The sequence below is a fragment of the Micromys minutus genome (assembly GCF_963924665.1).
Source record: "Micromys minutus genome assembly, chromosome: 15".
Classification (NCBI taxonomy): Eukaryota; Metazoa; Chordata; class Mammalia; order Rodentia; family Muridae; genus Micromys; species Micromys minutus.
In genome coordinates, this window is record NC_137984.1 from 14,601,778 (window position 1) to 14,659,484 (window position 57,707).

Here is a 57,707-nt window from a genome sequence, read left to right on the forward strand (position 1 = left end):
AACACGTGGTGAACTCGGGGTCACAGAGGGAAGAGAGAGCAACTCAGGGGACGTGAGGGACATGTCCACAACTCGGGGAGGGGGAGTGTGGGAGGCAGAGCACACAAGGGGTCAACAGCCATTGCAGTGGGTAAACAAGTCAATACTTAGTCAACAGGAAATTCACTAAAGGCAAACAATGCTTCTCTAGACACAGACACACACACAGACAGACAGACAGACACACACACACACACACCGTGGGGTTCAGGAGAATAAGCTGTTATTAAGTGAGGTAAGGTCACTCCTTACCTCTGCGCTGCACTAAAGGTCACCACAGGCCCCCTTTAAGAGGCAGACAGAAGGAGACTGTCACAGAATAGAGAAGGCCACGTGAACACAGAGGCTGGACTAATGAGCCCAAGTCAGGGTGTCCAGGCAGAGGCCACTGGCAGTGGGAGGAGGCCAGACACCAGCTTCCCATGGAGCCCCCACTGAGAGTGCAGCCACCCAGACTGGTATTGTCAGTTAGGGTTTAGTGACAATAATGGAGTTCAAATCTCTGGTCTTCACAATTACATGATAGGAACTTTCTGCTGTTTGATTCGACAGTTTAATAGACTTTGTTTCAGGAGTCATGAGTGACTGAAACAGATTATCTACTGTTTATTAAAACATGTAAACACACACACACACACACAGAGACATACAGAAACAGACACACAGATACACACCACACACACACACAGACACACACATAGACATATAGTACAGACAGGCAAACATGCAGACACAAATAGAGACAGACACACAGAAACACTCCACACACACAGACACACACACAGACACACAGGCACACAGAGACACACAGAGACACATACCACACACACAGACACAGAGACACACAGAGACAGATTCACAGACACACACACAGAGTCACACACCACACAGACAGACAGGCACACACAGACACAGACACACACACACAAAGGCAGACACACTGCAGCGGGATCTAAGAGGAGAGAGCATAGAAGGGCTGGGTGGAAAGAAGCGGTGGACGTTTCTCTTTAGTAAGTAGCTAAAAGAAGCCGAAAGGTGCTATACACATCCTTGTTCCGATCAATCTCACAGTGAGCTTGTCTTGAAAACAAGCAGAACTTGAAGCACACGTGTTGCTTGTGTTAACTAGGGGGTTACAAACCACTCTAATAGAGGGGCCAGGCAACCAGAGTGAAAAGCCCAGGGAGAGGTCAGAGGTCAGGGTTAAGGACCACTCTCAGAAAACTTGGTCCATATGTTCAAGGAAAAGGATGTCAGAACATATGTGCTAAGTATGCCAAATTTAGATTTCCGTCCATGTGACAAAACTCATGGTAATCTTAAACACAGTACACGTGATAACAATAAATTATGAAAAACAGACGCTTGTGTACAGACTGAAATGTTATACTAAAAAAAGCATCTATTTGTTTCAAAGTTATTATCTGGGTTTGGTGCGAGCATGACTTCGGTCGATTGCTGAGTTTCAAACAACCTGAAAAATTGGACTTCCTTTCTCCCCCCCAACCCCCGTCATTTCTTCCTCCCCCTGTCTTTAGTGTCCTCTCCTCTCTTTTCCTTTCATTTTCTTCTCTCTCTCTCTCTGTCTCTCTCTCTCTCTGTCTCTCTCTCTGTCTCTCTCTCTGTCTCTGTCTCTCTGTCTCTCTCTCTCTCTTTGAGATAGAATATCATTCGTTAGCCCAGGCTGTCCTACAGCTAGCTATGTGGCAGGGTCTGGCTTTGAACTCAAGATCCCATAGCTTCAGCCTCCGGAGGCTTCCGCTACCTCACTACTCTGCCATTTCTATATAACCAACTGAACAGACGTTTGGACAGTGTTCTAACGATGATAGAATAATCCGCATTTAGGCACAAGTGTCTCATACCTGAGAGTCCCAGGAAGGCACACAGTCTCTTGAGGAAGGTCCCTGGGTCCCAGTGTCTCGCGGTTCAGAGGCAGCCCGGGTGCCCCAGGATTAGAGGATTTCCACGCTCTGTGAGAAGATTAGGGGCCTGCTTCTGCCTGTCACCTCATCATCTTTGTCACCAAGCTTTACAAACTACCAACAAGAACATGCTCGCGACAGAGTAAGTCGGGGTGGACAGCAAACACTGTGCTCCCCACGCAGGGTCACGCGCTGTGCTCCCCACGCAGGGTCAGTCATGGTGCTCCCCACGCAGGGTCACGCACTGTGCTCCCCACGCAGGGTCACGCGCTGTGCTCCCCACGCAGGGTCAGTCATGGTGCTCCCCACTCAGGGTCACGCACTGTGCTCCCCACTCAGGGTCACTCACTGTGCTCCCCACGCGGGGACACGCACTGTGCTCCCCAAGCAGCATCACCAAGCAAAGTGTCCAAGACAGGGAAGTGTCAACACTTCCGTTGTGATTCCCAGGACCTTGTAATCCGAGGACAAAGGGATTAAAATCCACGGATGCTTGCCTGCGACATATGTGATCCCTTTTGCTTTCGATAGAATCCAAACATTCATTGCTTGGATCTTGATTCCTGGGTTACAACGTTTACGTTTTGGTTCATTCCTTTTGGATATTGCCTGGTGAACTGTGACGCGCTCCGTTGAGTTAAACCAAGTAAGACTGTGCAGGGTAAGGTGAGGTACTCTAGTTCTTTGATCATTCTGTTTGGTTTTCAAAGCGTCGCTCTACAGATTGGCCTGGAACTCGGGGCTTCTGCTTCAGTTTCCCCGCTTGCTGGCCTGTTGTTACATTTTCTGGTCAGTCACCACACCCAGCTCTCATTGGTTCGAAGGGGCTTAGAAATACTTGAGAAAAGCTGATGTGTGGATAACATGCGCCCTCTAGTGGACAAAGTAGGAGCCGCACGTGCTTGATTCTTCCTCTGGGGCTAGAATTGTAACTTTGGAGCATTGACTGTTTTGTGGTTTCTATTCCCTTAAAAAGTTACTTTGCTGTGTTTAATTTTCTAAGGTCCTATCAGCTTGTGAGTTTTCTGTGACCTAACTTAACCTGCATTATTGTCCTTCTTCTAAGATGGCTTTTTTTTTTTGTCATTAGAGTACTTACTTCTGTCTCCAATGAAGTTCTGTCCTGTTCCAGTCAGCCCCAGAGATGCCTGGGACATCAGAAGACCCTCCTCCTTCCTTAACACAAGCCACTGTGGTGTCACTGGTTACTCTTGGAGTGAGCCCATCAACACTAGGCAGAAAACACCCAGGAATGCGCTGACTGAAGATCACAGGGCAGGCCAGATAAAGACAAGAATGCCATCAGGAGCTTCCCACAGACTGCCCAGTGCTCTGAGCCCAGGGTCCTGCTCTGAGCATCACCGTGGTCTTTCCTTCAACTGTCTCCTCCAGTTTCAATGAAGGGGGGGTCGCTGGCTTGTCGTCCCCACAGCGCCAGCAGCCAAAACTCACTGTCTTCCCTCTAGAAGCTCACCAGCCCCTGTCCCCAAATGACCTTAAATAATAAAGTAAATGAACGCTGAACTAAATCTAAATGCAGGTGTATTTGACTCCAAGGTCCTCAGGTGCACAGGAAAGCAAAAAACAAACAAACAAACAAACAAACAAAACAAAACAAAAAACCAAAACAGGCTTTGAAGTGTCAGCTGCTGTAAGACATCATTTTAGAAAGAGTTAGTGTAAAGGAAACAATCTGGTTCCTCAGGAAAATCAAATCCTTTCAGCATATTTGCCATCAGTCCTGAATTCCTTGATACTGTGGGTGGCCATGGGGACCACAAGCTCAGCTGCCTGACCTTTGGCACCCAGGAACCTATTTGAGTGATTCCAGGCCTGGTGAAGGCGGTCTCTACAAGATTGTCCCTGTTGGATGGATGCTAGTTTCTTTCCTGTTATCGTGTTCCTATACCTTTAACTTGCTACCACCCAGGTGACCCAAGAGCGCGGCAGGTGTCCCTCACATCTTCTCTGTATTTGCCAGTGGTGGAAGAGTCCTTACTGAAGGAATAATCTTGCCATTTGAAGTGCTTTTGGCTAGAACAAACGTTTGCCCAGGTTGTAGCTCTGCCCTAGGATGTCCAGGAAGGTATGGAAGACTCATTAGCACAGGCAGAACCTCTGGAAAATGATGAGGCTCAGGAACGGGTTTTACAGCAGAGCTCTCTCAATCCACCCTAATATAATATATACCTAATGTGTCTAACTTATCTCTATCTCTAGATATCTCTCAGAGTAGGTGTGGTAGCAGAAGCCTGTATCCAACACTCTGGAGGCTAAAGTCATAAGATCTTGAGTTTGAAGCCAGCCTGTGCCACATAGCAAGCTCTAGGCCAACCTGGCCTACCAAATGATATTCTATCTCATTTAAAAAAAAAAAGAAAGGAAAGGAAAGGAAAAGAAAGAAAGAAAAAAGAAAGAATGGGAGGAAGGAAGAAAGGAAAAGAGAATGAAAGGAAAAAAAGAAAGGGAGAAAGAGAGAGAGAGAGAATAAAAATTCAGGATAACAGATTTTACATAAAAGTCTGACCCTGTCCCCTGTCCTAGGAAGTGACAGGAACGTGGTCAGGTCAGACTTTCTTTCAGACGGTTCTGTGTGTTCTGTACGGTGTTGAGACTTGGTGAAAGTGAAGAACCTTAACAATAGCCTCCGGGATCTTGCTTTTTATTAGTTTGGCTTGAGCTCTGACAGGAAGGACCCAGCAGCTATCCTATCAAACAGAAAGTGAGGAGGTTCTTGGTAAATAGGTCAGCAAAGCAGCCAGGCTTCAGAGCCCTGACACCCCCAGGATTAGCTGGGAACTCTCAGGACATTTTGGAGGGATGTAATCCAGTTTAATCTTATCTTCAAAGTGAGTTCTTCCTCACCTTGAGGCTTGGGGGGGGGGGGTCAGGGGCAGGGTAGGATGGGGCTTGTGCAAACTGCTCCCTGGGAGGATCAAAGACTTGGTTTAAGAGTCCCGGTCACCCAAAGTTCTCGATGTAGTGAAATTCAGTATCTACGAATGTTGCACAATCACATCATTTGATTCAGTTTTATAGCAGAAGAGAAAATATACTATAGTTTTTACATCTCCTGCCTCTCACTTTGCATCTGAAGTGATCTGCCAGGCTCTGGGGTTTTCCATAAAGTTTTGTTGGCTTTGGGCTTTGGGTTTTTTTGTTTTGTTTTGTTTTGTTTTTTTTCTTTTTTACATATCAAGTAGCCAAAGTTGTGGTCCTTAGTGTCCCTGGGAGAGGGGTGATTTGGAATTCTAGGCAAGCTCTGGTTTCCTGGCACGCTTAACGTGTCTGAGTCTCAGGACGGGGTGGCATTAAAGACTGAAGTCCTTCCTGAACACTGACAGGTTTGGCATTTTCCAGGAACTGTGCTTAGATGAGGAGAATGCAAATAAGCCACTGACCAGTACCAATCCGGGAACCTCGAGCCCTCCGTGTAGCAAATGCTATACTTGGGCTTCTTCACTTCTTTCTTTCTGAGACAGGGTTTTCTATAGTTCAGGGTGGCCCACACTTGACTTGTTACCGTGTGTGTGTGTGTGTGTGTGTGTGTGTGTGTGTGTGTGTGTGTGTGTTAAAGGATAACCTTGATTCCTTGCTCCCCCTGCCTCTACCTTCTAACAGCTGGAACTTTACACACACACACACACACACACACACACACACACACACACATCAGACTGTTCTTCCTGCTTCCTGGGGATCGAACCTAGGGCCTTGTGCGGGCTCAGCACATACTCTACAGCCGATCTAGCTACTAGCCAAGTCCTGCATTATGAATGCAGAAAGGCAGACCCCTCAGAGGAGAAGGGAAGACTTCTCGGAGGAAGTAGCAGGTAAGCTAAGATAAAATGTGTGGGTAAATGTAAGCGTTAGATATGGGAAAATTGGTTGAATATGAGTTCAGGTGGGGCTCACAGTGAAAATTGAGGGTTAGAATTAACAAAACAAAAATAAGCGCAAACACGGCTTACAAGAGAAAATAAGGCATAATGCTGACGCTTAAAAGCATCCAGTCCACCTCTTTCTGGAGTGGGTACCATCTTCAATGGCTTCGCAGTCCGGGTTAGTACGTTTCGATTTTATTTTAGGAGAATGTGGGACTTTACCCATTCTCATGAGAAAGTTTGATGTATGATGTGAGAACAGAGGACAGTAAAGAAACACGGAAGGAGGGGCGCTTCCCCTGCGTGTAGAATGGCCACAGCCACCGTCACTGCCATCTCTGCCCCCACCCTGCTGTTCCTCAGGGACAGCACATCTGGCCTGCCCTGACTACCGCAATGGTGACTCAGCGAGCTGCTGCCATCTGGAAGTGTGGGACCTGAGGGTGCCTGGGTGTTGTGAGACGATAGAACTGATGGTGGATGTTACTACAGTATCCTTTAGTGTCATGCAATCAGTGTAATTTTGTATTCGCCGCCTCAATCTTCCAGGAGGCTACGTTAAGTGGCAGAGATGGTGCATTAGCGCCCTCTGCTGTATACTTCTGGGACGGCCACAAGTGGCCCAAGAAAAGAAAGCAAGCCCTGTAAATGGGCCGATTACTTAAGAGGGAAATTAAAATATATTAACGGGCAAAGCATTCTCAAATATGACTTAGTGACAGGCATCGTATTTTGTATATGTTCATGATAAATTAACTACCTTAAAAAAGTGAATCACGTATATGGGTACCCAGCTCTGGGTAAGGGAATGCGAGCACAATTCAGAAAGATTTCCCCTGTGTGATTTACTTGTTTGTTTTATAGGGATGGAGGATCAAAGCCAGGGCCTCACAGGCACCCATAAAGCCAGCACTATAACTACCAGCACTCCTGACTTGAATACTGTATTGACGTCAAAGGTCGGCTTATTATTTGAAAGAGATATAGAACAGTTCGGAAATAATCATGCTGCAACAATACCGTGATTCCCTGTGAGTTGTTTGCCATCTAGTGTTCATTTTTGGAACTTAAAAAAAGCCCCAAGCAAATAGCTGACCCAGAAGCATTTCTACAGGAAGGTACCAAAGGATGCAATAAAACTCCTGGTTTGTGGGAAAGAGTCGGGAGGGAATACATAATCTAGCTGCTTGTGAGAAACCAGTTATGTCTGAGAAACAAAATGTTGATCTTAGTTACTTGACAGCGTTACTAGGGAAACAGAAAATACGGATGGTCCACAACCTTCTGGCCTAGGAAACCAGATTCGCAGGCGTGGGCCTCATCAATGGCGCATGCGCAAAGCGCTCAGCTGGTTCGCGGCTGAGCAGCCAGGGGTGTCTTCAGGCTCTCGTGGCTTAGCTGGGTTATGTGCACAGGGAAATTCTGCTGATGTGAAAGCGTATTTCCACGAAGATCACAACCTCCCTTGGCATTACCGTTTGTTGTTACTGCTGTCTTTTGTTGAGATGGCTCCTGCTCTGGTAGTCTTGGCCGTGTGGGCACTCACCGTATATCCTAGGCTGGCTTCAATTCTCCCACCGCGGCTACTCAAAGGCTGGGATTAATGTGTGCAGCAGCACCAGTCCTGCCATGGTATGAGCGATAGGTAGGCTATGCAGCGTTCTGCGTAATGCATGATACAACGTGCTCTAGAAATGCAAACCTTTAGAGATATTGTTTCTCTAGGAAGCCCAAACTAGCCTAGATTACTCTAGCCTAGAATATAAGCAAAGAGTAGGCTTGAACACAGAATCCTCCTGCTTCAATAAACATTATTAGTAACATTTATTATCAAAGGGAATACTTTGAAAGTTAAAGGCCTCTGGCCTTCAAACTCCCTGGGCCCCTGGCTGTTTTTCCTTCCACGCCCACCACCTGCAGTGAGGCCACAGCCGCAATGCGGGTTTAATTCAGAGAGAGAGCATCACACTCGATGTTGAATATCCAGACGCTAAAGAAAATGTAAAGCCAAGATCCAGGATAAGGAAGGGATTCCTCCTCGTCATAACGGCTGATAAGCTGCTGGGAGAAACTGTACTCTGTGTGACTACAGCATCCCAGAGTCGACTCTTAACAGGGGTTGAGACTTCATGATAGTCCTGAGGAGGAAGAATAAACCAGGCTGTCCTGAAATACTCTAAGGAGCATGAAAATGGCCAGATTAGCTCCCTTCCAATGAATGTGAGGCCAGAGTTTCCGTGACCAGCCACTTCAACAGACATTGCAGCAAAGACGTTATCTGACTTCAACAAACCGGAAGACAAGTACTTGTGTCTGAGTTAGTAAAATGTTTGGAGCTGAAGAGAAGGATTTGAAAGAACAAAGTACTTAAGATGACTGGACACACGTGTAACACTGGAAGTAGAGCAGTGTCTTAAAGTGATTGTTGTTCCCCCTAAACCAGTAGTTCTCAACCTGTGGGTTGCAAACCCTTTGAGGGGGATAAACAAACATTTCCCAGGGGTCACCTAAGACCACTAGAAAAGACAGATATTTATATTATGAATCATAACAGTAGCAAAGTAACAATTTTGTGAAGCAGCAACCAAATTTTTAAAATTGTTTTGAAGACAGGGTTTTCCCTGTGTAGCCCTGACTATCCTAGAACTCACTCTGTAGACCAGGCTGGCCTTGAACTCAAGAGAGACACCTGGCCCTCCCTCCGCAAAGCTGTGTTTAAAGCTCTGTGCCAACAAAAAAATAATCTTACGGCTGGGGTCACCAGAAAATGAGGGAGTGTGTTAAAGGCTGCAGCATTAGGAAGGCTGAGGGTCACTGGTAAACACTGGCTGGTGAGAAGGGTCCCACCCAACCCAAGATGAGGGCTGTCATTCCTGAGAAGCAGCCTCTTCCACTGTGTTTGTCTTGTGGACTCAGTGTTCTGGTGTTGCTCCTTCTGGCCCAGAAATTGAAATGCCCCAGTCTGGGCGTGTGTCCGTGAGGTACAAACCACGGAGTGAAGGCTGGGCCCTGGGACATACACTCCTGCCTGGGTACTTCCTGACAGACTTATCTGTGCTGCCTTTGAGTTGACTTTAGGTTATGTTTGCTTGCTTTGTTAAGAATGTATTTGCTTACATGTGTAACTGCACTGTCCTGCGTGTGAGCTTTTATATAGACAATTTCTAATGTACGGCAAACTTCATGAGCTTTTTCTCCCCCCCCCCCACCCCAGCCTGGTGAGCCTCCTGTCATCATCTCCTGGGTGCCAGGGTTATAAAACCACACAGGCCTCACCTTCTGAGGTCATGACGATGTTTTCGTGACAGTTACTCACGCAGTTCAGCTTATCCATCTTTCTTTACGTTGAATGTATTGTATGTGCACTGCTGACCAAGTTTTTTGACCAAAGCAAGAAAACCATGCTATCTTTCGGAAACTTTTACTTTGAAAACGAAAACACGGGGGTGGGGATTATTCCACAAACCATGGTACAAGTTTACATCAGTGGATAGCTTCCAGCAGCCAGGTTTCCCCTCCAGGGATCAAACCCCAGTTGTCAGTCTTGAAGGACCCACCGTTACCCACTGACTCATGTGGGTGGCCTCCTTCCTCCGTTCTGTATGATTTCAACTCTAGAACTTGAGTTTTGTACTTGATGGGGTGGGGTAAGTATGTCCCCTTTTGCCATGGACATCCAACTCCATGACACTTGCGGGAGAGAGCCCGTTCCTTACCTGGCTGCGACAGCATCTTACACAAACGAGACCACGATCTACCTGGGACTCTGCCTCACTGAGCTTCTTGCCAGGCCTTGGGCAAACCCCAGTGCTTTCCCTATGGCACTGTGTTCACACCTGGTGAACAGTCAGATTCTAACTTTGCCTCCTGTTTTCTGATGGTTTTAGCTTCTTAGGGCTCTCTGCAATCCTGTGTTGTTAATTTCTAGCTTTACTTCTCGTTATAGTTTGACAGTTGGCTAACTCCCAAAGGCCCATGTGGGTTAGCCCAGTGACTGCAGTAGTACATGCCGATCCTGTAAGCAGTACAGAGGCAGACAGAGGAAGACTGTGACTTCTAGGTCAGCCTAAACTACACGGCAAAAACATGACAAAAACAACCTAAATAATCAAAAAGGCTTTAGGGTGATAGTTTGGAGAGAAAAAGGGAGACCTTAGGCCATGCCCCAGGGGCAACTGTGCACCCTAGTCCCTTCCCCCTTTTCTTCCAGACCATGAGTGAGAGCTATCATTGCAAAATATTAGGCAGCCAAGATGCACAGTCACAGGAACAAAGCCACAAAGCCAACCAATCGGACTAAGACTCCAAGTTAAACCAAAGCAACCCTTTTCTTATTAATCACCTCAAACAGTCAATGGGACAGAAAGCCAACATCTCCCTCCTCCAAGTACCATCGGAATTTTGATCGGGAAGCACGTCCACCTGGAGGAATTCACGTCTGAACCCGTGGGGGTTCTGAAGCACGGGTAGACATGACGTTTATAAGATCTTCAAGCTGGTGAAGCTTGGTGGGGGAGCCTGGTCCAAACCTGGTCCAAACCTGATGACTCCCAGCTTCAACTGCCTAACAACCACAGCACACAGTGCACACACTGACACACTGTGCACACACTGACAGCCACAGCACAAAGATGTGTGCACGCACCTGACCCTGTACACAGACAGATATAATTTTTTTCTCATTAACACTTAGAGTTGCTCGGTACCTACTTCTTACACAGCTTCCTTAGCAGGGTCTGAGTACCTGCACTCCTGCGCTCAGTGTGTCCGGCACACTGCTGCTTACACACACAGGCCATCAACCTCCAGAGATGACATAGCTTTACCGGTTCCTCTGCTGGTTCTTTTGTATTTTCTAATCACAGGAACACGGATTAGACTCCGTCCTACAACCACTGTCTGTCTTGCACTTAAGGTTTGCACTTAAGGTGACAGATCCCCTTACAGACAGCCTCAAGCTGCAACACTCAAACTGAACACACTTCCAGAACAAAGGATCATCGCTGTGAGAGATGAAGGTTCTGGGGAGGCCAGGGAAAGAACCCTCCGAGGATGAAAACTCGACAACGTGAATGCTGGGATACAGAAGGTTAAGTGTAAAAGGTTCTGTGTCACACACACACACACACACACACAAAAGATTTTCTAATTATTTTGGGGTAATTTGCTTTCTGATCACTTGCTTTTTATATTTAAGTAATGTTTAGCCAGATAATACTCAGCTGCACTTAGAATAAAGATACAAACAGCTAGCCACAGAGAAAGCATTAAGTGTTTATCTGTGTTAAGAAAATCTATCTGCGAAAGGTGAAATCCATAACCAATATTAGTTCTATGGATCTGTTACTAAACTCAAAGTCCCCTACAAGATGCTGAGACTAGAAACTTTGATAAAATATCATTAATGTATCTTTAATTTAAAATGTACTCGTGGGCTGGGGCTAGTATGCGGCTCTGTGCCCGGTCCCCAGAGCCATGTAAACCGTGTGTGATAACCTGTGGCCGTCTTCTCCGAAGAGAGTAAGGCAGGCCCATCACAAGTTCAAGTCCATCCTCAGCTATGTGACAATTCTGAGGCCAGCCTGAGATGCACAAATAATACGATGAAACAAAATGCTATTCGTAAGTCTTAATTAAAATAAATTTAATTGCAAAAGCAACCTGTCTTGTAATAGAATTTACATGGTACGTGATGTTTTAAATGCATGTGATTAACAGCATAATTACAGTATAATTACAGTGCCCAAATCAGAGTATCATATGGATTTAATATATTAAATCACCCAACAAGATAACCACCTTGAGACTTACAAGAACACTTTATTTTATCCAATGCGAGGTTCAAACTGACCAAGAACAAACAGTCTGTTCATCGGCCAAGGGCCAAGGCTGGACGATGAAGTGATCCTTGTAAAAAGACATGGGAACCATTACATTTTCTTGCGTTTGAGACGCCCAAGACCTCACAGAATATCTAAAGACAGCAGTGATGAAATTCAGCAAGTTCAGAAAGAAATGTGCACCTTTAACGCCACAACACCCAGGTCAGCACAGCCAACACCAGAGTGTGGGTCAGAATGTGGACGCTGCATTTCGTAAAGCATCACACTGCCAGTAACTCCACCCGGTATGTGGAAGACGTCCAGGTAAAGTTCATCCCGGCACGGGGCTTTCGGCCGACCCTACACCGTACAGTGGTGTGCTAACCGCAGGCCAACCGCGTCCGGCAGTGTAGTCCTGGGAAACGGCGTAGCAATACGAAATATAAGACAGTGGGGTAGCTTTTCAAAACAGGGAGCAACGGTACAATGGTTATATCTTATTAGGACACGTTAGAAGCAGGAGTTGCAGCTTCAAGCACTCGTTGTAAGGCGTCGATTTTAGATGGCCTACTGTCTGCCAGCTGCTGTATTACAGTGACTAACAAAACACAGGGACCCTCTGCACAGGGAGAGCCTGCCTGTTACAGCCTCACAGACTTAATCAAATATGGCTTTTGGAACAGAGAAAAAAACCGCTTACAAAAAGAAAACTGTGCATATAAACCGTAAATTAATCGTGAGGACTGGGGACTATTTCCACGGTTAGCTCATTAAGTATACTTCCTGTATGTTTCCCCCAAGAATATCATTACATGCAGTTTTTTCACTAATCAAGTATTCCATCTAATTTTGAATTTGCCATCTCAGGACCGCAGAGTTAAATTGAAATGGTGGCATCATCCATCTTAAACACCCCAGGGACAGCGAGTGTGGCAGAGCCGGCCGCTGCTGGGTGACTAACTTTCGTCGTCTCTTTTTAAAGGTATGACCTCAATTTCTTGGGCTATCCTTTTGGCTAACGTTATATTACTCGCGGCAATTATCCTCCGAGACATCAGATCGAATGGTTCACCTGAAATTAAATCAAAGATGGAGAAGTTATTCCTGAAGGAAACAGGAGGAAAGGCAGAAAGCTATGTTCTCTGGGAACGCGGTGCTCTGGTACGCTCAAACTTTCCACGAGCGCATCACCCGGTCAGCTTTGGCAGGACGGAGGCTCTAGGCATCGTTTCTGAGTCAAAACCAACTCGAGGGATTTCCAACTGAACATGGGATCCTCTTTCTGCTTCTCATGGGCACGCCTCCATCTCGTCTCCTTCTGAGGTCTGACGGGCACACTCACACCCACTCACTGTCACACATGTGAGGACAGGCACACTCACACCCACACACTGTCACACATGTGGACAGGCACACTCACACCCACATAGTCACACATGTGAGGACAGGCACACTCACACCCACTCACTGTCACACATGTGAGGACAGGCACACTCACACCCACTCACTGTCACACTGCTTTCTTCCCACTTCCTGTTTCAGCATGCTGTATCTCGTGGTTACTGGGGAACTCTTTGAACCCAGGCTTCTCCTCGTCAATTTCACCTTCTGCTCAGAGTTAATATTTAACTGACCCAGGCCAGGGCAAACTAGGTGGAGGACAGAGCCCACTTCTCACCATCACTATGGTCCCGTCCTAAGTTCACGGCCAAGCTCAGAAGAGGCGCAGACCTCTCGGGCCTCTCGGGAACTCTTACGGCCACAGTGCAGAGTCCCAATCACTGCGCAGTGCGTTTCAGAACCTCCACATCAAGGAAAGCTTCGCAGGCTCTGGGGTGCCCCGATCTCACCTGTCACGTCTATCAGCACTCCGCCCGCTTCGGTGACGATGATGCCGGCGCCCGCCATGTCCCAGCAGTGGATTCCCATCTCATAGTAGGCATCTGCCCCTCCCGTTGCCACAAGGCACATGTTAACAGCAGCGGTTCCAACGCTCCGGATTCTGACACGAGAAGCGGGATTGGAGGAAGGAAGGAACTCTTAAAAGAAGTCACCTCGCCCTCCGTAAGATCACCACCTTCTCAATACCGACTGAGACCACTCCCCTGCATCTTGAGAGCATCTGAGAGGAAGAGCGTTCTCCGATTTTAAAATAGAGGATGCAACATTTCACGACCAGGGCTGGGTAAGAGCGCTCGCTGCTCTTGTGGGGTGTGAAGGCTTACATGATGGTGTCCCAGGGGGTCTGATGCCCTCTTCTAGCTTCCGCTGTCTCGTGCTTACGTGGCACGTACGCAAGCAAACATATGAGCAAGCACACATTCATACCCATAAAACCTCAGCCTCGTGCTGAAGCTACAGGTGGGTACCACTCTAAACTCGTTCAGTAACAAATATTTAAGCCTCTGGAAATAAGGCAGAGATTTGCTCCCTCAAAATATTTATTTTTCAAAAGTACAGGAAAATTAATGAATTCTATGTTTTCCCTGTATGTAAACAAACAAACAAAGACTGCATAACATCTTTCACAAAGCCAACTTTAAAAAAGGACAGGAATGACAAGACGTCTGTCAGCTCAAAGGATACTCCACTTCCCCCGTAAAGGGCAAACCCAGACTGACTCCAAAACTCAGCGCAGACCCAGCTCGACCTGGACTAGAGGAACTCTGGTGGTTTAGACAAAAGCCAGCCTTCCTTAGGAGCTCGAACAACAGTTCTGCCAAAAGGAGTCATGTCGCTTAACTCTGGCAGGAGAGACCTATGGCTCCACAGACGCCTGAGCCCACGCACCAAAGCCCCCGCCGGTTTCCAGGATCCCTCAGTCCCCACCAAAGCACTTGTTAGACACACACTTCAAAGCCTTCACACCAGACTGCTGGCCTTCCCTCCCCTGGCTACTCAATCTCGGAAGGTCGGACACCTCTGCATTAATTCTCCCAAGTCATGAAATGTCAGTGACAACTCAAACAGCCGGCCAAGTACAACAGCTCTTATCCTTGGGAACATTTTCCTCTTTCAACCACAGGGGGAAAAAAAAACCCCAAAAAATTATTTTTCCCTCTAGGTAACAGCAAAATAGAGTCTAAAGCACTTGATGCTGTTTTACAGCCATTTTACTGCCCATGGTTAAAGTCAAAACTTTTAATCAGCAGCTTTTAAGAAGCTTCTTGTTCTTGTCTCAAGGACATTATTTCTTGGGTCTCAAGAGCTCTGTGTCCTGGGAGGTTCGGCGGCTAGGTGACAGAATCTCTTGTTCACCTTGCTCATGACTAAACAGACCACAGACTCACGAACCAGTCTGTACCATGGTCACGTGTTCTTGGAACGTCTTAACTCCTAAAGGGGAAGTTAAGATATTAAAGGAAGAGAATGATCTGGAAGCCAGGGATGTAGTCCCTGCTCCCTCCAGCTCATCCCCTGCAGCCACTTAACGTGTCTGAACCCCTGAACTCATGCGTGAAACAAGCCTACAGTAGATAATCCTTGGAGCATTATCAAAGTCTCTCCTTGATGATTATGTTCAGGAGAAAAAAGGTAGCGACCATTGGCAATAAGAAAAAGTCACAAAATTCTGTTATCCATGGTCTCTCACAGTGGAACCCCGGCTAGCCAAGACCCCTGGTCTTCCTGCCTCAGCTTGCTCAGGCCCTGGGGTGAACAGATAAGCGCTACAGAGCCTGGTGTCCCCGTGGTTGTTTGTTCACTTGAGATCGCGCTTCCTGTGTGGCCAGGCTGTCCTTGAACTGTTCCCTACAGTCTCCTTGTCTGTGTCCCTCAGGCTGAGGTTACAGGTGTGCTCTACCACGCCTTGTTCCAGTGGCTTTTTAAGGATTATTTTTTACCAAAGTAACCATTATAAAGGCCAGAAAAGGGATACTTACGTAACCCCTACCTGTATTAAATCTAGGGACACCAAATCGCTACCTTTTCCCAAAACCTCTAGGATATGTACTTGCTCCAAAAACAAACAAAACTTTTTCAGCCAGGGTCTCACTATGTTTTCCAGGCTGAACCTGGAATCGAGCAATTCTCCTGCCTCAGCTCCTAAGGCGGCAGTAGTATTAACATAGGCCATCGCTTCCAGCAACATTCACTTCTGGCTTATCCACCCGTGTATTCCGTTATTAGCGGACTCTGAAGCTAGGGGGCAGTGTTATTGGTGTATAACCAATCAGTAGGCTACGGCAGGAGGATCGAAAGTTCCAGGCCAGCCTGTGCCACAGTGACACCCTATCTCCACAAAACAAAGCAATAAATATATAAATAAAATTATATATATATATATATATATATATATATATTCAGAACATTATAGAAAGATTCAACAAAAAGAAATCTGCTAAAAATACAAGCATTTATAAACACAAGAATTCAAAAACAAAGAACTCATGAAGTAAACACAGTAACTACAAATACAGAAATCACAGAATCATACAAAAGTGTTGTAATGCAGAACAGCAGCATCAATATGTTAATAACTTTGTCAGTTAAGAAACACTTGCACACACCTCTAAGCCCACCACTGAGGCAGGTGAGGTGGAGGGACACTGAGGGATGGGGGAGGCAAGGCATGTACTGTGAACCTGAGGCCTGCCTGAGATACACAGCAAAGCCCTGCTGTAAAAATCAAAAGCAAGACAACATTCATTTAAAACCAGGATTCCCAAGGTCAACCCTAGCCTCCACACAAGCACAGCATGGGCCCTCCCTCCCACCCCCACACACAGAGAAAAATAAAAAAAAGAATCCTTTTAAAGTTAAACCCTCTGGAAGTTTGGGTGGGAACGAGAAGGCCTTACCCATGGATAGGAATGGAGCAAAGTTTTTCCATGTTGGAGAGAATAATCCGCAATGTCTCTGGCTTTCTAGACGAGCCCAACTCGGTCACCAAGAGTGATTTGGTAATGTCTGAAAAAGGAAGCTATTTCAAATAAACCACTTGCTCCCAACAACCAAAACTCTAGAACAACACATCTGACACAATTCAGAATAAAAACGGAACATTTAAATCCTTTTTCCTAGTTTAGCTTTTTCCCCCCAAGCTTCAAGCGTTAACCTACTTATAACATAGGTATAATGCTTGACACGAGCCTGCAATTAAAACATAATAATAAATCATTTAAAAAATGAACAACAAAGGAAATGAACAAAAAATATGCCCTCAAACGAAGCCTTTAAGAGAAAGGTTAGGGCTGGGCATTGTGCAGACATCTTTAATCTAAGCACTCAGGAGACAGAGGCAGGGGGACCTCTTAGTTCAAGGCCAAGCTGGTCTAAGTCGATAGTTCCAGCTACAGTGAGACCTTGATTAAAAACAAATCAAAGCCAGGGAGAAGGAAGGACGGTAGATAGGTTGGCTGACTAGTTTATGAAAGTCTGCAAAGATCCCAGTGCACCGTATGTGGAGGGCGCCATAAAACCCACCTTCCTGGTGTGAGACCTGAAGCTTCTGACCGTTACAAAAGGCGCCTTTCCCTTTCCGGCCCGTATACATCTTATCTTCCACACAGCTGTACACAACCCCAAACTCCATCTGCAGAGGGAAGCACGGCTGCTTTAGCAAACCTGGGTATCTTTCCATTAACTGGTATCGTTTTATAAATAAAGCAGCGAGAAAATCTAGTCTATTAATAAAATACATTGCAGCAGTCAAACTGTGGGGAAGGGTTAACCAAACACAGGCGGTCATCAGCTCCTTCCTCAGTTCCACTCAAGTCTGAAGTCTCGATGCGGAGCAGGCTGTCCCTCTCCGAGCTCAGGCGGACAGGGCTGTCTGTGTTTTCCACAATGAACACTGTCCTATGTCCAGCCATCCGCCCGCTGATCCCTCTTCCCTTCCGGTACCTTCTTGCTGCCTGAGTGCAGCAAACTAAGGAATCAAGAGCAGAGAGCCCTTGGCTGCTCAGGATGACGACGTGAAAGGCTTATTTAGGACCATGTGGCGTGCCAAGGGACCAGTACATCTTGTGACCAAGAGTTTGTATGTAGTGACCTATGTTTCGTGTGTGTGTGTGTGTGTGTGTGTTGCTAGAGATTCGACTACAAGGTGTACATATACTAGAGAAACAGGCTCCCACTTAGCCTTGGGCTTTTCTTTCAGAAATGTCGTAAATGCTGTGTTCCTACTGTCCAAATGCAGTGTTCGAGCTCCCCAAATACAGCCAAACAGCAGGGAACAAACCGAAGGGCCCACAGTGACTTTAGACCTTACTCTACTGGGTTTCGTATGTAAGTACTCACTTACGTCTATGTTCCTAAATACACGCTGCGTTTCCAGCCATCCTTCGGCCCCTGGCACACGAAGCCATGCTTAGAAATGTCCTGCTTCATCTGAGGCCTTGTAAAGCCACACAGACTCGTGACTGGTGACATGCCTTATCTACCGGGAATATGCATGAATATTTCCTCAGCCTTGCAGCAAATGTTTACAGGTGATACCAGCCAAACATAAAAGATTTACTTCTTTTCAGAAAGGGAAAACAAAGTAGCTTATAAACCTTACCTTTAAGATACACCTCTTAAATAAAGAAAATATTCAATAAAAGAAAGAAAAAAAAAGACATACCTCTTTATTAACAACGAAGCCAATTGAAACAGCTACAAAGGGAAACCTTAAAAAGAAAAGAGAGAGACAAAGTCCACAAACTAACCAGGACAGAATTTATTTTCAACAAGTACATATACAATTGTCTTCAAATCAATTCTCATAACCTCTGAAGTAAGACAGAATATGGATGGAAGGTAGAGGCACAATCAATGCATGTATGCACACGTGCGTGCTCGTACGCGCGCGCACACACACACACACACACACACACACACACAAGCACTCACATGCACGCGCACGCACTTATGAGATGCCTCTATAGACATTAGCTATAGAGTTCCTTAACACTGGTCACAGTTTAAAGATTAATTTTCCTCATCACATCACAAGTCCATACTTGTTTACTTCCTCGAAGAGACCTACACAGTACACTTGACTCCATCACCCATCTCACAGGGCTTCTCCAAATAAAGAAGCATAAAGGACTTACAGGACTTCCTAAAGTCTGTGCATCCGGTGAGCACACACAGAAACCACACTAAGATTATAAATGCATACCGATGCACAAAGTTCGTCGTTCCGTCGATGGGGTCAATGATCCACGTGGGCTGGTCTGTGAAGACTGTCTTTTCCCCGGCTGCCACAGACTCTTCCCCAATGAAACTGAAAGCAAGAAACACAAACTCCTAACATCTACATTGGATTCAGGACTTTTAAGCTTCAGGAACCACCATGAAGCCCAAGCCAAGTCTAGACTACTGTTTTGTGAAGGAAGGAAGGAAGGAAGGGAGGGAGGGAGGGAGGGAGGGAGGGAGGGAGGGAGGGTGATAACAAACACAAAGCTCTATTTTCCCCAGAGCAAAAGCATGTGAAACAGTACAGTGTCTTAAATGCAGGGAAAAACACACACATCTGAAAAGGTCATCCTTAAAATGAGAAATAAGAAAACACGTCGATCTTAAAAGTAAGCTCGGGGAGGGCATGGCTGCATGTGCCATAAATCCCAGCCTGCAGAAGGAACAGGGGGTGAGAACCAAGGGTTTCTGGCTAGCCTAGGCAGGAACAAGACTGCCTTAAAACCAGACGAACTAAAGAATTACTGAAAGACCACACACTGTCTAGATCTAATACAGAGTTCATCCATCACCTCCTTGAGTGTGAACTGACTTCTAATCCAAAGAACACAGCAGGGCTGAGTTGTGCAGCGTCATTACCTGCCTGGTAGTTTCAAATGCTCACACTGTCTGCCCCTCCCCCCCAATCCTAGAAGAGACCAGCTTCCAAGTAGCTCTGAGAATGACACAGAAGTGAGGAACTGGGGAAGCTGCCAGCAGACAGCCCACAGGGAGCTGGAATTGCCACCGACTACAGAGATAAAGGGTCCTTCAGTCCTACTGCGGCCTTGGCACTGACGGAAACTCCCAGATTCCTCAGCCAGGGTCACGCCGCCAAGCTACTCCCTACCCTGGCCAAACCGTGGAGCACGGTGTCTGCCATTCGGAATGACTTTAGAGGAGCGCTACACACAGGGAGTAGTCAGGAAGTTACTGAGAATGTGAAGTCCTGCTGAAATGACCATGTACAACTGCCAAGTCGATTTTATGATTGGTGTCTGAGTTCACTGGTTTTCTTCTCGCCTGGTCTTTTTTCTATGTTTTTATCGTCTGACATTGAACTGTTTAAATACGTATTTGTCCTCTTTATCCTTTTCCTCTTATTTCTAAGCCTTTTTTTTTTTTTGGAAAAAAGTATGTTCAGTTACAACTTTAAATATTTTTCCATCTCAGTGACTAAAAGACGGTGGCTAGTGTCACAAGGAGAAAGACACAACCGCACTGCAGGAAAGATGGAAGCAGATGTGGATGTTTCTCTCATCACATCTGTAAATTGATAAGGTTGTTATGATTATTTCTAAGGGTTTCTATGGGGCTATTTATGTTATCTAGATGGCCAGTTTATATCTTTGTCCACTGGTTGTAAACCTTTTGTGTAGAAGGTTTGTGGGCTGAGAATTTAACATATAAACCTGTTTGATAAATTAATGATTGCAGAGTCATGTTTATACTGGGCGGTGGAGGAAAGCGAGTGAAAACAACACACAGGGGCAGGTGGAGTGTACCATGCCTGAGTTCTTAGAGGTGGCATGGAGCCGCCAAGTTAGAGATACACCATGTGGCCCCACGGGAGCCAGTACTAGCATGATGGGATAAGAGGTTTCCCTTCATTTTTAATATTTACTGTAACATCAAAGGATGGCTTTTAGTTTCTTAAAGTTCTGGGGACTTGCACCTACAACAGTGCTCTATTGCTGACCTTGTTTCCAGCCTGCAGTTTCCTGAGACAGGGTCTCACTGTGCAGCCCTGGCTGGCTATACGTTCCCATGCCTCTTACCTCCTCCTCCTCCTGGGTGCTAGAATTAGGAGCATCTGCCATCTTGCCCGGCTGATGACAGTGTTTCTGCTGAATCTGAGTCTTTTTGTAGGGTTTTCTATGGAACGTCCTAATGCTAGCACTCCTCTTACATGTACAGAACTTAGCAATGCTGGGAGTTTAACCAAGTTTTCCAGTTGTGCCCATGGCAGCGGGCAATTCCTTCTACCATCCAAACATTCCTCCTGGCAAAGATCCCAACCCTAGAACCATAGGACAGGCAACCCACCTAACTCAGCGCCCAGGGGGCTCCTGCTCAGGATCTGTAGTCTTAACCAGTGAGGTAAAAGGTTAGTCAGAAACAGCCAGTAGGACCACATACACACACTATCCAAAGCAGCGGCCCAGACGTGACCCACAGGGGTGTGACTCACAGGGGCCTTCTTCCCATCATCCTGACCTGGGCCGCCCCATACCCTCAAACTAAGCTCCTTTTCAAGTCAAAGTTACCTATCACAGCTCTGTATCTACAAATACTTGCCTCTTGCGCAGACTTATTTCAACCTACCCTTATTTTTATCCCTATAAAATGGCAGAAGAGATACCTGTGGCAGGGATACTTTTCCTTTATAGAAGACAGAAGCATTTTTTCAACTTTTTGGTCAGTAACTGTTACCAAGTCGGCTGGAGAGCTTTTGATCATGACATCCATCTCGTTTTTTAGAGCTTCACGAATCATCTGAAAAGTTTTGGGTTAGCAAGTTAAACAAAACAAAACAAAACATTTAAGCAATATAAAACTAAACAAGAGACTAAATCACAAAAGTAACTTCAAGCATTCAACCAGTCTTAACAAGTTCTTAAATGGTTCCTTCCAACAATGTCTATGAAACTAGACACTTTAGAGTTATGACCTTCTAGGTAAAATATTATGTAATTTCATACCTTACTTTAGATTCATGAGTGTTGTCCCAAAGTTTAACTCTACAAACTGAAATCCAGCTGAAGATCCCATGCAGTGCCAGTGACACTTTAACATAAACCAGTGCCACCCTCCCCCCACACACAGTGCCAGTGACAATATTAACACAGGCCCAGGTTCCACCCCAGTGACACACACACACACACACAATGCCAGTGACAACATTAACACAGGCCCAGGATCCACCCCAGTGACATACACACACACACACACACACACACACACACACACACACACACACACACACACACACGGTGCCAGTGACAACATTAACACAGGCCCAGGTTCCACCCCAGTGGCACACACACACACAATTTTCACTGTATTTACAGTGTTTAGTAAAACTGCACATGAAGTCAGAACGTTCTGTTGAACAAGACTGCTCTGTAACACGCACACACCACAGCACACACTCCAGCTCGTACCTCTCCAGCTTGCCTCGCGAGGATGACTGCGTAGTCCATGCACTCCTGCCAAGGGTCTGCCATTATCTAAACGGTCAACACAGATCAGCACAGAGCAGTTACACACTTTTCGGGTATACACTTACTTACACAAGCATCTCAGAAAGCAGCACTTCTGATTCACCCCTTCCCTGGTTTATCCTTCAATTTTTCCCTACATAGTAAAGATCATTTTGAAATATTACATTCTTCACTGCATAGTAAAAACTCTTTGCTGCTGTTGTGGGTTTGAGTCAATGTTTTATATAGTCCAGGCTGGTCTCGAAGAGAAGGATGACCTTGAACTCCTGACTTTCCAAGTACTAGGATTATAGGCATGAGCTATTATACCCAACTTAACACAAATATCATCAAAGCAGACAATCTTCTATGACACTGTTGCCCAGAGTGTCCACACAATATCACATTTCGGGGTGCAGCTATACATATCTTATTGGGATGGGGGGAGATCTCCCTGAAGCTGAGGTAGATGAGGTCAAGACATAGTCTAAAGGTCAGGTTATGAGTGGGTGGGGAATAAGATAAACACTGGGAAGGATGGAATGAAAGCACTTTTAAAGACAAAGGCTGTCTGTGTTAACTCCAGGGAGCTGAGTGTTTTGCACACAAAACTTTAAAAAAAAAAAAAAGGTAAAGGTGAAGAATTTAAGGTTCAGAGATTAGAAATACTTTGTCCCGTGTTCTATGGACAGAGTTTACAGAATGTCTGCTCAGTTCTGACTTGACAGTTCCCTGCTCTCCCTTACAACATTCTGAGAGAAGAAAACTCTAGGTCTAAAAAGGCAATTATTAAAGCAAAGGTGCCATTTACCTCCGGGACTTCAGGGAGGGGAGCGTGACTGTGTGACTTGCCAGCCTTCTGCTGGCCCCTAGAGACTCACCATAGGGCTTGACCATGCACTAATGCGGGCTCCTAGCCCAGGGCAGCATGGAAGCTGTGCCCAGAAAAGGTGGCTGCCTTTATAAAGCCACGCTCTGTCTGCTTCCCAGCTGAGGACAAGTTCCAAGCTGTGCTTCCTCTTAAGAGCACCTGGAATCTCTACCCTGTGGCACAGGAGAGAAGCATGGGGACACTGGACAGACGGACAAGCATCTGCCGGTTGCTGCTTCATTCTCCTTTTCACTCGATATAAGACTGGCTTTGAGCTCTTGACATTCCTCCCTCGGTCTTCAGAATGCTGCTGGCAGGGATTACAGACATATGCCATCATGTCTAAGCCCCTTTGCCTGTCACACAAGCATTCAAGGGAGCATATAAAAGGCCACCTTCTGAGTTATAGAATAAACTCCTTAGAACTCTTACAGAATGGTTTCCAAACTTGACCGTTCTTGTTCTTACTGCATGCTTATGCTTCTGATCTGTCACGACTGGACATTCCTGAACCGTTGCTTCCTCACCAGCAACTGCCTAAAGCACTCACACTTCACCTGGTGATAACACCAACAGAACGCCTCCCCCTTCTCCCGGCGCCGGTTCAAAAGCCACCCATTGCATCTTCAACCCAACGGATGCCAACCAATAGACACTTGCAGGAAAGCCGCTGTTACGATGCAGCATTTGGTCATATGTAAGCATGGTACATCTTCTCCATCCGTTCTAACATATTCCTTGAGGAAAGGGGGTTGATAAATGAACACTTCTGAGGTGCCCTAAAATGGTCCAGAATGACTGACCAAGGGAAGTCAATTAAGTAACGGTTCTCTGGGATTTCTTCTTCTTCTTCTTTTTATTATTTTTTTATGGGGTATGGAGGGGGACAAGAATGGAGAATTAAAAAGCCTGTGCCTTGAAATCCAAATATAGCAGCGTTAGTGCTAGATTTCAAAGGCACTCTTCGGCTTTGTTGCTGGTAGTTTACAAAATGTGCCAAGTCTTGATCCTTTTTTCTAGCTGGCATAAATAAATGGCTCAATAAACCCTTGTATTTCATAGATCTTTGCTTCAAGACTTGTTTTCACGGGGATCATATTCTATCACCTTTTACTTTGGGAACAAAGTCACACAGACTTAAAACTGTTTCTATCCTGTACAGCCGAGCTGTACTTGTCCCCGCTCCTAACGCAGGGCATCACCGGACCTGGTCCAGTTCATCCCTAACCCTGTAAATTCCCAAGCCAGGGAACTTGCCGTGTAGAGCCCTGACGGCTTTGGCAGAGTCGGGTTCATTCTGCGACACAGAACCTCAGAGATCGGGGACCGCCTGGCGAACCCGCTCGGCTGTTTCCGGAGCACTACGGAGAGCACCGCCGGGAGGAGGGCCCGGCAGCCGCCCCGGGCCAGCATGGGGACAGCTTGTCTGCAGCCCGCCAGAAACCCACGCCTCGGCCACCGAGTAACGCTGCGCGGGATGCAGCGACAGAACCGACTCACCTCGCGCCAAGTGCACCGCGATGGATGCTCAACCGCCGGCGTCCGAGGGCTCGGTTCTTCTGCTCTTCCGGAGGTAACGGGGGAATTGCTCCGACAGGAAGTCCCGCCCCATTAAAGCCTACGAGCGAGGACCGGACGTCTCGAAACCCCGCCTCCACGTCTTCACTCAGCCTGGAGCTGAAGCCAGTTTACCTTTGTGAGGGCTGGTCCGGTGGAAGTTGTCCTGGCGTTCTCCTGCATACCCTTTCTTCTCTAAGAATCCCCTCCCCGTTTTGCAAATCTCCACTTTTTGTCTTCACTAGTTCATATTTTCCCATTTCCCGCTCTCCCATTCTGTTCTTTGGTCACGGATAAATTGGAGTTGTTAAACCTGTAAGCCTAAAGGAAATTTTATTTTTATATCTTGATAATTGGCGGTCAGCACCAACTCTCAGTAATTCATTTGGGTACCGGTTGTTTGTTGTGTTCTTGGACTGCTGCAGGAAGTTGTTCTCCCCACCTCCAGACTCAGTACTAAGGATGAAGCCCAGGGCTTTGTATATAATATACAAGCACTCGGTCGTTGAGTCACTTTCCGAGTATGGAGCGGAGGATGGCTTCTGAAGTCTTTGGGCATCCTGCCTTCAGTTCCAGATTATAGGCACATGCCACCACGCCAGACAGCAATTGTGCTCTTATATGCTTAAACATAAGCGTTCCAGTAATTTCATAAAGATTCCCTTCGTTATACAGATAAGGAGAAGTTAGGGGATTTGTCGCAAGCTAACACAAGAGCATAGTACCTTGACTCCAAAATCTGCAGACAATATACATGCCTCAACCAGGTTGCTCTGAACCAATACAGGCTAGTTTATGTCTCCTTAAGTGGGAAACTCCACACCAGATGACCTACCCATAAGAGAACCACAATGCCTTTGCCTTATTACTTGTGAAGTGATTGGTTCTCTAGGATCAAGACAAGAAATTTTGAATGACATGTAAGGGCCGGCGAATCTGATTTGTAAGCCCACGAAGAGCGGAAGCATGTCTGCTCTTCTGAAGACTGCTGCCTTAAGATACTGAAGTGGACATCTCTATGACAAAAGGCCTTCAAGAACTCAGTTTTCAGGTCCCCTGTTCTCAGTTATTTGAAAATAAAAATCTTATTAAATGCATGCTGACAGGCCTGAATATGTGACCAAATGGAATTCACTAGGCATTTAAAGAAACACCGTCTTTAAGCCTTTTATCACTGATGGGGCAAGGCAGGACAGATGAGGAAACAGGTATCGGATGTGTTTGCATTAAAGCTGTTGCGCGCTTCCTCCATCAGATGAGCAGGATTGCAGGGCGTTTGTTGCAGCCTCTGCTGCTGCTTTGGCGCTGTAGTGAGGTTTTTCAGTCCGTTCTCCTGCCAAGTGCCTTCTGAAGGCCAAGTGTACAGAGCTGTCTGATGCTCTGCTTCCATTCCAGCAGCACTGGCTGCAGGCTGGTGTCACAAAGTGTAAATCCCCGCTGCTGAGTGTGTGGAGGCGCACGCACGCACACAGTGTGGAGTAGAAAGGGGCTCTGTTCCACTCACTTAAGCAAATGCTAAAACCTGGTGGTCTCCCAAAGCTCACTGGAGAATTATTGACTGAGATTAAAATGATAGAGTCTTCATAAACCAGGTGAGCTCTGGAGTAGAGTCTACCGCCATGTTATTCAGTAAGAGTTCGTGACTGGTGGAATGTAGGAGCTGCAAACGCTGGTCAAATAGCTAACGTTCTCTGTAGTATCAGCAGGTCCCGGGTCATAAGGATATAAATTATTATCACAGAGTTGTCATTCTGTGAACGGTTGAGTGGACTTATCACTCTTAAGAGCTACAAACTTAAAACTAAAAACAAAACCTAAAACCTGGCCCACCAGCACTTTGTGTTTATTTGTTTATTGCTTGATTAAGTGAGGTTGGCTGCCCTGGAACTCACTCACTAGACAAGGCTAGGTTCAAACTCACAGAAATCCCTCTGCCTGGCATCCCTCTTGCTCTTAAAAGCAAGGGATTTGAATAACTTAATCCTTGTTTGATTTAATACATTTTAATGAAGCATGAGTCTATCCCACAAGGCACATAAGTCTATCCCACAAGGCACATATCTGGTTAATTTGTATCTCAGGCCTCTGTGGACCTCTGTGTCTGACAGATTTGAAAGCTGACATGACACATTCTGTGGTTTAAGCACAACTAGACAGGGAGCTGCCTGTTTTTCAATAGACAGATTATGTTCATTAAGAGGTACATTGGTCAGTTCGTATTATGTAAATGAACATACATGGAGCCTCTGAATGGGCATTTCTGTTTAAAGAGTCAAATGTTCCAGGGAGGCAGCCATTGCTTTTCTGATCAGGGTAGAGATCTACCGGTCCACCATCAGGTTTTAGAAATCATGGTTTGTCTTTCGCACTGGACTTAGTGACATAATGAAGAACAGATTTGGTTATCTTATGTCAGCCCAGAACGCTATAGACAAGAACACTGACAGGAAGATGTTAACCTTTAGGTTTAGGTTCCAAACACAGCTTGGGGCTGATACTTCAGCCCACCAGTATGTCTCTGTCAGTGCTGAGAGTTTAAACTTGGACAGAGTAATAGGAGCTAATGCTGGACTCTGATAAGCAAGCACAGCGGAGACATGGTTTCTATGATCCCCAGTGTGGTCTAACAGAGCTGCTATCATCATCTCCAGCTTTAAAAAGAAGGGAACGCGCTGTGGGATAATTGTTTCGTCGCCAACAACAGGGAGCTAGGAAATAGGGAAAGGCATATCCTTAAGAGTGGGGTTTGTTTGTTTGTTTGATTTTTAGGGTTAATAGCCACATTATCTTTGGACAAGAATAAGGACTGGTCTCAGGCACTAAAAAAATATATCCAAATTACCAGTTATACATTTTTGGTGATGTAAAACTATATCCCATGAAGCACATATAGAGTTTTTTTTGTTTTGTTTTGTTATGATGCATGTATTTAGTGTTTCATTGTTAGAATCCAGGACCTCCGGCATGCCAGTGAAACAATCTGTTACTAAGCTACACACCCCTGGCCAAAGACCAATCAAATACTTTTTGAAGCATAGTCTTCATTTGTGTGCTGTAAGGAGCTGTCTGAAGGAGCACATGGAATGCTAGCATGATAGGAAATGAACAATTGAAGGGGAGCGAGCGCGTAGGAGCTGCTATAAAACAGTCAGGCTGGCACACAGGGCATATCCCAGAGACCGCTCACTCTGCTCTACACAGAAGCAAAGACCCGTATAATACACAAAACATACAATCCTGTGCCTTAGGCTGAGCCAAAATCGGCTTCTGATGAGCAAGCGGTAATGCCAGATAGAAATCTGCATGCCATTCTCTGAGCCAAAAGAAAAAGCTCACAAGGGCAGGCACAGACTTAAATGTGAAGAGGTGCTGCATTAAATTTACAATGGAGGCTCATGAATGCCTCCTTTCCAATGCTTTCGGGACACAAGGAAACTAGGCGATCCAGGTTAGACTTTTGTAAGATCAGTGTGACTGGCTAGAGTTAGAAGAAGCCAAGGCCAGTTTGGAAAGGTCTGGGGAAGCGGCAATACCAACAGCAATAGTAGTGGGAATGGGGAGGAGGCTGGTGCAGGCGTCAGAGGACACTGGGGAACAGTTGTTGAAAGGAAGGGGGTGTGTTCAATCCACATAAGTGCCAGTGCCTTTGGGGTGGGGCGGGGGAGTGCAGAGGTCAGAAGCACATTCGGCCATGGAAACACAGCCTCTGTGTTTACTGAAGACTTACTGCTTTGGAGATGCCAGACAGACATCTGCACGCCATTCACTGGGTCAGCATTTGCTGCCCCTTCCTAAGGACAGTCTTTCTTTAAAAACTTAGGGATATAACAATTCAGTGCTTATTTCCATTGGGTGTTCTTCGTTATAAAATTATTCCCCAAACTAACACACTGTAAAGGTATCTTAATCCCCTTCTCAGTGTGTATTGTGTCTGATACAAGGTGCTTAGTATGGGTAATGTATAATACACACACACCCGCATGCATGCACATATGCAACATGCTATACGCATCTACATGTTACACATATACACATCTGCATTCGTGCACATATGTAACATGTTACACATACATACATATATAACATACACGTACAAGTACTAGGAGAAATAATCTCCTCACTTCCTATATCAAGCCTTTAACCAGCCTGAAGGTGACATTAGTGCACACATTATTTTATGTGCAGTTTGAATCTCCCACAGGTCTTCAGCCAGGACAAGAATGGACGAGTGCTGTAAGTTTTACACGAGAGGAGTTTTTTCATGTTCCGTGCTAAGGGATGGCCTTTTCTTAACCTTGTGGACCAGAAGGAGCAGTAACATCTCACAGCCGGAACACATGGCTACTGTAAAAGGAGCTACAGAGGCTTCGTATGCCTTGGCCTGGGAAAAAGAAAGCTGAATTATGGCCAGGGCTAAGAAACTATTCAACATCCCAGTTTCGATAGCAACCGTTCTGCAAACAGCAATAGGCAGCAGGTAGACTTTAGCAAAGGAATAGCCAAACAGAAAGCCCAGTGCGGGAACCAGAAGCCCCAAAAGAAACACCTCTAGGTTAGCCATTCTCAGAAACACCAGTCCCACCCTAAAAGCCAAGTAGACCCCCACGAACATTAAAGTCAAACTCAGAGGCCGCACTACTCGCTCTAAACAGGCTGCTTTGTTGGGCACTGTGTGCTTAAGGACCACACCAATCGATATTGGCGTGAGTATGAAAAGAAGGGTAGATATGATCTTTAAGACAGGGATGTGAAATATGCCCGCTAACCCGAGTAGTTGGCTGTAGAGGTATGAGTTGACAGGCATCATGATGAGGGCCAGGGACGTTGACATGCAGGTCATCAAAATGGCCAAAGTGACGTCCCCTTCCAGAAGGAGAGCAAAGAGGTAACCCCCACCTCCTCCTGGGCATGTGCAGGTCATTACGAATCCAAAAGCTTGAGCCTTAGACAAGCCCAAAATCTGAGACAAGAGAAAGCCACAGAATGGCATAAGAAAAAACTGCGTAACCGTCCCAAGAACGATTGGCAAAGGTCTCTTCCACGCTGTTTGGAGCACCTGGAATTCAATCTTGCAGCCAAAGGCACATTTATTTAAAAGGATCATCGGCAAGACAAGTAGGAAGACGGAGCTGTTGACATGGATGGGTGCCTGGAAGAGGCTGTCCTCTGTCTGTCTGGACACTCTCACCCTGACATTCTCTATCTCTTCGATGAGAGCTGTTTGCCTACCTTCGGACTCCCAGAGCTGCATGGTCAGGTTGGTCTCTCCTGGGAAAGTCTTCAGGCTGATGGTAAAGTCTGTGACGTCCAGGGAGGTCTTGGTCACATTCACCACCTGCAGCACTTTGGGATCCTCCAACTTCACAAGGAGGTAGGTGGACTGAGGCCATTTATCCTTATAGCTGGACCTTACGATGACAGTTTCCTCTGTCTTTGTAAATGACAGCATTCCTGTATTTCGTATATTCAGAAATCTGAGAAATGACTTCCTCGCTTCTCCTGGGGTCACCAACAAAAGTAGAATTATAAGAAAAGGTCCAGGCATTTTGAAGGTTTAAACAAACGATGTGTGCCAACCCAGTTTTATCAAAAATCAAAAGATCACTCTTCTTCCGGGTCTTCGGTCACCGAAGGCGTAAATGTGAGTTAGGTAACAGTTGGGATTGGTCGGTCAAGGTCCAAGAGGAGGGACTGTTGTACCTCAAACCAGTCTAAAGCTATCCAGTGAGCAAGCAACACAACCAGTTTAACTTGTAGTTGCAGAAACATAAAAATAAACCCTTGCATTTAACAGGTGTCCCTTACAACAAACAAAAACCTAATCTCTCTTCCTGAGTTCCTTATTACCTGAGGATAAACGCTTGGAGTTATTACTTTTTGAGTCTCTTTGGTCCTCAGGAAATGATAAAATAAAAGCAACCAGGGAGAACAAAACAAAACAAATAGACAAACCCCTAAGACAGGTACTGTAACTTGGGGATCAATTTGACATCAAGTCAGAGTCAAATGGCCTAACTACATGCTGCTATGACAGGAGAGTGGGGAGGGAGGGAGCAGGGAGGGGCCCGGGGAGGGGGAGAGGGGAAAGAGAAGGATGTAGGGGGGGAGGGAACAAGGAAGACAAACGAGATTGGCATAGGAAAACAGCCAGTTAGCTGAAAGACTAGAAGCGCCTTCCTACCAAGGCTGTGTTGTAGCAAAGCATACAAGGAACCAACAAGTACATGTGTCCCCCCCAGTTTCCCTCTCCCCACCACATTCTCTATTTTGATTCTGATCTGATAGAAGTCACACTTACCTCCAAGCTATGGTGACAAATGTGCCAATTCTCTCCTAACAGGCACCGCTAACCTAACCTCTCTCCAGCCTTGGTCCACATCCACTTTGGGAAACGACTTCTTAATAAAACATCTTTTCCTACCAGCATGCCTAGTCCAATTCCTTGTTCAGTGAACAAACCATCAGAAATTGAAGCAGGTGCCCTTTGTACCCTGATTCCCACCTATAATGCTGAGCTGTAGTGACCCAGGCGAGTCGTGTGGCCGCCATCATTAGCTATATTGGCTGGCCACGAGAGCACCCTTGACGCTAATAACTCTAGTTCTAGAGCAATTCTACCCGTCAAAGCAAACACTTGGTGTCTGTAAGTAGGAAAATGTCATGCAGGGTCCCCAGGTAACTTAAGGTAGGCAAAGATACTGCTGCTACTGGGCATTTGATGGTGGAAAGGTACTGACTCCAATTCCAGTAGCCCAGTCTTCTGTTGTAACATGACTCACTGTGCACAGCTGGGGTCATGGGGTCAATAGACCCAACCATGCCTCAGCTTCCATGGAGGGAAAGTAATTCACAGGCTCAATTTCCCAAATGAGAGGATACTGCCCAATGAAAACTAAAACAATAAACTACTACCCTACTACAACTGGCTATTTTAGTTTTGTCTGTGTGCGTGTGCATGCGTGTGTGTGTGTGTGTGTGTGTGTGTGTGTGTGTGTGTGTGCATGTGTGGGGGGGTGTTAGAATACAAAGTAAAGAGCATCGTCATGGCATTATCACAATTAGACTAATCTACTCAGTGACACCAGTTAATTTCCCAAGAAACCTCACCCCACCCCCCTTAGGACAGTGTGACGATAGTGGATCCTGAACTCAGAGCTCCACCTGCTTCTGTCACTAGTGAGCCACCAGTCTGCTTCCCAAGGCACTCCAAAGTGACTAAACACCCGACCCTGGGAAGGCTAAAGCAGGACCATCACGTGGTTAAGGCCAGCACGGGGTACACAGTAAATGCCTGCCAAATGAATAAAGCGCTGAGTGGCTGAGGCACTTGCTGCCAGGGTGAAGACTTGACTTTGATCTCCAGAACACACAGTAGGAAAGAACCAACTCCCACAGGTTGTCCTCTGACCACACACACATGCTGTGGTATGTGTCCCACACACCAGAACTAAATAATGTAACGTGAAAAATAAAGTGAGGGGCTGGAGCGATGGCTCAGTGGTTAAGAGCACTGACTGCTCTTCCAGAGGTCCTCAGTTCAAATCCCAGGAACATGGTGGCTCACAACCATTTGTAATGAGATATGATGCCCTCTTCTGGTATGTCTGAATACTGAGCACTTATATATAACGAATACACAAATATTTAAAAATAAAAATAAAGTGAGCATGTGCTTTTCCTCCCAAGCACTCCCAAGAGTCTGTCTTTGTTTTTGTTTTCTCTTTCAGTTTCTCCTAACCCATCTTCTTAAACTTCAGGACAGAAACCTGATAAATGTAGTCAGCAATCCTAGGATCCAGTTTTCTCATATTTCATGTTCTTTAAACAGGTGCTCATTAGTATCAAAATGTTATTCCAATGGCCCATCTACACTTCTCTCCTGCGCTCTGTGTTTCCATGCTGCAAGTGAAAACTCCAGGCAGGATGGGGGATGGTGTAACCCCACCATTTCTTTAGGCACACTGAATGGGAACCTGAGATTTCTGCCTTCAGGGCATTTGGACACCGGAAGCCGGGGGCTTCCACCTACACCTTGTTCTCTTTAGACAGATGCCTTTCCTGCTAGTCCTTAGTACCAAGGATGCTCACCCTGGCATCCTCTAGCCCTGTGGGCTCCATCACCCAGGACCTAGCCTAGCTTATAAACGGTATAGCCACTGTGGCAGGTCCCTGTCTGGATAGCCTTGTATCTTTTGGGAGAAGATATTTTTCATCCTTCCTAGGTATCACCTGCTATCTTCTCAGTAGGTATTGTTTTTATTACTTATTTAATTTCCTGGAATATTTAATTTTCACTCAATTATATATGTGCTGGCCACCTACTATGTCCAAGAATTGTGATTAACGTAAAATACTGGTTTGTATTAAAACTTTAGGTATCTCAAAACAAAACAAAACAAACAAACAAACAAAAACCCAAAAGACAAGCTTTTAAAAGATTATTTCTAACTGTAGTTTGACAGTTTCCAATAAAACAGCGATCGGAACACAACTATTCTGTTCTCATTTATCTGCGACTTTCCTTACAGCTCTGTCTCGTGCCGACACCGGCAATCAGTCACTGACGTTCCACGTAGGTACACGGGTAACTATAAAGCAATGAATTTAGAACCCGATAAAAGCACAAAATCATCACTATTTATGGCGTGCCCATGAAAAGATGGAGCTGACAAAGACCAAATGAGCATGCTCAGTTTATCTTTAATTAACCCACTGCTGGTACGGAAGGGGGGCGGAAGGGGGGGTGTAGATTTCCTTCCACAGGGTATGTAGTCCTACATCCAGCATAGACAGGAAACATTAGTTCCCCTCAGGTGTAGACAGAAAGCATTCCCCAAGGGGACTTACTTCAGTTCACAGATAAAGTGCAAGGGAGACTAACAGTCAGTCTATACCATTTCTCTTCTCATCTGTGACACATTTACCGTAAAAGGATGAATCCTACTGGAGAAAATGCCTTACCAGGAATATACCCAGTACAACTACATGATACCAAGAAAGTAACTTTCCCTTCTTAGGCATGGCGTTTCTTAGCCAAATGTCTGGAATACTGAATGAGGGGATCTGTAGTTCCCACGTCATGACTGAGGTACACATTCTGTGTATTCTGGCCCCATGGTACTAGGTTGAGTTATAGGACTTGCTGTAAACAATGATGGCAAGTGCCACTGTGAGACCCCACTGTGAGACCCCACTGTGACCCCACCTGCGACCCCACCTGAGACCCCACTGTGAGATCCCACCTGAGACCCCACTGAGACCCCACTGTGAGACCCCACCTGAGACCCCATTGAGACCCCAGCCTGCCATCTGCTGGAGAATGGCAAAATCACAAAAAGGTGAGCGTTGTGTGAGCAGGATCTCGGAGTGAAGGTGTACAGAACATGACACAGCAGCCAGTCAATGGCTGACATTAATCAAACAGGAAAGACACTTTGGTTGCTATTTCTACAGCATAACTCAGAAACAGCTAATCAAAGTACTTTGCCAATAACTATCAACACGGAGTTAAACCTTAAAACACAAAACATGGGACTTAGTAGAAAATTACTGGTGTAAATTATGATCTAATGGAAATAAACTTTAAGTCAGCAACTTTCAGAATTTTAAAAAGTATCTGTAGTCAGACAGACTATCTACTTAGAATGATTTCTGCTTATAAATTGCCTTGAATTCTTGAATGACTATTCCAAGTAGGAGTCAACATTTTGTAAAAACGGCTCTTCATCGCTAAGATATTCTAAAATAACATTCCCTCCGTTATACAAAGGGCCCTCCTCCTTCGTGAGCCACTTTTCCAACGTGTGATCCAAAGGCAAGGCTTCTCCTGAAGGGACGTGACACAGCCTCAGCTTCTGGTGAGAGAGAAAGAAGACACAGAGGGTAAGGACACCCTTTGACACACCCCAAAACATGAAGGAGACACGGTCACGGGACATTACCTTTGCTGTCAGCTTGTTGTTTTCATTCCTGAGATTAGCTAAAGAAGCTGCAAAGTCCACGACCTTCCCAATGCTCCACCGAAGACAAAAGAACATGGCTTTGCTTTTCTCTTTGCTCCCCTTTGGTAAGTAGACCTGGAAGTATGTTCTTTCTGTCTGTGTAAGCAAAAGTTACCATATGGATCAGAGGAGGCATTCCTTATTCAATCAATGGGATCTTTACTCTTCTTTTGGTCAATGTAAAATAACCCTATGACATCAGTTTTAGTGAGAAAACCCTCATGTAGCCCACCTTCCTAACTGCATGTCCCAGAGACTCAAAACCCTAGCAAGGTTATCTGTGTAACCAAGCTGTACAGCCTACGTCATGCTCAGGGCTGTGTGCAGAGGGACTCTTCCATATTTCTGTGTTGAGTTCCAGAGATTCAGACCCAGACTGTAGGCTTCCTTCATATCTCCCATCCATTCCCGAGTTAAGAATGAGTTCAACAGGAACGGAGAGAAATCAAGAAGACCCATGGCTCATTCAACAGCACCAGAATCCCTAGACACACTCCTTCTGCTTAGTTCTCTGAGGAAACAAACTTGTTTCAACTGTACTCCTTGGAATCAAGGCCCTGTCACTTGTGAGACAAGGCTTCTTGATACAAAAGCACTTATTTTTATGTGAAAGACATAAAAGGCATATCAGAGGTATCAGGATTTTTGAGAACAAAGAAAGTAAAGAACTAGTACAACCACCCCCGCCTGAAAGATAGTTTATTAATACAACAGGGTTTCAGAAAACGCTTCTCTAGCATAAGCTGTGCCTTATTGGTCTTCTTCAGTTGCATTTTCCTTATTAAATACTTTTTATTAAAAAGTGAGTGGGAATAGAATATCCCCTGATTCCTAAACACTGTGTTAGGGAGGCATCTTCACAGTCAAGTCCTGTACAATAAGAACACCCTAAGTGAAGTGTCAGTAATGGAAATGTTGGAAAATAATCAAAATTATCTTAAGAAATAATACAGTCAAAACAATTCCAGTCTGATCAGAAAGGATTCTAGATTTGCTGAGGGTCCGTGAGATGTATCATGGCTAAAACATTCAAAGAAAAGGAGAAACAGTGTAAACCTAAGCTTTGGTCCATGTCTGTAACCAGTATTTCCTGTTCCAAAAGGAAAGCAGTAAGAACAGGCAGGAAGAGAAAACTAAAACTCCCAGCCTCTAAAAATATGTCTAGGATCAGAAATGGACTAACAGGAAGCTGAAGCCGGAGGTTTCTGCGTTTATAAATATAAAAACAGCCTTGGAGACCCAGGCTCTAAAGCAAATAAGAAAAAAATTGTGTGTGTGTGTGTGTGTGTGTGTGTGTGTGTGTGTGTGTGTGCGTGCGCGCACATGCGCGTGCGCACGCGTGCGTCTTTCATCCATGGATCCAAGGGAACCAGGACGTGGCTGGTGGCATGGTCTACCCGGAGCTTAAAGCAGGGAGGTAGAAACTCAGCTACAAGGCCCTCAAAGCCAAGATAAACTTGTAGAATCAATACACTAAGATTTAAAGTGAAGCAAAGAATAGAACAAAAATCTAAAGACATAAATTTGTTGGAATGCACAGTGAGATACATTGTATAGTATCACCCACAAAAAGGAGCACCTCATAAAACAAGTGGAAATAAGAGGTAGATATCCAAGAAGAAATACAAAAGCTAAAAATACGGCTTCTAAGATAAGATACTCAAACCAGATAAATTTCTATCATCCTCAATAAAAAGGCTTAATTAATGATGGCGGATCTGAGAGTCACCTAGAGGGCAGCATAAAGCGGAACAGAGAGGAACTACAGACTCCTGGGGCTGCCTGGGCTATAAAGAACCTATCTCAAAAGTAGGCAACAATCAAACACCATAATGCCCATAAGAAGAGACAGAATCGATGCTCACCAATAGGAAAATGGCAAGTCCCATGTTCCATGGACTCTGATGCGCACTTTAAAGGCCATGCCAGCATTGCAGGCACACTTGAGGGTCTCTTCTACTAAGCAATGGGACATACATTCAGAGAGATGACAACATAATCTATCTAAAACCCGTTCCACTTCATTTATAGTCCTCACCACTAGACATTTATAAATACATGTATATGTATGCAAATGCACACTCGTAAATAATACAGAGGGAGTATATAACATACTATGCTGGTTAGTTTTTTGTTGACTTTTCAGACTAGAGACACCTAAAAAAAGGCCTCAGCTGAGGAACTGCCTCCATCAGATTGCGCTATTGGCATGTGTGTACGAATTTTCTAGATTGCTGATGGAGGGAGACACAGCCCCACATGGGCATGTCATTTCCGAGCTGTATAAGAAAGCAGGCTGAGCAAGGCAGGCGGAGCAAAACAACAAGCAACGCTCTTCTGCGGCTCCAGCCTGAGTCTATGCCTCAGTGATGAACGATGGAATGTGGAAGCTGAAATAAACCTTTTCCTCCCCAGGTTGCTTTTGGTGTTCTGTCACAGCAACAGAGAAGCAAACTGGGGCACATACAAATGGCTAAAAGTTAACTAGTGACTCTGTAGTAAGGCATGTAACTGTGCATGCTTGTGTAGTCTGAGTGTTTTTCCAGGCTGCCTGGAGCTCACTCTGTAGCTTGGTTGACCTTGAACTCCTGATCTCCTACTCCAGTCTCCTGAGTGTTGGCTTCTAAAGACACTGTCTAGAGAAGTTCCCCTCCCTAAACACAAGCACCTTCACAGGAGAAACACCCGTTAAAAACCATGCAATGAATAATCTGGGGTTATTTAGAAAAATAAAGTAGGCTATAGTCATACAACAGAGAAATGTATATTCTGAATGAACTAGAGCAAACAGAAAACTATTAGCACAGAAAAATATTTAGACAATGATGCAAAGTGCGGGAGACAGTGAAGGGCACACATGCTTCACCGCCAAGTGGAGAAGTGTGGGGGATGTAGGGTACAGACCCGGCCACGCATGACCTCTTCCAATGATGCGAGTAAGGGTTAAGCTGGATTCAGTCAGAGAGCAGACCTCACGGACATTTAACACATTCGCTCTTCTCACCTGCGGCAGGGACTTGTCCCCATCAGCGTGCATCTTCAGTTTCATCAGCGCCACCTTGGCGGCTGTCGCGCTGCTTTTCGCACCTTTCCGACCCTTACTTGCTGCCCCTCCTGTCTTGGCATCTAAGGAAGAAGTACAAGCATGTAAGACTTTCCTGTCAGTTTCCAGATTTCCTTCCCCCTCCCTCCCTTCCCCCTTCCTTCCTTCCCCCTTCCTTCCTTTCTTCCTTCCTTCCCCCTTCTGTCCTTCCTTCCTTCCTTCTCTCTTCCTTCCTTCCCCCTTCCTTCCATCCTTCCTTCTCCCTTCCTTCCTTCCTTCCCCCTCCCTTCCTTCCTTCCATCCTTCCCCCTTCCTTCCTTCTCCCTTCCTTCCCCCTCCTTCCTTCCTTCCCTCCCCCTTCCTCCCCCTTCCTTCCCCCTCCCTTCCTTCCTTCCATCCTTCCTTCCTTCCCCCTTCCGTCTTCCTTCCCTCTTGTTTTGAGACAAGGTCTCTCTATATAGCCTTGGTACTGAGATCCACCCACCTCTGCTGGGATTAAAGAAGTACACCACCATGCCCACCTTAACCATTATGGCCTTTGGCATACACAAATTAAACGGTAGAACTTTATTAAATATATTTACATCATTGATGGTCGAGCTAAATGACTTCTATCTCAAAAAGCCCACAGGCACATGCTTCTTTCTGGCTAACCTATTTAATCTAAAGTAACTACTGACCCTTTTTTATAACACTTGAGGTTTGAACAAAGGGCACCACCCTTAATATGGAACTAAAAAGTCCTACTAAACTAATACACTGCCAGACAAGCTAAGTCACAGCCGGGCTCTGGACTGGAGCTACCTCATCCCGTCAGCAGCATTCAGAGAACAGCTCGGTTGAACGTGTTGTGTAGACAAAGGAGTCTGGCATGCCAGCCTCATCGATATACCTACGACAACTGTTAACACTGGGTCAGCACCACATCTGTGCTGCCCAACAAATGAGACTAGCCCATGGGAACCTTCCTATTTCCTGCTGGTCAGGAAGGCTTTGTACAAAATAACAAGAATTCATCAAAATGCAAATTCTTGGGGCTATAGAGATGGCTTGGCTGTTAAAAGCACTGGCTGCTTTTCCAGAGGACCTGGGTTCAACTCCTAGCACTAACATGGCTCATAGCTGTATATAACTGCAGTCCCAGAGCACCTGACACCCTCTCTGGGCTCCAAGGGCACCAGGCACGCAAGTGATGCTCAGACATACACACAGACAAACACCATCCACAGAATTTAAAGATAAATAGTAGGATTTTAGGAAAGACTGTAAGTTCTTACACTGGGGGCCCTGAGCCAAAGCCCCCGTCACTGAGGATGAGACATAAGGGGCAGGAGTTGGAGAGTGACAGGTATGCTCTAGGAAGCAAAGCAGCCGTGGAAGCTTAGCTTGTGTGACTCACCGACAATGTCTCTGACAAGTTTTTGTGTGGCAGCCATTCGAGGCTTTGGGGTCTCCAGCTTTTCACACTCATGGTCCGACTGATGGCGGTGCCTACAAGTACGAGAGAGAGGCTCTGGCTAATGGATTGACAGACGGCCATGAAAGCTGGCATGATTTAGGGATTACCTCAGGCAGAAGTTCTTCTCGCAGTAAGGACAGATCACTGCCACAAGCTCTACTTCAGAACAGCCCTTGAACGAGCATGAGTAAGATCTGTGTTCATCTGTCTTCAGTCTCTCCTTGATGACATTCGCCTAAAACCGCAAGAGGAGGAATGGCGCTGTAGTTCCCGCTGAAAACAGTACAAAAGCCAGTGACAGAAGACAGCATCCACACCATTCCAGCCCAAGTGTATGACATTAACTTTTCTAATGTGTTACAACTACACCTTAAGTTAAAGTGGAATGACTGTGTGTGTGTGTCTGTCTGTCTGTTCTTACTTTGTAATACCCCAGGGGCTCTGAGTTTGCAGTGTTTCTAGTCTGCCTCCTGAGAGCTGGGATTGACCAGGGCTTACCATTGTACCCAGTTTATCGCCTAAAGTTTTCCTCTCTGGTTTGTAACAGCGGCATATGTCCAGATAGTTAACTCATCAACCCTCAAATGGGAGCTGTACCTACTTCTTACGCCAGTTTTAGGAAATAAAGAACTATTTCCTAAAATCACATATGTATCATGAAGCAGTCTTCAAAATCATAAACTATGTCTCATGCTCTATGAAATATTTTATTATCACAAAATGTTACATCAGAACACAAGAGGAGTGTTTTTGGGGAGGAGGGAAAAATAAACAGACGAACTATATTGCAGAACATAGACTGAGTAGATTCTTAGAGTTAAGAAAATCTAAGAAAACGATTGCTTCAAATCTGTAGTCACAGGAAAATTCTTCATATAATTGCAGGGATATCTACTATAATTCAAAATCTAAATTTTCTTCCAAATGTGCAGCCATGACTTAAAGGTAAAATTAATTTTGTTTGTTGGACTATGGATTTGCTCATGGTGGTCTAAGGCTGACAGGCCAGAAAACTTTGCTACCACAGACACCAGTCAAGATGAGCCCTCTGGCGAAGGAACCAGTGAGCTGGAAGGACAGTCTGACGTCAGCACTGAGGCCAGCACGGATTAATGTGGTGGGGAGTGCTAAGATAGAAATTAGGAGGATAAAAATGGGAATCCCAAGGAAAACCAATTTTCTTCAAACGAAAATGCAGCAAAAGATTCTGAATGACGATGTCTAGTGTACCGAGCATCTTTAAACCTAACCAAATTCTGCACATGAGTACAAATGTGTAAATTATGTCAGGTAAGAGAAAATGAACATACCTCAGGACAACCATGAGCGTCCTTGCTTCTGTGTTCAAGGCTTAAATAATTACAAAAAGGTGTTTAGTTAAAGGCAATCAGCTAACGCATATAAAAGTAACTGCAGTAACTCGGGCTGTTTGAACTTCTCACATCCTTAAGGAGCATCCTGCACACGACACTAGTGACATCCGTGTAAGAACAAGCTGAAACCACAGAACGGGTACTGTAGGGGCTACAGTCTCAAACATTCTAACCGGAAGTGTTCACCTGCAACTGAGTATAAACAACGCACCATTCTAGTTATATTTCCCTGGAGTGCTCTGAAGTACATGCAACCGTGGGGGGGGGGGTCCTCGCAGTCTCTTTTGGAAGGAATCAGTCAATGAAGGGGATGTAAAGTCAAGGGGTGCCTTCCCAAGTCCTCGAGTGGAACCCAGGTCCCATTTGTAAGTGCTGCGTTCAAGTAAAATGCAGTATCCATTTTGAGAACATTATAGGTTGGACATTTTACATACACTAATGAAAATACAGAGAATAATCATGGCTGGATTTTTTAAAAAGCTATAGTCCTTAAATTATGGTATCGTTCTCTCACTGTAATTACGACACATCATCTTAAAATCCACATTTATGAATGCCTCTCAGGAAACTGACGGACATACACGTGTCGCCAACCAGAGCCTGTGCCCAGTCAGCCTGTTTTCCACAAACAATCTCAACACGGAATATTAACTGTCAATGGCTAAAGCTACAACTCTCTTTAAATTGTTATAGTTTCCAAAATTAACTCCATCCTGAGAAACACCAGCATTCTTTTCAAATCCTACATAAAAAAACGTTAACTTACCAAAATATTCCTGAACAACCGTCACACACAAATGGAAGAAAATCTAAAATTGGAGGGAAACATTGCAGGTACTGGTCAGTATCTGATCTTGATTTAGTTTTCTTAAGCAAAGAAAAAAAAATCTACTGCCCAACTCTAAGATAATTTTTCTTCCCAATGTCCCTGTGTATCAAGTTACTATATAATCCTGATTAAACAAAAACTACCGAATCTTCAGCTCTAGGAAAGTGGCTAAATCAGTGGGAGACAGATGTTACTCAGAAACTCTGTTTAAAAGAGAAAAAATAAAAAGGTGGTATTTTTCTCTGTTGTTTTGTTTCCAAGACTTACTAGGTGTTCTTTTTTAGAACAGTATCTGCAGAAAGTCTGCACTCGGTTTCCTAATTTTGCCTCCACTGAACATCAATCTAGCAACAGTAAGCAGGTTACCTAATGATAAAGCCAGGCATACACATGTACTACATGCTATATATATGTTTCTCTCTCATACAGATATGTGTGTGTATTGTATCTATAATTCCTTACTGGTTATTTCATCTTAATGCTGTCTATATACATATACTTTGGAAAGTTCACACAAGTATCAGTTCTCAGTTACAGAAATTATTCATTCATATTTGTTCATTGATTCATTAATTATTAATACCAGTTATTAAAAACACTCAATCCCTTTTCTGTGTTTATTTTCTGTTTGACACAGGTTTCATATAACCAAGACTGGCCTCTGAACTCCTGATGCCCCTGGTCCCCGCTTTTCAGACTCCAGAGTGCCGGAAATACAGTATGAGCCCCATACCTGACTCAATCACTTTCTAAACTGATTTCCATCCATCTCGTATATAAATTATAGCAAGTAGCCGCATGAAGCTAGATATACCCAGTCACACTAGTTTACAATGAAAACCACAAGGTCCTGCTCAGTCCCCTTTACAGAAAGCTGCAATAGTCGAGAAAAGATGTGACCCTAAAAGGTATCTTAATCCAAAATGCAAATAGGTTGTATGTAAATAAAAGGGGCCCCTAGGTAATCATGCTTACAAACCAAGGGCCCAAATATTTCCCTCGAGTGAGAAGTGCCTAGTGAACTGTTGGTATTGTTATTAAGTAAAGCATAATACTATAGGTTTCAATTTCATACCAAGAAATTAAATATAGCTGTCAACACGTAAACGCAAACACATAATCTGTAGAATTTTTATTTATTTTTTATTTATTTTTATTATTGCTGTGTGTGTGTTGTGTTTTCTTGTACTCTGACACATACTTTGGGACTCACTTTTCTCTTCCCACTGTGATTATGAAGCAGGGTCTGTCTTACTCCTGGCTAGTGGCCCCTGAATGAGCTTCCTGTCCGACTGCCATGCTCCTGTCTACCAGGAACATGCCAGGCTTGGATTAGACTTCATCACTGGCCCATTACGTCACTTTCAATGGGAAAAATTGGGCATGTTTGCTATTTTGAGGCTGCAAGTATTATATCCCATTCAAGGAAACCCATGAGGAGACGTTTCGATCAAAGTAACTTGCTAGCATCAGATATCTTTTTCTGCCAGTCCAAGAGATAGGCCTCGTCTTAATAACACCACAGATATGTAAAACTGGAAAGAATGAGCCATATCACAGATGGCAGATATTTCTAGATGTAATCAGCTTAACAAGATGTATATGTCATATATATATATGTGTGTGTGTGTATAAATATGTGTGTGTGTGTATATATATATATATATGTATATTATATATATATATATATATATATATATATATATATATATATATATATATATATGTATGTATATATAAACTAAGCTTGCCTAGGAAAGGACTACATGAAACAAAGTTTTGATCTGCTGAGTGTTTCACTGCAATGTATGGTAAAGGACACATATATGTAGCATGTCCTGTCTTGCCTTTGCTTAACGCAGACATCACTTACTGCAGGAATCCAGTCTTAACCCAAGAGTTCGATTCTAGAACTTGCTAGGAGCTGCCGGAAGCTGCAGTCTTCTCTATACACATTTGTAGTGCAATCCAGTAGGTAACACCCTGAAACTTGATGCATACCACCGGGGTCTATGTTTATGGCAAGGTCTCTTGTCATAAATGGAGAGACCATCACCACAGTATTTATTAAACCTTCCTAGAACACGGTTTACTAATCTGCCACTAGCAACTTAAGTGAATATTAGAAACCCCAAGACTTCTAAAAACTTGCAAATACAGTTAAAAGCGGATGCTGTTCAACTCATTCGTCTGACAAAATAATAATAACAACAACAATAACAATAATAATAATAAAGTCTAGGACAGTGGATGCACCACAGTCGCAGTAGTAAGGACCGAGGAGAACTGGAATACTGATCCACGCCGCTTTGCAGACCAAGGCGATTTGGATACCCCGAGAAGTCTGCAAGGTGTGCTTTCGGGATCAAGAGTGGAAACCAAGGGGCCACGAGTTTCGCCCCTAACCTGAGGACGAGCAACAAAAACACCGCCACCATCACCCTAGAAGGCCACTCGCCCCCCGCGTCCTCCCTCACCCGCCGCCACCGCCCCGGCCGTGAGAACCCGGCCCAGGTCTCCCGCGGCCGAAGACGGGACTTCCAGCGTCACCTCGCTGCCGGCAGTGCTGCACCTGGCAGTGCTGCCCAATGTCCAACTCCGCCATCTTTCCACCGCCGTAAGGGCAGGGGGCGGAGCACCGCTGCGTACGTCAACCGGGAGCAGGAGGGACCCGGGGGCGGGGCGTCCTTGGGGTGGGCGGTGCCTATGTGAGGCGAGGCGGGGCCCACAGGAGAGGCGGGGCCTGGGTGAGGACCGGAAGTGAAGACGCTACGTGGAGGTTCCAGCGCTCTCTAGAATGGGAAGAGACAGTGGAACTTAATTCCTGTAGCTGAGGTTCTCGCGCTCAAGACTAAGAAAAACCCAGCTCTGCTTTTGGAAACTTCACCCGCTGTTCTCTACACCGAGTCTCCAAAATTGAGAACGCCCTCACGAAGATTTCTTGTTTTTTAAGTGACGCTAATCCCAGGAGCCGACGCAGACCCGACACGAATATTGTAAGAATCAAGTGACATACCTGGACACTGGTTACTGTTGTCTCGATGACTTTAGTTCGAAGTAAATGCCCTCACAGTGAAAGCGTTTGGCTTTTGTTTTTTATTGTAAAGGTCTCTTTTTCGTTTCTTATTTGTTACAATTCTAGGGGGGGAAATGCTTGTAACTGACGACCTCAGGGCTCCTCGGTTTACAGAGTGCATTCTCACTTGGCAAGTTCCTGGCACAAGGCATGAAGGGAGCTGTTTGATACCTGACGAGCCTCTTCACAGGAACTAATGGGAGGCCTTGCCTTGTAGGTGGGGTAGGAAGGATGTCATTCCACTGACAAGACACCTGACACCATTCACAGTGGATGAGTGACAACCACCTGCATTCAGGATAGGAACCTGAATAGTATGCACTGTCTCCCATGTGATTTAAGAGTCCCCAGTTACTCTCCTGGAGAGTTAAGTAGATATGATTGCCTCACACCGTAACTTTTCAGTGCATTCTGGGTATTGAAACATAGGCCCTTAGTGGCAAACACTTTTCTCTCCGGGCTTCCTCCCCAGCCCTTGTGATTTCTTGAATTTAAGGCTCAGCGACTCACCTAAAGTTTTGTTAATGCTGGTGGAGTCAAGCAGCAGCAGACTTTCTAGAATTTTACAGTGACTGACTGTTCTAAATAGGTGGCAAATATATATCTCACCAATCCAATCAGAACTCTTTCTTTTTCCGGGTCTTGGAGATCTCCTAACAGCCAAGACTGAAAAGTTTAGCTACTCTGAGTCGCCTTTTCTGATTTTTCTGTAGATATTATTTTTGAAACATGAGTTCTGTATCTCTAGCAGTTTGAGTACCTGCTCTATGTTATTTGACAGTAAAACTTAAGTGCAAAATGAAGGCTTTTTTTTTCTGTGCCATTCCCTCCCTAACTAAAGAACTATTTATTCTCTGGATTATTTTTTTCCCAGTAAAAAGTCATTTCCTTGCCCAAGATATTCCTTCAGTTCCTCATTAGGCACACCAATTTTTAGTTTGTTCTGTAAAGTGTGTCCTCTACCCCATCTCCAGCATCACAATGCCTCCCTCCAGTTCAGTAGACTTTTGGGTTCCTTAATGTGTCTACCTGTGTCTACACGTTGCGGATGCCATTTTCTTTTCCCTAGAATGGTCTCTATGTCAAGGATCCCCAAATTTCCTTCGAACTACGAATCAACGTGCGAGCTTGTCAATAAATATGGTTGCTACCCTCCTCCTGGGGTCCAATTATAGGGTTGCTGTAAGAAACTGTGTGATTGGCTATACATCGGTCCTCATCAAGTGCATTTAGGAAGCCCTTTGTCCCCTGCTCTACTTTCAGCATAGACTCCAGCCATTCCTTCATCATGCAAGGCTTTTGGAAGGTATGGGTACAGTTCGACCCCTCAGGACAGCAGCCATCTGCTTTCCAGGCACTCACTGTGTAAGTTAATTGTTAGCTCTACCCAGGTCCTATTATAATTTACTGGTCTCCACTCCCCATTCCACTTGCCATGCCCCTCCCCCTGCTTTGGGTTCTATTATCTATGTCATAAAATCTGTCCTTAGGTCAACTCAGCAAGCAATATGAACATCCTCTACATTTGAGGTGCTAGTCTATATTCGATGCAGAATTAAATACAACAGAGTTCACAGCTACATTGAACTCATAAGCTCTAAGATGGGATGCCTTTGTTTGGCACTTAAAATCTTGCAAATTTTGGCCCCGCCTACCTTCCCCTTGATATCTCCTGAAGTCTCATCACCCTGGGGCCTGTCACCTGGCCCTTTTGCACTGCCATTTTCTTTACTTGGAAGGCTCATCTCTACCTCCCAGGTCGCTCTAATCTCTCGTTTAGGGTTTGGTTTTAATTTAATCATACTCAGTTGACCTGCTCTCTGTACTGTGTCTTTTCCTAAGCATTTGTCCCAGGCTTGATTCTTCATTTTTAATATGGAATCACTGGTTTGTTTATGCTCCTCTCTGTAAGATTCCTGCGGCCAGATTTGGCTCCCTTAATTGCCATGAAGGATCGTATTAAATTAATTGTATTAAAAGTGCCTTGAGCCTATATTTTAGATGTTAATAGAATACATGGAGTAGATTGCTGAATCTCTTTTCTGCTTCTGCCCGGGTGAGTCTGGCACAGGTTCCTGTGCCTGCTCTGCTTTCTTTTGCATTCTTACCTCATTCCCTCTGCTTTAGAACGTCTGTCGACACCTCTTCACAGACCTCTTTCAGATTTTTTTCATCATTCCTTCTATAGTTATTTTCAGGTTATTATGGCTATTTTTATAACTTTATCACCATTTACTAGGTTAGGCTGTGTGATTAGGATCTGATATTGTGCTCAGTATATATTTGTTCTCTATCTATGGCATTTTTTTTTTCCTGATGAGGGTAGAGCCATTGCTCTCAGGTTTTAGAATGTCACAACCTAACCATCTGAAAAAATAATGTCACTCTGTGCTGAAGGAACTGTAAACAGAGGCGAGACATAGAAAAATATTCTGAATTGTTATTAACAGTTCAAATTCAGAAAACAGAAACAAAACAAAATAAAACAACATTCAGCAGCAGCAGAAAATATAAATACTCATGATAAAGTCACCTTTACCACAGTGAAAATTAGTTAACCATAGCCAAATGCAAGAATTTTCATGAAAGAAAAATATGTAACAATGAATAGAAAGATAAAAGCCAAAGAATGTGTACTGTGTCAATCCACGTCCATATCATCAAAAGGTATCACCTTTGGTTAAGCACTGGTATCTAGTATTATGCCTATGAAGAAAGTTCAAGAAAGCAGATACTGGGTGCCACAAAAAGAATATCTGTAGTGAGGAGAGGGGATACCGTACCTGAGGAGGGAGGAGTGGGGATAGCATACCTGAGGAGGGAGGTGAGGAGGGGGGATAGTATACCTGAGGAGGGAGGTTGGGGGGATAGTATACCTGAAGAGGGAGGTGGGGGGGTAGCATACCTGAGGAGGGAGGGGAGGAGAGGGGATAGCATACCTGAAGAGGGAGGTGGGGGGGTAGCATACCTGAGGAGGGAGGTGAGGAGGGGGAATAGTATACCTGAGGAGGTAGGTGGGAGGGATAGCATACCTGAGGAGGGAGGTGAGGAGGGGGATAGCATACCTGAGGAGGGAGGTGAGGAGGGGGATAGCATACCTGAGGAGGGAGGTGAGGAGGGGGATAGCATACCTGAGGAGGGAGGTGAGGAGGGGGATAGCATACCTGAGGAGGGAGGTGGGGGGGGATAGCATACCTGAGGAGGGGAGGTGAGGGGGAATAGCATACCTGAGGAAGGAGAGGCTTCTTTGTACCCTTCTCTGGCTTCTTTGATGTTCTCTATATAGTTCTTTATTAACCTGCCTGTAATATGTGTTTACATACTTTTCTATACATTTATTAGGGTTTGCAATAAAAATGTTGATTTAAAGGTCATATGCTCTAAGATCAACAATTAATAAATGAGACTTTATGAAACTAAAATTTTTCTGTGAGACAAAGGACACCATCAGTAGAACAAACATCAGCCTACAGAATGGAAAAAGATTCTCACCAACTCTACATCTGACAGAAAACTAATATACAAAACACATAAAGAACTGAAGATTTTATAAAACAACTAACCAAATAATCCAGTAAATACGGGGGTACCCATATAAAGAGAGAAAATTCTCAATAGAGGAGTCTCAAATCACTAAGAAATACTTAGTTAAAGAAATGTTCAACATCCTTACCCATCAGGGAAATCCAAATCAAAACCACTTTGAGATTTCAGCATCCACTGGTCAGAATGGCTAAAATCAATAGCTCAACTGACAGCTCATGCTGGTAAGAATGTGGAGAAAGGGTCAGGAATAGTCCTCTGGCTGGTTGGAATGCAAAATTGTACAACCACTTTGAAAATCAATATGGTGGTTTGTCAGAAAATAGAATCAAGGTACCTTAAGACCCAGATATACCACTCGGGCATATATCCAAAGGACACTCCATCCTACCACAAATATAAGCTCAACTATATTCACTGTGGCTTTATTCACAATAACTAGAATCTAGAAACAGTATAGATGTTCCTCAACTGAAGAATGGATAAAGAAAATGTGGTACATCTATACAATAGAGTATTACTCAGCTAATTTAAAAACAGTGGCATCATGAAAATTTCAGGGAAATGGATGGAACTAGAAAACATCAGCCTGAGCAAGCTAACCTGTACCCTCAAAGACAAACATGCTATATATTCACTTAGAACTGCATATTAGCATGTACCAAGAACATGCATGCTACAATTCACCGACATAGGAAGGCTAAGTAACGAGATGGTCTCTAAGGGGACACATGGGTCTCCCTGGGAAGGGGAAATAAAATCGATTTTGCAGGTGGACTTAGGGTGAGGAGGGAGGAGGAAAAGAGGACTGGAATTGGCAAGCATTTGTGGAAACCTTGTGCAGTAGAAACTCCCAGGATTCTATGAGAGTGAGCCGAGTTAACCCTTTCCTCCCCAGTGTGCTTTTTGGTCATGGATTTGTCACAGCAAGAGAAACCTTGACTAAGGCACCCTTGGAGAATCCTGGGAGTTTCTACTATGTGTATGTGAATGATAAATACATACATTTTCAAAGGAACATAATTTTCTGTTTTCTAGCATATGGCTTGTACTGTTTTCTTTTTAGTTTTCTTCTTCTCTCATACAATAAATCCTGGCCACAGTTCCTCCTCCCTCCACTCCTCCCAGACCCCTTCCCCACATCATCTCTTTCCCAGATCCCCTTCTTTACTTCCTTTGAAAAGATGAGGCTGTTCAGAGACACCAGCAGAACAAGTTACAATGAAACTAGCCAAAAAACCCCATAGTAGGTCTGGATGAGAAAAGCCAGTAAGGAAGGAAAGGGTCCCAAGAACAGGCGAAAGGGTCAGAGATACCCCCACTCCCACTGTTCAGGGTCCCACAAAAACAGCAAGAAACTCCACCATGACATATCTGCAGAGGACCTAGCAGAGAATCATTCAGCCTCTGAGATTGTCACTTCAATCTCTGTGAGTGTCTAGGAGCCCTGCTCAGTTGATTCTGAAGGCTGTGTTCTCCTGGTGTCCTTGAGTCTTCTGACTCCTTCCTCCCCCTCTTCTGTGTGATTTCCTAACCTCTGCAGGAAGGGACCTGATGGCGATCTTCAATTTCAACTCTTTTGAGCCTAATATTTGGCTGTGGGTCTCTGCATCTGCTCCCATCAGCTGCAAGGTAGGTACTAATCTCTCAGTATAGCAGACTACCATTAGTATTAATTTTATTGGTATTTGTCTCTATCGTAGGTCTCTGGGGTATCCAGCCTCTGGTTGCTGGCCATCTAGACAGTGTCCAGCATGGGCTCCCTTTGGCGGCATGAGCCTGTGCCTCCATTGCCCCCACACGTGAGATAGGTAGATTGTAGGTCAAAGGTTTGTGGCTGGGTTGGTGTGGGAGTCCCATCACTGGACGTTGCCTGGTTACAGAAAGTGGCCAGTTCAAGATCCATATCCTACATTTCTAGGAGCCCTCACTAGTGTCACCACCTCTGCTGGCTAGTTTCGTGTGTCAACTTAACACAAGCCAGAGCCATCATAGAGGAAGGAGCCTCCATTTAGGAAATGCCTCCAGGAGATCCAGCTGGAAGGCATTTTCTCAATTAGTGATCAAGGGGGGAGGGTCCAGCCCATTGTGGGTGGAGCCATCCCTGGCCCAGCCCATTGTGGGTGGAGCCATCCCTGACCAAGCCCATTGTGGGTGGAGTCATCCCTGGCCCAGCCCATTGTGGGTGGAGCCATCCCTGGGCTGGTAGTCCCAGCTTCTATAAGTAGGATGAGCAATGCGAAGCAAGCCAGTAAGCAGCACCCCTCCATGGCCTCTCTATCAGCACCTGCCTCTAGGTTCCGGCCCTGCTTGAGTTCCTGACTTCCCCCAGTGCTTCTAACCGCTGGGCCATCTCTCCAACACAGAAGATTATGTTCTAATTGGATATTTGACATATTTGGGCAGCATATTCCATGTGGCTGCCCTTAATGCTACAGGGTTTTTAAAACTCACTCGTAGCATGTTTTGATTTTTTTTTTCTTATTGACTAAAACACTATGTTTTAGTGTTTACTTGGCTGAAATAGGATTTAACTCCAGCTTGAACTGGCAGACTGAGAGATGTGCATAAGAGCATGAGCTTGGGAACGAAGTGATGGGGTGGTTCTGAAGGGTGCTTCCTGCTATTCCAGGGACCCAAAGTCAGTGGTCAGCACAAGCATCAAGTGGTTTACATCCACTGGGAACTCTAGCTGCAGGGCGTCTGATGCTTGCTTCAGGCCTTCTCAGACACACTACCCTTGTGCACATAACCCATATTGTGACATATACATACACGTAATTAAATTTTTTATACGAGGACATAAACTTAGTTCCAAAACTGACAATAGCTTGGTGAGATTTAACTTTACATTCTATGACGATGCCCAAGCTATTAGTGCCACATGAAAAACTCAATAGTGTTTTATTATTTTTTTAATCCCAGATTATAATAGTGTTGTGTCATAAACTTTAATTGGTATTATTATTGGTGACTAATATGACAGGTGTTATTAGGGATAAAGACAGTTCTGGAGGCCCTAAGAGTCCTGACTCTTGATTCAACAATTGGGGAGAGAAGTGATAATGAGAAGTTCAGGACAGAGATGTATTCAGCCTCCCCACATTGGGAAGAGGAATGAAAAAGAAATCCAGTGTCTGCCTGGGTAATCTGGGGGTACCTTGATGAGGTTTACTTTTGGGAAGAGGGCAAGAGTCATGCCCATGCAAACAGTCCAGCTCAAGGTGTGTTCTCCCCACGACAACCCCACCGTTGTCCTGGTTCCTGGTCTGTCCTGTAAAGTCAGAACGCTGTGAAATTTCTTCCTGGGAGACAAGTTCCTCCTCCAGCCTCTGGGAAGGGCTCAGCCTTTCCCTTGTCCCAGCATAAAATCCTAGGGAATTTCCAATTCGTGGTCATCATTGTTTCAATAGTGTGATAGCCAGAGGGACACATACAAGGACTCACTGGAGGAAACATTTATTTGCTCTTGTTAGGATGGCTGGAGTATGGCTTCAGAAAATAACTCTCAGAACTTAGTGGCTTAGGACTGTATCCAAATTACCCAGGAGGCTGAGGCAGGAGGACTAGCCTGAGCATGAGTCCTTGTGTCTAAAAAGAAGATAACAAAACAAAATAACAACAAAAACTCCTTCACTGTTCAGTGAACAAACAAGTTGACCTTGGCACACAGCTATTCGATAAGCTGTTGTAATCTTTTCTTTTTTCAAAGATTTATATACTTATTCTATATAAGTACACTGTAGCTGTCTTCGGACACACCAGAAGAGGGCATCAGATCCCATTACAGGTGGTTGTGAGCTAGCATGTGGTTGCTGGGAATTGAACTCAGGACCTCTGGAAGAGCAGTCGGTGCTCTTAACCACTGAGCCACCTCTCCAGCCCCCTGTTGTAATCTGAATGAATAATACAAAATTCAAATTCCAGAACAAGGAACATAAACAAAGTTATTCTTTTTGCTCTGCTTGCCTGGACAAAACAAATAACTGCAACATTTTGCTTGGTTCAGGTTTCAAGTGTGAAAGAGGAAAATTGGGGAATGATAAAGAAAGATGCAAGATGCTGAAGGAACTCCAATTAATATTATACAAAATTCAAGGTCTTAATAATGTCCAGAGCTTGAGCAATGGAGATGAAGATGGTCTGATAGAGAAAAAGGCCTGTCATCAGAGCCTGCCCTCCTAATTATCAGGGCCGTGTGTGTGTGTGTGTGTGTGTGTGTGTGTGTGTGTGTGTGTTGAAAACATCTTTTAACCAAGTTTTTCACCAGACAGTACGTTTGTGACATTTTCTTAAGTAATTACTCTTTGAGAGATAATTTTAGTAGTCCTTCCAGGCATACATGAAATTATTTGAAATGACATCTTAGATTACATTTTGGCATGGGTTAAATCTTCAAGTAAATTGGTCTAATTAACTATGGAGATATTTTTGATATGCAATAACAGCCACTATTAACATCACTCCTTGAAACTCTTACCAATCAAACAGGAATGGAATCTTTTAAACTGTAATTTATTTTCCAGCCATGTTATTTTGAACAAGGACTGCTATATGCAGTGTGCATCTCAAGGTGTCCTTTCTCCAAGTAAAAGTGGGCCAAACTTTTGTTAGAACTTCTGTGCATACATCATAAGAGTATCTTTCCTATATTATCAGAGTAGAGATACAGATTGTTGGAATTAGTAAATGACGTAGATATTTTATCAGTTATGTGTCAGAGACAGCCCTCTCTATACATTCATTTCTTCAACAAGCTTTCCAAACAGGGAATATAGTGAACACAATAAATATCAATGTCTGTTCTTTTGGGAACTATTCTTGAGGCAAAGGGGATGGAAAAGAAAGAGGCCACAGAGCAGCCCAGAGCACAGTCAATGGCTGGAAATGGTGTGGGGCAGTACAGGGGAGGGCTGGAGGCCTGTGGGTCTTCTTACACTTGGAAAAGATGAGTAACAATTTTAATGTGAGGCGGGTGATGAACACAGAGTGAATAAGACGTGGGGAACGAGAAGGGGCAGGCATTCTTGGAGGGGAAGCATATATGTGTTCTGCAATTCAGACAGAGCCAGGGGAGGCCACGAGGCAGAAGCGGAGAGATCTGGGAGTGGTAGAGGGCATGGGCAGGTGTGGTTATCCCTGCAGGAATGAAGATATCTAAAGAGGTGTTGGTGTCCCTCCCTGTGGCTTATCAGACTATGGAAACAACTGTCCTTCCTTGGAAAATTGGAATTTCCCCAAGAATCTCATGCTGGAAGAAGAAAAAATGCCAAAGGCTGATGCCAACCAGAGGAGGAACTTGGCTTCCAGAAAGAGATTCTATATAGTCTAGACAAGTTGTCAAGCCCCGCTCCAGGGAGGCTGGATTGGAGACAGTGCTGGGTAAGAACACAGTCTGACCATGACTACTCTGCTATACACATTTCTTGATTTCTACTTAACCTGAACTTCTGATTAGGACCCAAGATACATTTGGGGGTATCAGAAGTCCTCTGCTCCTCTCCCCAAAGTGAGTACACTGACTATAATTGCTCCCCTTCTCGTAGCTTTTCCTGTTACTTGAGGATTGGTGGGCAAGCCTAGGACCCTGGCACAGACTCTAAAATCTCCCATAGCACAGGGAATACGGCCAATCACAGGGGTTGGTATCACTGTTTGTCTGGCCTTGAAGACTAGTCGAAGACCTTGGCTTTAGAGTAAGGTAGGAGGTTATTCTGGTTCTGTGTTGGAGGACTATGCCACGATCACGTGTTTATAGGATGTACTGGCATTAGTCTACTGATACACTGTTGGTAAGAGGTGACTATATCTTCGAGCACAGTATGGGCCATTTAGGCAAGGACAGGTGGTCAGGTTTACAAGCAAATCTAAGATCCTTTGGTTTCTTTAACATCTTTGTAAGCTGCGCTGGTCACAGGCACACTATGCTTTCATTTTGAATTAGAGCAACCAAACCTTTACCTTTACAAAACTGTTACTTTTCATTGTGGCTACATTTCTGCCCACTATTAAGCTTGAGAGTTACATGCCAAAAATTCTGATGGAAAGAATGTGTACATGCTTGTTGAACTGCTTAATGGATAACTGTTTGGTGCTGTTCTGCAGTGTGTTTAAAGGGTGATTCCTCTTTGCTGCTTTAAAGAGCTCATCCGACATTCTAAAAATGGATGCAATTTCAAAGGGTAGCCAAAATGTATCAATTAGCTTGACATCTAGGCCTCTTTAACAGATCTATAAATTTCCAATTTCCTTTGCCATTTTAACCATGGTAAATCATCTTGAACAAGATCATTCTTTTGAACAACAGGCTTCTTATTAGCTGAGATCAATTGAGATTAGAAAATGAAAAATCCCCCAGATGCTGAGAACTCTTTATGAGACCACATTTGTAAGATGAGTATTGAATGAAGATTAATGTGTTATTTTCAGCTTCTAAATCACTGATTTACACATTTCTTTTCTATATCTCACTGCTGGATTACACATTAATGTGTGTGTGGATCGTTTACTTGCTGGAAAGCATTATCTTTCTCCCACTGAACTTATGTATTAATGGAAGGGGATGATTTTTAATTTAAACGTGCATTGCTTTGCATACCACATGTGGTTTTGCAAGTGCTACACATTACACTGGATGAAATAGTTTTCTGTTGGATTATAAATCATTGACTAGATCCTTTATTTGAACTATCCATTGATTTTTATCTTTTTTCTTTTTGCTAAAATATGGGCCCCTTAGTGCATAGTATAGACCCCACGTGAGCTGAACTCTGTGTGCCTTCAGAGGAAATCTTACCATTCTTTTCTATGGACTTCCTTCAAACTCTAATACAATATTTGGATATTTTGTGTATAACGTACATTGTATTATAATTCTCTCTGATATTCTTTCACATTGTAGCACAAATATACCACTTTATTAATTGTCTGTCATGCCTTGACAAGAATGTAGGCTGCAAAAAATGCATTGAGGATAGGAAATAGGCTCAAAGGTTTATAGAGCCATGGTTTAGGTGATTTCAGTGATAAAGAGCACTCTTGCTTGTCCAAGGGCTATTACTGCATGATGAAACACCATGACTGTCTTAGTTAGAGTTACTATTGCTGTGACCATGGAAACTCTTATAAAAGAAATATTTAATTCAGGCTAACTTATTGTTCAGAGGTTTACGCCATTATCATCATGGCAAAGAGCATGGTGACTTACAGGCAGATATGGTGCTAGGGAGGTTAGTTGAGTGTTCTCTACCCAGATCTGCGGGGGGGGGGGTGGGGGGGAGGGAGGGAGGGAGGGAGGGAGGGAGGGGGAGAGGAAAAGGGAGAGGGAGAGGGAGAGGGAGAGGGAGAGAGATGGGGGTGGGGGGAGATTGAGTCGCTCTGAACATTTGAATTTTCAAAGTTCAACCCCAGTGGCATACTTCCTCCACAAGGCTATACCTATTCCAGGCCACACCTCCTATTTCCTGTCAAGTTGCTCTACTCTACCTAATGACCAAACTTTCAAATCTATGAGCCAGTTGCAGGGCATTTTTTTTTTTTTTCCAAATCACCATAATGACCAAAAGCAACTTGGGGAGAACAAGATTTGACTTATATAACCTGAGCCATTGTTAATTGAGGGAGGTCAAGGCAGGAACTCAAATAGGGTAGCATCATGGAGGCAGGAGCTGATGCAGAGGCCATGGAGGAGTACTGCTTACTGGCTTGCTCCTCATGACTTGCTCAGCTTGCTTTCATATAGAACCCAGGTCTACCAGCCCAGGGATGGATGGCACCACCCACAATGGACTGGGCCCACTACCAACCATTTATTAAGAAAATGTCCTACAGGCCTGTCTACAGTCCAGTCTTGTGCAGGCACTTTCTGAACTGAGGTTCCCTCCCTCAGATGACTGTTTCCTGTGTCAAGTTGACATAAAACTGGACATCACACAACTCTATCCTGAGAACCAGAGTTAGGATCCCAGCATCCTTATTGGCTGGTTCCCACACACCTCTACACAAGCTCAGATCTGACTCTGCTCTGGCCTCTGAGGATACTCTTGAGTGTGCACAACTGCATACACACTCAAAGATAATAACACTACAAATAAATCTTTTAGAAATCCACCCAGGAAAAACAGTGAGTAAGTAGATGAAAGAATTTCTTTTACTGGGCACCACCACCGAGCAAAATGTATAACTGGTAAAGCACCAGATAATGACTTAATATATTGGGCACATTTCTATCTAGGCATACATGAATTTAATAATGTTTATAGGATCCATTTCTTTTTAATTAAAAAAAACCTTAGAGACTTTTGTATATGAGTCCTATATTTGTATCATTTCCTGTCCCAGATTCTTTCCTTGAGACCCTAATTCCTTCTCACGTTCTTGACTCATCTATCTATCCACATACATATATACACACATGACATGCACACTCAATACACACACGTACACATTCTGAGCCCATTTAGGGTTGCCTGTATGTATGTGCAATATGTATTTAGAGCTGGCCCGTTGGAATCGGATAATCCTCACTCTGATGAAGTTCATCAGGCTATTAAAATCTGCTAAGAGAAGGATGAGTCTTTTCCATGGGGAGGCCCCATAGAATCTATTATTTTCAAGGTCATAGCAAACTTCCCTTCATTTCATGTTATTTAATTAAACAAATATTTGATGAGGTCCTGTTGTTGGTGGGGAAGTTTCATAACCAATGAAAGGAATGAAATCTTGCTGTGTAGCCCAGGCTAGCCCGCTTGGACTGCAGAAGCACACCAGCAGGCCTGACTGGAAAGACCAAAGAAAAGAGATTTAAGCCTGAAGCATCTCTCCCACCGATGGCCTTTATGAATTTTGTCCAGCGACTGACTGAGTCTCAGGTACTTCATCTGTTGGAACAAATAAACTATTTTCATCCTAAAAGGAGTAACATGAGGCAGCTTCACAAAGATACCTTTGTGTACTTACGGGGTCAGCAGGGTTTTTTTTTTAAAGGTGGTTATAATAAACATGTAGAGATAGATATTTTGTAAAGTCTGTCTATACATGGTTGATAATGCAGACAGTGTCTATGACACACATTGGGTACCCAACAGATTAGAACGGTCACTGCCAACTTGCAAAAGTAAGTTCCAGCTTGATTTCCCACCACTGTAGATGCAGAACACACCCAATGGGGAGGTCAAGTGTCCAGCAATGGAACAGCTGCATGATGACGTGTGATGGAGGAAGTAAGTGTGGAAACATGCTCTAGGAGCTTCCAGATATTTAACCAAGATATTTGGTTACATTGGATACTTATCAAATTAAAGCAAAATGTATGTTGTTAACCGTATGCTTTAGATGGACAGTAGGATGTGACAGGAGTGTGTGTATGTGTGTGTGTGTGTGTGTGTGTGTGTGTGTGTGTGTACATGCCTATGTGCCTGTGTGTATGTGCATGTCTGAGTGTGTGAATGCCTATGTGCTTGTGTGTATGTGCATGCCTGAGTGTGTGTGCCTGTGTATATGTGTTTGTGTGTATATGCTTACTCGTGTGTGTGTGTGTGTGTGTGTGTGTCTGTGTGTGTCTGTGTGTGTGTGTGTGTGTTACTAGTAATCTCAATTTTTGGCAAAAATTTCAGTCTGATACAGCGATGTTGGATACAGATGAATGAACTGACCATGACGGCATCCAGATTGGCTTACTGGTCTTAGGTATCAAGGTGAGTTTGTCATTGATTAATGCTGTCTCTAGCAGTTTGTTTATTGTGATTACAAATAGATTCTGATGATATGTTCCAATACGGCAGTATGGCATATTAGGCGAATCCTCAGAAACCAGAGCAGGGACTAAGTGCCTCAGGCCACTTCTTGACAATGCCCTTCCAACAGGTTTCCCATTGTAGTCTAGCCTCTGACCAAAGGCTTTGCTTCCTCTCAAGAGAAGGG

At 44.6% G+C, this 57,707-nt stretch overlaps 3 protein-coding genes across 4 annotated transcripts; all 3 read right to left on the bottom strand.

Annotated features, from left to right (window-relative positions):
* Nucleotides 1-11,514: 11,514 nt before the first annotated feature.
* On the bottom strand, nucleotides 11,515-24,473 carry IMPA1 (inositol monophosphatase 1). The gene is made up of 9 exons (XM_080929228.1): nucleotides 24,406-24,473; nucleotides 21,996-22,061; nucleotides 21,194-21,327; nucleotides 18,776-18,880; nucleotides 18,236-18,281; nucleotides 17,095-17,203; nucleotides 16,470-16,578; nucleotides 13,521-13,672; nucleotides 11,515-12,742 (listed from the first exon to the last, which is right to left on the bottom strand). The coding sequence occupies exons 2-9, from the start codon at nucleotides 22,056-22,058 to the stop codon at nucleotides 12,627-12,629; spliced, it is 834 nt and encodes a 277-aa protein (XP_080785354.1). The 5' UTR covers nucleotides 22,059-22,061; nucleotides 24,406-24,473; the 3' UTR covers nucleotides 11,515-12,626.
* A 4,229-nt stretch (nucleotides 24,474-28,702) lies between these two features.
* Nucleotides 28,703-30,007, bottom strand: SLC10A5 (solute carrier family 10 member 5; the record flags this gene model as incomplete). The annotated part of the gene is made up of 1 exon (XM_080929346.1): nucleotides 28,703-30,007. The coding sequence occupies one exon, from the start codon at nucleotides 30,005-30,007 to the stop codon at nucleotides 28,703-28,705; it is 1,305 nt and encodes a 434-aa protein (XP_080785472.1).
* A 3,187-nt stretch (nucleotides 30,008-33,194) lies between these two features.
* Nucleotides 33,195-43,779, bottom strand: ZFAND1 (zinc finger AN1-type containing 1). Of its 2 annotated transcripts, none has more exons than XM_080929529.1 (8): nucleotides 43,718-43,779; nucleotides 41,105-41,147; nucleotides 40,276-40,315; nucleotides 39,073-39,200; nucleotides 38,906-38,997; nucleotides 37,468-37,589; nucleotides 34,404-34,559; nucleotides 33,195-34,313 (listed from the first exon to the last, which is right to left on the bottom strand). In XM_080929529.1, exons 1-8 carry the CDS (start codon nucleotides 43,770-43,772, stop codon nucleotides 34,146-34,148), a joined length of 804 nt encoding a protein of 267 aa, XP_080785655.1. In that variant the 5' UTR covers nucleotides 43,773-43,779; the 3' UTR covers nucleotides 33,195-34,145. The 2 variants fall into 2 exon arrangements, with proteins under 2 accessions (XP_080785655.1, XP_080785654.1); XM_080929528.1 differs by having other exon boundaries at nucleotides 33,195-34,316.
* Nucleotides 43,780-57,707: the final 13,928 nt, after the last annotated feature.

Coding starts and splice junctions, on each gene's coding strand:
- IMPA1 (XM_080929228.1), bottom strand. CDS start 22,058: ATGGCAGACCCTTGGCAGGAGTGCATGGACTACGCAGTCATCCTCGCG. Junction 17,204..18,235: donor GCTTCGTTGTTAATAAAGAG/GTATGTCTTTTT, acceptor TTCCCTCTGCAG/ATGGAGTTTGGGGTTGTGTA. Junction 13,673..16,469: donor TGCTCCATTCCTATCCATGG/GTAAGGCCTTCT, acceptor TTCTCGTGTCAG/AATCCGGAGCGTTGGAACCG.
- ZFAND1 (XM_080929528.1), bottom strand. CDS start 43,772: ATGGCGGAGTTGGACATTGGGCAGCACTGCCAGGTGCAGCACTGCCGG. Junction 38,998..39,072: donor GAGAAGAACTTCTGCCTGAG/GTAATCCCTAAA, acceptor TCGTACTTGTAG/GCACCGCCATCAGTCGGACC. Junction 34,560..37,467: donor GGGACAAGTCCCTGCCGCAG/GTGAGAAGAGCG, acceptor TTGCTTACACAG/ACAGAAAGAACATACTTCCA.